Below are 72,089 nucleotides of genomic sequence, written 5' to 3'. Positions count from 1 at the left end.
CTTCCTTCCTCCTTCTATCCCTTCCTCTCTCCTTCCCTCCTTCCTTCCTTTTCTCCCTCCCTCCTTTCTTTTTTCTTTTCTTTTCTTTTTTCCTTTATTTCTTTTCTATTTTTCTTTCTCTGTCTCTCTCTTTTTCTTTGTCTCTCACTTTCCTTCTTCCTTACTTTTCTTTTCTTCCTTTCTCTTCCTTCCTTCCTTTCTCCTTCCTTCCTTCCTTCCCTTTTTGTAGTCCCTTCACTAACAAATGCTGTACTCCCATCCTATTCAAGGCCCCTTCTAAGAGAAGGTCATGGATTGAGGGCCATCTAGGAAGCCAATTCTCTCCAGTGCATTTGGGTCTCTGTTCGCCCAGGCTACCATCCCCCAGTGCTTTTTAATAAAAGGAGAGAAGACATTTGTGATGAATACTAGTTAGTGATTTTTTAAATCAACACCGGCCCCTGAAAAGAGGAATTCGCTTTTGGAGAGATGGATAGAACACTGTCAAACCAATCAGGCCAAGTATCTGGCTGGTACCCTTGCCTTGATGACTATATTATAGCCTGTTTTTGGAGGTATTCTCATTCCTTTCATTCTTCCTGTCATTTTCTTTAGTTTGTCTTATATAGACAAGTTTCAGAATTCATAGGATCTTAGAAATTACCTAAGCAAAGTCCTCCTTTTATAGATGAGGAAACTGCAACAGAGAATTAAAAAGAAATCCCAAGTCATATGGATGAAGGCAACAGAACCGGACTTCTGACTCCAATTCAGGCTACTTGGTTGCTACCTTTCTCCAGGACTTCACTTCCTTAACACAGCAGGGAGGGAGCCAACTTGCACTGGCAGAGCATATATCTTCATTGGGAATTCCTCATACCAACAAAATCACAATTCTGATCCTCCCAACTGTTGTCATTTTTGGACAGGCAGACAAGGAGAACACAAGCCATAGGTCAGCTCTGATCTTGAATGATGGACATTTACTCTATACTTTGCTATGGTTCCCCCGTTTATCCATTGCCTAGTTCCTAAAATTAAATTTGGCCTTTTTACTTCTCACGCATGGCTATTTTCTGACTTAGATGAAAATGTTCCAAGGTGTTTAGTACTTGATGAAAATAGTAAGATCACACTTGCAATCTTCATGCCTTCTCTTTGCTCTCTACTTGAAGCTAATGGTGATGGGAAACAAGAGCCAGAATTCATTCTTTGATTGCTTAGGCTTTAACTATTTTTATCAACCCAGGATTTTTTTCTGAAGAAAATACAGTAAAATATTATTTATTTAGTTTCAGCTCTTTGGGGAATCAATGTGGTGGACTGAGAAGGGCATTGGCCTTGGAGCTAGAACACAATTCCCTGCATCTGTCATTTAATGACTATATGATCTTGGAGGAGTCTGGTCACTATTCCAGGTCTCATATTTAAAGAATGGGATATATTAGATGATTTTAGGATACTTTAAAACTGTGAAATTTTGGGATTTTGTAATAATTCACATACAATACTTGATTCTTTTGATCATCGTTTAATGGTTAGAATTTGGGTCAGAATCAATATGAATGAAAATGGGAGTTTGGGCTCCTTGGTAACTTATTCAGCTCCCAAGAGGCTGGCTGAGTATTATCTGTCTCAATCTGATTTCCCTGAAAAGGCCATATAAGTACTTGTGGGTAAGATGGCAGACATCTCCTGCCCTACAGCCCATGGCAGTGGCCCGAGTCCCATTTTTGCAGAGCTCTTGAAAGTTCTTTTCTAATGGGAGGGTAGCATGACTTTCAAAGCTCTAACTTGAATATATTCCATATTCTGACTTATGGGTATCTGAAATTTGACTGTCTCTGCATGTTTATGTGTGTTTGTATTACTGATGAGAGACAGACAGAGACAGAGACAGAGAAAGAGAGAGAGACCGAGAGAAACAGAGATAGAGACAGAGATGGAGAGTCACGCAGAAAGAATTATTGCCAGGGATTTCTCTCATCATCATACTAATATTTTGTAAGTTTTACAAAGTGCTTTACATATCTCATTTTGGGGAGCAGACACTATCACCTCAGTTTTATAGACTAGGAAATTGAGGCTCTGAAATGCTGAGCAACAGGGCAAAGAAAGAGAAAGGGTTCAAAGCTCATTCTTTCTAAAACTAAATCCAGTTCCCTGTCTAAGTCACACTTATTATCAAGTATATATTAATTGAATTTGGAAAAATGAGTTCAGATTCAACCTGACCCTCTTCCTTCTACAACGCAGAGTTTATTTACATCATTTTAGGGCCTGAACCCATCCCAGGCTCCATCATTCCCTTGGATTTTCTGCTGATGTTAGCCCTCAGGTAAGTGCCCTTAAATGATCCCTACCTTTTGTTTATTTGATTTCTCTAATTTCTCAGCTTCCATGGCCCCTGAACCACTTGGCTTGTGGGCTGAAGGAGAGACAGGAATCCTTAACACTTGAATCATCTCACTTCAGGCTTACAAGGAAAAAAAAAAGAAAGCTCAGTTCTGTCAGTGGGAAAGTATGTAGGCAGTTTTGAGGAATGGAGGCAATTAGAGGGAAATATCACATCCTGGAAACTTCATGGTGACAAGTTCTGTTTGCTGAAGGATCTCTAGAGAATCTTCCTATCGGTTGCTGTGGCAGAGATAAGGTGCCCAACACAAACAAGAAGAAAACAAGTGACACTTAAAGCAGCAGCTGGTTAAGTGCAGGGAATTTTAGGGGAGATTGCCAGCTTCCTGATTATTCTGGGATAAGCCAGGGCTCAGATGGTGTTTTTTCCTTAAAGTGCTATATGATCTCAAAGTCCTATAACCCGCTACACCCAAGGCCATCATTTTAGGCAAGCCAGGATCCCTCCTTTATCGTCCATTGCCATATCTCCTCTGTCCCACTTTTTCCTCATTCTTTTTTCTTTTCTGAATTCTCATTTAAAAGGAAAGAAGCAAGAGAGAGAAAGAAAAATGATCAAATGAAGGAAGGAAAAAAAGGAAGGGTGGAAAGAAGGAAAAGAGGAAAGAGGGGAGGAAGGAAGGAGTGGAGGGAATGAAGGAAGGAAGATAAAAGGGATGGAAAGAAAGAAAGGAGGGAGGAACAAAGAAATAAAGGGAGAGAGGGAGGAAGAAAGAAATGAAGAGAGGGAGGAAGAAAGAAATAAAGGGAGAGAGGGAGCAAGAAAAAATGGAGGAAGAGAGGATGGAATGAAAAAAGGAAAGGAGGGAGGGAAGATGCATAAAAGAAAGAAAGGGAAGAATAGACCAAGGAAAGAGGGGGAAAAGAAGGGAGGAAAAGAATGGAGTTTTCATTCTAATGTGGGAGACAATACAGGCATATGCATAGGTTACAAAGTGGATGCAAGCTAACAGTCCTAGCTTCCCAACTGCATTGTAACTACCAAGAAGACAAAGACCAATATCTTCTACTTTTCCATTTTTGCAGTGCCTGGTGTAGACCTAGACAGATTAGGGACTATGTGATTGCAACATTTCCTTATCCCTGAAAACTCCCAATGTCTGCCATCTCCAAGTTAGTGAGTTTATTCTGGACAGTTATTCAAGGCCAACAGAGGACACATGACAATCAATTTATATTTACTTTACATATACAGACTGTCCATGTTTGTGACATGCTGCATCTCATAACAATTTAATTATGTTCATATTGGGTTATCCAATGGACTGCCAGGTCCTGGAGAAAGAGGACTCTTTGTCTTTGTCTTTGCATATTTAGCACCCATGTAGGCCAGATGCAGGGGGATTGGACCTTTGAACTTCACTGCTCTAGGGGATTCCTCAATGGACTATATCTTTTTTTTTTTTCCAAAAAAAAGAGATCATGATATCTACAACTTCAAATCTTCCAGATTTGACTAAGGACACTAAGTGGTTAATTATTTACTTCTATATATCTGAGAGTTCATAGGTTTCAGAAGGAAGAGCTCTTGCTCCCAGTAGAACATGGATTTAAATATGGCTTTGATTTACTAAGCCATCCTGTCTATCATGACTCTTAGTGGGTACTTACTCAAGCATTTTTGAATAAAGGAGAATTTCCCAGACACACTCAGTTAATATGGGTCAGAGGAGTGATTTGAACTCAGATCTTCCTTATGCTTAATGTAGTATCTCTAAGTTTCACTCTCCCACTCTCCTGCAGTCACACCAGCGGCCTAATAACTCATTGCTGGAGACAGAGAAAAAAAGGCCAAAATGAGAATATTGTCTAAAAATCCCTTTGCATGGTCAATGAAAGGAATATATTCAAGCCATTAAAAGCCATATGGGGAAATATTCAAATCACCAATATTTTAAATGCAAATTAATGCCAATCCAAGACATTACATCACTCTTTAAGTTGACAAAAAAGAGTAAGCAACAAATGTAGGGTGGATTTTGGGTAAATTGATACATTAATGCACTGTTGTTAGAAGTGTGAAATAACCATGCCATTCTGGAGCATAATTTGGATGTACACCCCAAAAGTTCCTGAAGTGGGCATACGTTCAACCTAGTGATACTGCTACTAGGCCCAAAGGAATTGAAAAAAAGGGGAGAAGTCCTACATGCACAAAAATATTTTGATCACCTCTTTTTGGCAATAATCCTAACCCTAAATGTACAACTAAAGGTTGTTTGTTTATTGAGGAATCAATGTGATCAAAGACTATTAAACCATAAAAAACCAGGATGAAATGAGTAGTTTCCTAGAAATCTGAGAAGATTGATATAAACTGATGAAGAATCAAATACACAAAATAAGATGTAGAATTTATACAATAATAAAAATATTATTATATAAATTCTACATCTTATTTTGTTTTTTGTTTTGTATTTTGTTGTAATTTGTTGTTTGTAATTTGTTATATTGTTTTGTAAATTTTGTTTTGCTTGACTATGCAAGCTTTTCTAAGTGTTTTGCTTGTTTTTTGCCAATTAGGAGGGGAATAGTAAGGAAAGAAGGTAGGTTTTTATTCATTGAAAAGAAAGAAAAAGATGCTTTGATGATGCTAGTCTTACAGAGCAACTTTTGCAAACAAAAGATTTCTTTTGTGACTGATGATTAGAACCTGGAAGATCTATCATGTTTGAGGAAGAACAGGCAACTGGATAGCAATGGACAGAATTAGAAAGACCTGAGTTCAAAAGGATCTGAGTTCAAATACGGCCTCAGAAACTTAGTAGCTAAGTGATCTGACAAAGTCACTCAGTTTCTTCGAATGCAAAATAGAATAATAACTTCATAGCATTAGAATCAACTAAGAAAATAACAAAAATATTTAGCACAGCATCAGGGACATAATAGGTTTTACATAAATATTTATTCCTCTTCCCCTAGAGAACATAGAATATTTATGAATTATCTACTATATTTTGTGTGTGTATCTAAATATATATATAATATATATGTATATATATATATATATATATATATGTCACTGTAGTAGTTCCTTGGATTAGGAAGACAAAAATGAAACATCCTTGCCCATTCAAATGTTTATATTTTACCAGATGAAAAAAATTAGGCAGAAATAAGTATATACACAATAAGTGTATGCAGAATAAACATAAGGCAGTAATACCAAATAAATAGAAAGCATTTAAATATAAGTGAGAGTAGATGAAATAAAGGCATTTGAGAATATGAAGAACCAATACATATTTGGCTATTTTTCAATTATTTACATCTTATTGTCTGACAGGATTGTAAACTCCATGAGGAAAGGGATGATATTTGACCACATCTTTGAATCTCCCCAAAACATTTAGTATAGTCCTTCACACTTAGTAATTGCTGATCAGATGTAGCCAATGAATGGATTTATGTGTTCAGATTAAGTTAAAAACTGCTGACAAATGAATTGGGCTTGAAAAGTGAAAAAAAATAGTTTATATTATCAGAAAAGTAGTTTTAAGAAATGTGTTTTCATGCAGAAAATTCTACTAGTAAATGAATGGTTCTCATGGTATTGAATTGGGTACCCAGCTCTAATATCTAATAAGATATGGTGCTAAATATTATACTTATTTGCTTGCCAAGTGGTTGTACCTTATTAGGCAAAAATCAGTTATGGTACAACGGGAATAGGGTTTCGTGATTGCCAAGCTCTTACCTTTCCATTTGAATTAGGTGGAGAATAAAGAAAGGGAAATGTCTCCCCCTATCTTTGTGAGATCAAACTCACTTAAACATGTGGCTTTCTGCTTACCTTGGATAATGTATATCTCAGTCACTAAGAATGTCCCTTCTGGTAGACTTCTGCAGTGAGTATGTTCAGCTTTGGGGGAGTCTGATTACTAAGGTATCAGCACCATGGCCAAGGGTAGTGGGGGGTGGTGGGATCTGGGAAGTGAGTTAGTGCTAGAGAAAGAGATAGTTCTGAATTATATACCTCTCACCCAAAGTGGCCGCCATGATTAGTGTATACACTAGGGTGCCATATAGTGAGAGTTGTGAGGAAAGAGGCGATTTTTCTGCCACAATGATAGTCACTCATTATTTTCAAGTTTTGTAACAGTTTAGGTAGTTTTTAGAGAGAAAGTATTATTCAGGTGAACTTCCTACGTTTAAGAAAGAAATGGTCACAGCCTGATGATGTTCTGATGATGGAACAGAAACTGCATAATCCTTTGGGGGTAAAAGGGGAAAAAAAGTAAAAATGAAATTGCTTTTGCTTCTGGGGGATAATCTATTCCTCTCTGTGGATGTACACACACACACACACACACACACATATATATATATATATATATATATATATATATATATATATATGAGATATGTGTAATTTACATAAATACACACACATGCATGCAAGCATAATTACAATATAATATTGCAAAGGTATATATGAAGAGAAATATGTATCTCATATAAATGATCTTATATATAGGTGTATATACACACATTTAGGTGTTTGTATGTGTATGTGTGTATGGCATGTATATAGCAATCACAGAAATGCTCTTTAATGAAGGTAATTTGACTTTTCTAACAAAATTCATGGATAAAATAGCAATGTCAACATGAATGGATTCATAATCTATAAAAAGTCAATCTTGTGAAATGTGAATATAAAACAGATATATAAAGAAATAAAAAAACTAGGCAATGTTTGTGTAATATACAAATATAAATGCATACATATATGCATATGTGCATATTATACACACTATATATGAGTGTATGTGTTTTATTATATGTATATACCTATATATTTAATATGTTTATATATATTATAAAATATATTGATTCATATAGATGAGATAGTTAAGACAAAGGATTGACAGGAGGCTTTACTATTATATACTTATTATTGGGGTGACCTGGCCAGAGAAACAAGGTACACTTATGTTCTTCACCACTATCCCATAGACATTGAATGGTACTATACACAATGAACTATGAAGTAATAGAACAAGTTTAGAAGAGATCCAATTGGACTTCCTTTATTAGCCAGGATGATGATACAAATTCCCCTTCTTTTCGTGTGTATGTGTCTTCTTGTTATACTTCTTGCTATATATTATTATACATAGATATACCCACACATTTAATATATATTATATATGTGTGTATATAATATATTGATTCATATAGATGAGAGAGTTAAGACAAACAGGTTCCATGTCAAAGGGATTGACAGGAAGCTTCACTATTATGTACTTCTTTCAGATTAATTATTGGGGTGACTTAGCCAGAGAAACAATGTACACTTATGTTCCTCACCACTATCATACACACATTGCATGGTACTGCACATAGTGAGCTATGAAGTAATAGAAGAAGCTTAGAAGGGATCCAATTGGACTTTCCTTATTATCCAGCATGATGATACAATTCCCTCCTCAATATCATGTGTGTGTGCCTTCTTGCCATACTAGCTCTACTGAGGAAGTGTCCATTACAGTATGGGCTGTGTGGACTTCCCTAAGAATTTTGCATGGCTATAGATTATCAGTTTCAAGGTGGAAGGGATCTCATACGCTATCTAGTCTAATATCCATCTTACTGATGAAAGAATGAAGGCAAGTTAAGTGACGGCAAGTGACGAGCATTTATTAAGTGCCTTTTATCCACCAGGCACTTTGCTATGTGCCAGCAGGGGCAGCATATAAAATGACTAGGTTTTATATTCCTTACCATTCCTGTTTTATATTTGTATTTCATTTGAGGAAATTTCTACAGATGAGGAATTTCTTCACGTTAACATTGCTATCTTATCCAGGGATTTTGTTTCAAAAAGTAAATTCGTTTTTGTTGTTTCAACTGCCAGGGCCTGGCTAGGATCTTGGGTGTCTAGACTCCCTAAAGATGTTATTGAGTGGCCCGTTTCTTTAACTATAGACTAAGAGACTTGATGTCTAAACAAAGTTCTCTGGGACATGCCCAGAAGATTCAATCACAAATAGCCACTCGAATGTCAAAGGTTACCCTAGAACAAAGATAGTATCCAAATCAGATGGGAAACATCCAGGCCATCATGCTTAGCTTTCTGGAATGGGCGCTAATTCCTTCTGTAAACATTCTTATCTGAAAAATTGGAATAAAATGTTTGTCCTGCTCCCCTTTCCAGAAAATCCCAGGATTAGGATAGGACTCCATAGGCTTCTCTGCCACTCAGTCCTCACGTTGGCAGGCCAGGTCAGGGTCTTAGAGGTAGCACTCATAGGTTATTACTAACACTGCCTTATTAGCTGTGTGATCCTAGCCAAGTAATTTAAAGTTCACATCTGGACCTCTCTTTCTTCATCTGTAAAATGCAGGAATTGGATTGGATTGCCTTTAAAGTCTCTTCCAACTCTAAATTACATGCTCCTCTAATTCTACTCATATGCACTGATGGGTATATTTTTCATTAAAAATCACTTAAAACGGAATTCACCTTTATCAAAGGTAGTACCAGTGATGGTATTAGTAAGAAAAAGAGTAACAAAACATTCTACCGCAAAAAAATCTAGGGTCCACTTTCTTACAAATATAGTCAATGTGAGGAAGGGAGGAGAAACAAATTACAAAGGTAATTTTGTACACATGGCGAATCCATGTGGCAAAGGGCCTTTCTTGACACCTTTTTATTGGGATTTTTGTCCAACCTGGAAATCTTCCTGAAGTGGATCTCAGATGTGGCTCTTTACTGGTCCCTATTGCTCAGTGCCTTTGTAGAAACCATAGTCATACTTTTCTTCCAAAAAGGGCTATGTTCCCTGGAGCTGCCATCATTTTGGAGACTAGTATTCTTGACTGGATATGTTTTCTCTCACTGGGCCAGTATACCTTATCCCAGATGGATAAATCTTGTCTGTGAATGTGTAGGGGTGGATAGAAGCAAGAGAGATCAAGGAACTCTCTTTCCTTTGCTGCCAAGATGGATCCTTTCTCAGGAACTTGACTGCAATCTCCAAACTGGAACACTCATACCACTAGACTGGTCCATTGCTTGACAAGCTCATTGATAGATTGACCCATATCTTTACGTCAAAGGAGAAAAGCATCCAAATCCTCTTGACCAGTTGCAAAAAGGTCCCCGATATTAGCATTGTTCTTCTTCCATAGAAGAAAGCAATATAATTATTCCAGACTGATTGTTACCCAACTTATATTTTCATTGCTTTATTCAGGAGAAGCATGGTAGGAGGGTAAAATTCTAGGAACCAAAAGGATTGAATTAGCTTTTTTTTTTAACATAGAATAATCACATAATCATGCTAATATTAATTTTACACACACACACACATATAATGAATTGTTTGGACTGGATCAGGAGTTTATATATATATATATATATATATATATATATATATATATATATTTTAATCCTAGACTTCTTTGGCATTCTCATAAAACCTTTGAAGCCATTAAAGAAAAATGTTTTAAAATGTATTAAATAAAATACATAAGATTATTAAAAAAAAACCTAAATAACCAATTACCAAAACATTTTTTAAAAAATAAACAAATTCTTGGATCCCTGGAACCTCTGTTCTAAATGAGCTTCATGGTCTTCCAACTTTAAAAGAATATCCTGATGATTCCATGCCTTTTTTTCTTAAACTCATGGATCTCCTAAGAAAAAGGTGCTCATGAAAGACAAACAATGGTAGCCAATAGCATGTTCAAACAAGAGAATTTAAAAATGTTTTCTTCTTATTTTCTTTTACACTTTCTGCTTCCTATCTTTTTCTTTTAAGGTTATTGTATGTATTTTTGTCTCATGTCTTAATAGCATGAGCTTTTTCTTTTCTCTGAGTTCCCAATGAACATTTTCATAAAATCTCTGTCTTATTATAACATATAGCCATAACTGGGATTTTGGCTAAAATCAGAAACAATCAGGACAGTGAGTCCACTGCAGCTGAAGCCCGGAACTTCATGGTGGGAGGTTATGAATTAACATCCCAGACCAAAGGAATTGCCGCTCGCTCGTTAATTTGATTTTGTTTGGATTGCAGAGCCATGATTCACCCTTAATTGCATTGTTACGAATGACTAAATAGTCTAAGTATTAACTAACTCCCAAGTGGTTGCCCAGCCTGTATTTAACTAGGACATCTTCCTTTGGAGTAACTTAAATTAACATGAAGTTGGGACGCCATTGGGTTCTTGTTGATCCGCTTGCTGACTGATGGTCTTGGTGCCTGGGGGTTGTGTAGTTACGGTAACTAGTGAATTACCTTCTTAGGCTGCTGTTCACTTAGTAGGAACTATGTCTTCCACCACATCTGGCTTTGAATTTTTCCCATAGGTAGATTGCCAGAAGATGGCCTGGGTTTGATTCAAATAGTAAGTTGCTTTGAGGCCTTACAGTGTTTCGCCCTTATGTATATGAAATGGATAAAATCAGAAGAGAATCAGCACAAAGATATTTAATGAAATACAAATACTCCAGGCGTAAAGGGAAATTTCCACCCACATGATAACTTACTTTTTTGTGGTTCGTGAGAGTTCTCAAGGGGCTTAAGTCTCTCAGCACTAGGAAGTATCTAGTAGGGGTTTATTTTCCCATTTTACAGTTGATGGACTTGTTCATGGCCACACAGCCCAGGAATATTAATACTCGAAGTTGGCCACAGAGTTTTCTGCTCCTAGTTCTACTCTTCTGGTTCTTTTGTCAAATAGGTAATTCAAAGACAACTCAGTAAATAGCTGAGCTGAATCAACACTTTAGACATACACTGGAGGAAATCAGACCTGGTATTCAGAAATTTAAAATGGGGAACTTGGAGGAGACCTGTGAATATTAAAAATCAGAAGATTTCAGCCCTAAGCTGAATGATAGTCAGGAAGGAAAAATCTAAGGCTTTCCATTCTATACAACAGAAGAGAGCTGAGTCCTAGAACAAGATGTCTCACTCCCCAGCCATAGATCTCAGGCAAGGCCAATTCACCTCTAAAGTTTCCAATTTTTAAAATGGGGATAATAATATATATTTAATTTTTTTATAATTTCTGTGTAATAGCCAACACTTTAGACTCAAAAGTATAATACATCATCATAGTGAAAATTACCATTATGAAAAGGCATATTTCTGCTCTGATCACAGTTAGCTGTCATACTTGCATCTGGTTGACATCCTCTCTGGGTATTCATAATAGGCAGAATCTCTCTATCATATATTACATTTTTTATGCAATATATAGGAAGGAAAGCAAATCTCCTAAATGGAAGAATTAAAAAAGGGGTGTGGGATAAAATTGCAAACAAATAAATCAGGATTTGTGTCAGAAAGAAAATCCTAAGAATTTGAGTAACCCAAGAGTGGAATCAGATGTCTTGAGGAGAGTGAGCTTCCTGTCTATGGCTGTTTCTGAATAGAGATTGGAGGACCAATCTCTCCTAGGAGATTTTTTTTAAGGAGACTGAAGAAACCATGGAATAAGATGTAATGTAAACAGAGAAATGAATAGGATAGGAAGAGAGTTGATGATCTTCCTGGGTGGGGACCAGAGATGAGTTAGACTTGATGTCCCTGAAGTGCTTTCTAGACTACAACTTCCCTGATTCTGGGACCCTGCTCTTTTGAGTCACTTTCTCTGCTGGTAAAGACATGGGAGACACTTCCCTTGGACTGCCCAGCATGACATACCCACATCAAAGAATATGCTGTGCTCTGTGAACAAAGCAGAATTGCAGTAACTCAAAAGTCAGGTGAGATGTGTGAATGTAGAGCCATCTCCAGATGTTCATGTGGACAATTAGTATCCCAACTGCAGGAGAATCTTTTGAGCTCATATTGGCTTGATCAGTCATAGTCAGACACACTGTACTTTGAACTCCACATAATGATATCATTTTGGTCTTCTTGTGAGCATGAAGTTTAGCAATCTATACACTAAAGTGCCAGGCACCGGGATAAGCATTTTGAAAATATTTTTGATCCTCACAACAACCCTGGAAAGCATTATCATCCTTATCTCATAGTTGAGTAAACCAAGACAAACACCATTTAAGTGATTTTGCCCAGGATCACACAGTTAGTAGATGTCTAAGGTTGGATTTGAACTCATATTTTCCTTACTCAAGTCCTGAACTCTATACACTGTGTTACTTAACCACAGAAGAAGAGGTAACGTAAATCACTCAGAATGCTGGAGCAGAATGGTTCTTCCTTATTCTCAAACCATTCTTCAGAAAACTCACTACAAAGTTGAGTGAGAAATGGAGATAAAAATTACTATGATGATAACCACAATGGATTTATTCACAAGATTGTCAGAAGGGTTCACATATTGAGCTGGTTCTAAAAGATGGATGACATGAACTGTCTGACATTTGGGATAAAATGATTAAATTCCACCATCAAAAGATAGGAAGTTCTTGGATTAATAATATTTTTAAGAATAAAAGATTTTAAGATCTTAGTATATGTTCAACATGGGACAACAGTGTGCCGTGATGGCTCCAACTGATAAAGCAAACTTAAGCTATAGTAAAACACCAAGGAAGTGCTTTTCCTACTGTAATCTGACCTTGGTAGACTTGGAAAGCTGGATGGCTCAGTAGCTAACGAGAGAGGCTTGAGTTTTTAATTAAAATTAATTAAATCCTTCCTTGGGCAAAGCAAATAACTTTTCCAAGTTTTTTTCTTTATCTCTTAAATGTGGAATCATCCTTCTATAAGAATATTACATCCTTATTTAAGGATATAATAAATATCCTTATAAGCTCAGATGAAATAATAGATACAAAGTGCTTCACAAACCTGAAGTACCTGTATAAAGGTGAGCTTTTGATATCATTAGCCCATCTCTGGATTATTGTGTTAATTTAGGGAGTTACATTTTAGGAATAAGCTATAATGTAAACAGAGAAATGATTAGGATAGGAAGAGACTTGATGATCTTCCTGGGTGGGGACCAATGGAAAGCAGTCTAAGAACAACAGAAGGAAATTATTAAAAGAAGTATTTGAGTTTAATGGCAAGGGAAACATTTTTCTTAGCATTTATGTACTTGACCTGTGATTTCATTGGAACAGGGTCCTCCCAGATTAGGAAGCTCATTCTATGAATACAGCTTCTTCCCGACTTATAGTCTGAGAGGAGTTACCTAAAACACTAAGAAATGAGGTGACTTGTTGAAGGTTGCACAGCCATTATATTTCAGAGGTAAAATTTGAACTCAGGACTTTCATGCCCTAAGGGGTAGCTCTTTATTCATGCTATTACTATTTCTCTTTCTAATAATTAGAAGTATTAAAATGTGAAATGGACTGCCTTGAGACATAATGAGTTCTTATATCACTGGTAAATGTCAAGTGAAGTCTGGATAATCACTTTGGGGGGTGTGTACAAATTCTTGTTCAGAAAGAAACTGGAATAGGTGATGTAAAGGGTATCCTTTACATCTTCCAGGCTTGAGATTCTGCCATAGTCCCAGTAGAAAGCCTTTGAATAAGGCCCTATTCTTTTGATCCTCTCCCCATACATCCTTTCCCATCCAAACAGCTGATTTGCTCTCCCAAATTTTACCAAGATTTGGAGTTCTCCAAAATGCGACTCAAGTTTTCTCTGCTCACACTGAGGGAGTGATCTCCCTGTCTCAACTCGCTCTTACGACCACACATAAATTTACCCCAAAGTAAGCACAAGTGCTAACATGTAAGAATCCACTTAGCACGAAGAATGACAGATCTCCGAACAATGTCCTTGTACTACAACTAGAGCCATCTTGTGATGGCTTTTGAAGGCTTAAGAAGGAAAGCCTGAGTGAATATTCAAATCTGCCATAGAGAAAGGGAGAGAATTCAGTACATAGGATGCTTCCTTTGAAAAAAACTACCACTTTCATCTTTAAAGGTGCAACAAATGGCCAATCTTTACCGAGAACAAGATTTGAGTCTTGCCACACACTAGGGTCTGGAACCGGCTCGCTGTGCTATCAACATAGGGATGTCATTTAAAGGGGAACATCTGGACAAAGCGCAAATAGGAATCTGCCACATGGACTGTCTCCTGTTCCAGCTGGCAGAAAGGGAAGATAATCCCTCCTGGAGAATCTGAGTAAACTGAGCATGTTAGAATGCATGCTTAGTGTCAAATTGGAGAAGAGGGAGACATGTAGAATGCATATAATTTAAGTCAACAGCATGAAGGCCTGCCATGGGAGGTTATAACAATAACATTCCGTGCACAGAACCCGGGACAATGTATTAAAGTCATAAATTAGGAAGGTCTTAGCGGATCCGGGCTCAGTCAGTGGAGCCTTTGGCAGGGCATGTTCCTCACCCAACCAAACACTAATATGCATATCAGAGTTGATTCACTCTCTGTATTAGCACAGTATCATATTAGCCTAATAGAGCAGTAAGCTAATTTAATATGGAAGTATCACTTCAAGAGGACTCCTTCCACAGCAGAGTCCTATTTCCCTCACAATTTAGCATTTTATTAGTCTGAAATAACATCATACCAATGTGTTGCCTAAACTATACTCTTAAAAAATGAAAAAAAAAAAAAAAACTAACCTTATATTTTCTCCGACTGATTACCCTGAGAGGGATGTATTTTAAGGCTCAACCTCTTTGCTTTTGATCCCTGTCACTAAAGGATCATTGAACAATGTTGGGTTCCCCATGCTTGGCCACAACTGATAGAATAAAACACCCTGGGATTCTGAAGCTCTTTCTTTCTGCTTTTCGGTCTCTGAGAGTGATGGATATCCTCATCCTCACTTCTCTGACACTGAGAATAAGAGAAAAAACTTCCTTTGCAATATTCTCTAGCTTTTCAATTGAATTAGATGTGTTGGCCTCAAGGAGGAATAGCCTGGGATAATGGAAAAGAAAAATGTCCGTCTCTTGGCAGGTAGCTCTCTTTGCAGCTTTAGAGTTTAAGAGCTCACTAAGTCTCATCTACATCTGAGATTTTTCTTCTGGGGTCCACAGACCACCTGCTGTCTTTGGATATGTTTCAAGTTATCCATCACATTAGATAGGGAAAATTGCAAATTTATTTTCATTAACTTCTAACTACTCTTTAAGATTTCCTTTGGTTTTGAATGTTGGCAAGAAAATATTCTGAAAGTAATTTTTAAGCTTTATCAGACTATGAAAGGGTCCCATGAGGCAAAAAGTTTACGAACCCCCTGTTCTAATTTTTTTTATGCAATCCTCTTTGACATATGGGAAATAGAGGCCATAACAGTCTAATGACTTTTCCAAGAACACTTTTGTAGCAAATAAAAAAGCTGGGATCTGACTCTCAATTTCTTGATCTGTGTGTTCTACCATATTATTTTCCTAAGGTAATTGAAAGAGCCTTTTGGATTTGGTGGTGGGAAAGCATCAAACCACCATCCCAATACATGGCACCAAGAGATCCACATGCAAAGAACCCAAGGTCAGTAAGGTTTTCCTTCAATCTACTTCCATGAAATTGGGCTAAGTTAGCTATAGCCTTTAACTTGAGACTGGCGAGTCAGTACGGATCCTTGTCCTTGCCATTGAAGTTGTTGTGACCTTCTTGCTCTGTCTTACTCATGGCGCTCCACCTACCATCTCCATTCCTTGGCACAAGATGCCTGAAACACATTCAATCCTACCTCTTGAAGTACCTTGTTTCCTACAAAACTATCATAGCCCAAAGTTCTATTGAAGTGTTCCCTTATCCTCCCATCTTCAACAGCTCCTCCCCAAAGACTTAGCTGGAAGTTACCCTTTGTGTGTGTGTGTGTGTGTGTGTGTGTGTGTAGCCTCCTCTGGTAGAATGTAATGTCTCTGAAGGGCTGGGTGTGGTTCCTTTTGATCTGTTTTCCCAGCACTTGGCCCAATGCCTTACAATGAATAAATGTTTATTGGAATCAGTCCTTAGGTTTAAATGAATGTTGTTCTTAGATAGGCAATTATGAGGTCTATCACATAGGGTTTAGTATAGATTATAAGCTCCTTGGGTTTTCTTAGCAGCAGCAAAGCAATTTGTTTTTGCTTTTGAGAACATCTAAATTGATCAAAACTTTTTCCTTTGCTTACTCTAAAACTTATGATTGATTTACTCAATATAGGAAAGTTTGTACCTGGTTACTCTATCAAGGCATAGCATTGTGTTACTTACTTTTACTGAAATAGGGTGATTTAAAATAGTTGAATTAGGGGGCAGCCAAATGGTGCAGTGGATAAGAGTGCTGACCCTGAAGTCAGGAGGACCTGAGTTCAAATCTGGCCTCAGATAACATAATATTTCCTAGCTGTGTGACCCTGGGCAAGTCACTTAACTCTAATTGCCTCAGCAAAAAAAAAAAAAAAATTAAGTTAAGCAAACTACCATCCTTATACTCTTGACATCAAGATCAGGACCCCAAAGGCTAAATCCTGCCCCTTGACTGTTTCCCGATGGCATCTGAAATAAGAAAAAATGATTTAAAATTTTTTTGGAAATTGTTTTGTTTGTTTTTAAAAGTATAAGAAGTATTTTAACTCTTGTGCTATACAAAAATATGGGCTAGATTGGGTTCTCAGGTCTTAGTTTGCCAACCCCTGATCTTTACTCCTCTGAACCTAAAAACACAGAAAAGTAACTACAAAACAAATTCAAAGTAACATGGAGGAGGGAGGATATCAAAACTTGGGAGATAAGAATTTTAACAAGTGAAAATGAGGACAATTTTTATTTCAGATGGAAATAATAAAGGACAATAGAAAGTTAATGATTCTTCCACTTTAACTAGAGTATAGAATTTTTAGCCATAAGATTTTAAAGTAGATATACTGCGTCCATCATTATTCTTTAATTGGCAAACACCCAAGACTCCAGGATTATTTTTTACCCCATAAGTACTTAGCATGTAAAATAGAATTTTAGGGACTCTTTGGGAAGTGAACCTGATATCAATTGATCAACATCACCTATCCAGATGCACTATTAAACATGGAAAACCAATGGAAGCACAGCCAACATCTGAAGCCACCTGATAAATGGACCAGACCTGTGAGTTAGATATGACCTTAGGATAGTCAGCTTATATATTTTTAAATATCTGTTTGAGAGAAATTAGAAGTATTAGATGAATGAATCAGCAAACTTTAATGTTTTATGTTGTACAAGACCCTGGGTTTAGCCCTAAAGATACAAAGTTAAAGCAAAAGAGATTTTTAACTTTTTGGAGCATAGGTACTTCACTCACATTGGTTCCTTTCATTTTTATAACAATATGAGGAGGCATGAGTATTGGCATTGGTACATCATAGATGAGGAAACTCAGCCTCATGGAAAACAAATGTCTTTTTCATGATCATCCAGGTGGAGGATTTAGGAGGTAGGATTGAATTCCCATCACTCCTGTGTCCAGGTTCTGTGCTATTTTCAATATAGCATATTGCCATAAAGTAGTAGTTTCCAAAGCTAAAGAGTTAGAATCCTGTCACCCTCTGGGTCCTGAAAACATTTGGAATTTGATATTACATTTTAAAGAGGCAAGTATGTGACTCAGTGTATAGAGCAGTGGACCTGGAGTCAGGAAAACCTGACTTCAAATCCAACCTCTGATATTCACTAGAAATGTTGACACTGGACATATCATTTAACCACTCTTTGCCTCAATTTACTCGAAGAGGAAGTGGAAAAAAATGTTCCAGCATCTTTGTCAAGAAAATCCTTTGGATAATACTGGTGTCTACAGGGTCATAAAGAATCAGAAAAGACTAAATGGCTGAACAAATTATATTTTGAGTTCTTTACTCTATTGACAACATGGAGAAGGTCCAGAGAACAACAACCAGGATCTGTATTCTATGCAGAAGGACATCTGAGGGAACTAAGGGATATTTATTTACCCTATAGAAGAGAATATTGGGCTTAATGGGGGTTTTCAAGTACGTGTAGGTACCTCTCAAGTTGACTAAGATGACAGGAAAAAACAATAAATGTTGCAGAGATGTGGAAAAACTGGGACACTAATACATTGTTGGTGGAGTTGTGAAGTGATCCAACCATTCTGGAGAGCAATTTGGAACTATGACCAAAGGGCTACCAAACTGTACATGCTCTTTGACCCAGCTGTGTGTGTACTGGGTCTGTATCCTAAAACAATCATAAAAAATGTGCAAAAATATTGGCAACAACTCTTTTTGTAATGACAAGGACCTAGAAATGAGCAGATGCCCTTCAATTGAGGAAGAACTGAATAAGTTATGGCATATGAATATAATTGTTCTCTAAGAAATGATCAGCAGGATAATTTCAGAAAAGCCTAGAGAGATTTACAGGAACTGATACTGAGCAAAATGAGTAGAACCAAGAGAATGCTGTACACAGCAACAAGAAGATTATGTGATGATAAATTCTGACGGATGTTGCACTTTTCAACAGTGAGGTGATTTACATCAGTTCCAATGGACTTGTGATAGAGAGAGAGCCATCTGTATCCAAAGATGGGAACTTTGGAGACTGACTGTGAATCACAAGGGAGTATTTTCATCTTTGTTGTTGTTTTATTTGTTTTTGTTTTCTTTCTCACTTTTTCCCCTTTTTGATCTGATTTTTCTTGTGCAGCATGATAATTGTAGAAATATGTATAGAGGAATTGTACATGTTTAGCACATATTGGATTACTTGCAGTCTAAAGGAGGGGTTAGAGGAAGGGAGAAAAATTTGCAGCACAAGGTTTTGCAGGAGAAAATGTTGAAAACTTCACATATATTTTGAAAATAAAAAGCTATTTAAAAAGTAAATTTTAAAAAGTATGTGTAGGGCTGTTAGATGGAGGAGAGTGTAGAATTTTTCTATTTGGCCCAGAGGGAAAAACTAAGAGTAATGAGTAAAAAGTGTCAAGAGACAGATTTAGCCTCATCTTTCAGAATCAAACCCTATTCTTTCCAGTAGATAAATCATTAGGAATCGCCTCCACAGGGGATACATTCCACTCCCCATTTCTCCCTGTCTTGGAGGAGTTGAAGAAGAGAAGGTCAGTGAGCACTTTGTTGGGACTGTTGGATAGGGATGCTTTTTATGTGACTCATGCTAGATATGGCCTGATGCACTTTCCAGCTGTGAAGTCTATAATTCAAGGAATGAATATAAGAGCTCATCTCAACCCAACTTTTGATTTTATAGGTAAGCACTTTAAAGCCTGGAGAGCTTAAAGCTTCTCTGAAGTTCCATGACTGCTCAAAGAAAGAAGGAATTGATTTTGGGTCAGTAGAGATGTGAAGAGACAGCATAATAGGTATAGAAATGGCAGAAGTACTACTGGAAGAAAAACCCTTTTGAGTCATGTGGAAAAATAGACTCTTTGCTTCAAATCCCAAACACTGGATGAATAGCCATTCTGGCACCCACCTGGTATTCGTCAGTCCCTGCCATGGGCAGTTTTACTTGATGCTTTACTTGACCAGATATATGACCTTGGCTCTCTAATGGTGTTCTTTATACCACTCCTCCCATGAATATTCCCTTATTGGTCATGTTATTTCCAATGACTTTTGTGATTGTCACCAATCATATCCAACATGTCTTGAATGCATCACAAATAATAATAGCTGGCATTGTTATAACTTTAAGTTTTGCAAAGTATATTACATATCTTAACTCATCTGTTCTTCACAATAACTCAGGGTGGTAGATATGATTGTTATTTCCAATGTACAAGTGAGCAAACTGAGGCACAGATAGGTTAAGTGACCTGAACAGAATCATACAGATAATTAGTGTCTAAGACATCATTTGAATTCAGGTCTTCTTCACTCCAAAATTCAAGCTTTCTTGAGTATATCATTTAGCTACGAAATACATTATATTTTCCCATTTTTACATAAATCTGTTAATACTTGGGCTTCCTTAGAGCAGGACTAGTCTTCTCTCTGCATGCTGAGTACTTACTCAAGATAGCCTGATGTACCCTTCAACATTCATATGCTCAACAAACTGCCTACTATGTGTCAGGCACTATGCTAGACACTGGAGAAAGATAAAAAATAAAGCAGTTCCTGCTCTCAAAAAGCTTAGGTTTATATTGGAGGTGTGGGCAACACATACTCACACATGATTACCCATTTAGCTCAGGAAGGGATCTCAGAGCTGAAGTATTTCTATCTCATTATTTTCATTATAGACAGTAGAGCACTAATGCCTTCTCTTCAGGATTACCTTCCTTCTACTTTCTCTATATCGTGTATTGACATAGTTGTTGACTTGTCTCCCTACCAGAATATAAGTGCCTTAGGAAAAGGTAGTGTATTTTTACTCTTATATCTGTGGAATTTAGCACATTGCCAAGAACATAGTAAGTGTTTAATAAATGTTTATTTACTGGCCGATAGTCATACATTAGAGCTTGTTTATTTGGTATGATTATTGATAGTTTAGATTTCTTCCTCTGAAAAGTGCCAATTTATATCCTTTGACCATTGATCTTTCACTGATCATTTTTTTATTCTGATAAATTTGAATCCATTCTTTATCAAGGAAATTAGATCTTTATCATAGAAACTTACTGAAAAGAATCCCTTCCTGCAGTTTCTTTTTTTTTTTTTATCTAATTTTAGCTGAATTTGTTTTGTTGGGCAAAATATCTTTTAATTTCATGTAATCGATAGTATCTATTTTAACTTGTATGATCATTTGTCTCCTATTTCATTATGAAACCTTTTCTTATTAATACTTCTTAAAGGTAATAGGTTCTTTTGTGATAAATATGATAACTTTGTGGTTAAGTCATGTACTTGTTGTGGAGTTTTTTCTTGGTATTTAGTTTGAGATATTGTCTGTCTCTAGTTTTGCTAGTTTAATTTCCCATTTTTCCAACTTTTGTTTTCACAAAATGAGTTCTTGACCCAAAGCTGTGATTAAACAACAACAACCACAAAGTTATTTAAAGTTGCTCATCATATTAAAAAAAAAAGATCCATTTATTCTTATACTTTCCATTTTAAAAAGATAGATGTTAAATCTTATTCAAAGGTTTGCTTGCATCTATTGAAATCACCATAATTATGGTAGTTTTCATTATTAATGTGGTCAATTAAGTTTATAGTTTTTTTCCCCTAATATTGAACTAGTCCTTCACTCTTACTATAAATCAAGCCTAGCTGCAAAGAACAAAAACAAATGAAGAAAACAAATATTTATTAAGTGTCTGCTATGTGGCAGGCACTGTGGTAATCATTTTTCAAATATTTTATTTTATCCTCACAACAACTCTCTGCATTTGCTGATATAATTATTCTCATTTCATTATATACTATAGGAGATGAATTTAATACTTTTACTTTTTTGCATTATTGAAGTTTCTAAGCTCTAACACAGGAACAGTTTTTGTGACAGTGCTGTGTACAGCTGAGAAAGATGTATATTCCTTTCGATTCCCATGCAACAGTCTCCATAGAACTATTATATCTATTTAACTTTTCAAAATTCTATTGAAATTATTTCTTTTTGTTTCTTTGTTAGATTTAACTAGATCGGAGAGGGAATAAATTAAGGATAGCTCATGTCACTTGGTACATATATGTTTGCTAAGAAAATAAGTTCATTTTCTATTATACCTTTCAACAGAATATCTCTTTTACTTAAATCTAATTTTCTATTCATTTATCTGAGATTACTCTTATCCCCCAGCCTTTTGGGGAAAAAAAAGTTGAAAAATAATAAATTTTATTCCCTCCTTTAATTTAACTCTATATGTATCTTTCTGTTTCATGCATATGTCTTATAAAGTATGCTTTGTTGCATTTTATTTTTCTAATCCATTCTGCTTCCCTCTTCTTTTTTGTGGATAAGTTCAACTTTTTCACATTCACAATTTCACAAATCACAGTTATGATTATTAATTGTGCAAGTCCATCCTTTTTAAACTCCTTTACTTTGCCTGTCATTTCTTTCCTATTCCTACTTTAAGTATTCATTTGATTTAAAATGAACTTCCCTCTCTCTTTCTCTCCCTCCCTCCCTCCTTCTTTCCCTCTCTCCTACCCACCTCCTTTTCTCTCTCTTCTCCCCCTCTGTCTCTGTTTCTTTCTGTCTGTGTCTGTGTCTTTCTTTCTGTCTCTATTTCTCTGCCTCTGTCTGTTTCTTTCTCTGTCTCTGACTCTGTTTTTCTATCTCTAAATGTCTCCATCTCTGTCTGTCTCTGTCGCGCTTTCACTCTTCTCTCTCTTTCTCTGTCTTCCACTCTTTCCCTCCCTCCCACCTCTTTCTCTCCCTCCCTTCTTCCCTCCTCTCTTTTGCCCTATACCCCCCCCTCGCTCCCATTCTCTCTGTGTTATTCTCATCTTTGGTTTAGATAATAGTAAATTTCAAGTGTTACTTTTCCCTCCCCTCCCATCATTTGACATTCTTGAATCTAAGATGAAGAATGATTTGTCCAATGGACCTGGGAAGTACATTGAGAGGGCTATAAATTTAGACCTAGAGAGGACCTTCAAGACCATTTATTCAGCTTCCTTCATTTCATAGTTGAAATGTTAATCACTACAACCCATGGGATTAAAGGGAGTCACCCAAAGTCACCAGGTAAAGTGACAGGATGAGAACACAAATCCTGCCTCTGTAAATCAAACACACTTTCTACTACGTTGTGTCACCCCTTATAATTACAAACACAGTATGTACAAAGCAAACCCCAATTCTGATTTGTTGTTGGGAGGGGCAAATTGCATCAGCAAATAAGAAGATCAGGATTCCTGTAGGAGGTAACGCTTAAGTTTTTAAGGAATTTCAATATTTAGTTAGTCAGTCAGGTAATAATAAGACACTTCCTGTGCGCTAGTCATTGGGCTAAATGTTGACAATATAAAGAGAAGCAAAAGATCATTTCTATTCTCAAGTAGTTTACAATCTAATGGGAAAAAAAAACAACATGAAAAGAATATGTACAAACAAGGCAGGATTCATTGGAAATAATCAGTGGACAGAAGGCGACACAGAAAGGGAGTTCAGGAAAGTCTTCTTGCAGAGGGTTTATAAATGACTTAATTTTGACTTCATGGAAGCCATTGAAGCTGGGAGACAGATATTTTAAAAAGTGGGTCTTACTTTTAAAAAAGTCCAACTTAAAAAGTGGGACTTTCCTGAACTCCCTTTCTGCATCACCTTCTGTCCACTGATTATTTCCAATGAATCCTGTCTGTGTGTTGTTTGTACATGTTCTTTTCATGTTGCTTTTTCCATCAGACTGTAAACTACTTGAGAATAGAAGTTATCTTTTGCTTCTCTTTATATTGCCAATATTTAGCACAATGACTAGCACATAGCAAGTGTCTTATTATTACCTGACTGACTTGAATTGCTTGCTGTCTATGGGAGAGAACAGGAGAAAAAATCAGAATATAAGATTTTGCAAAGGTGAATGTTGAAAATTATCTTTGCATTTATTTTTTAAAGTTAAAAAAACATTAAAATGCAAAAAAGAATAGGCTTATTTAACTATACCATTTTTTTAAAGTGGGTTTGAGGAGAAAGTATCTGCCAGGCGTTGGGGAAGAGCCAGGGCAAAAGCACGGAAATGGAGTATTACTTAGAGGATAGAGAAAGAAGGCCAGTTTCACTGGAACAAGACTGCTTGAGAAGCAACAGATGAGTCCGTCCTCAGTCTGCTTAGGCGGTCAGAAGGAAATAATCCAGGAGGAACTGGGGCAGGTTCTCTCCAAAGTCTAAGCTCTTTTCAATTGAACTGTTTAGGGATCTTCAGAGGATCTGAGAAGTTCAGGAGCATCTTTTGGCTCTCTTTGCTCCATCATTTATTCATAAACAGAGCTCCTCTTACCCTCTCTTCCCCTCCCACTCACCGGAATTCCTTTTAATTCATTTATAAAACAAAATTGGAGTGTTGACTGCAACCTGTAAAATGAGTCCACATCTTTCTTTAATTATGGATTCTATATAAACGATTTTAGCATTACTGGAGGTATATAAAACAGGGTAAAAAGAAGATTATTATCCTGTTAAAAAGCCTATTAAAGAAGAAACAAAAAATGCATTTCTCCATCACTGGAAAGAGGCTGCATCCAAACTGGTCACAGTCACGAAACTTCACATGCCCACTGCCAGCCCAATCTAGAGGAAAAGACCCAGACCCTGATGAAAAGGGGGGAAAAAAGGAGAAAAGCAAAGTTGAAAAAAAGAAGAAAAGAAAAAAAAAAAAAGGAAAGCAATGCTACCTTTAAAAAATTGGGTTTTTCTTTCCTTGGGAGATTATAGCATTGTTTTTGTAAATATAAGAAAAATGAATTTAATCTTGTTTTATTTTTAAGGCAAAGTTTCTTTAAGTACATAAAACATATTTGAAGGTACAACTATAAAACTCATGGGTTTTTTCCAGGAGGGAGGAAATCATTATGTGACTATCTTATTAAGTTATTGGAGTAGTTTCCACTTAAATCCTTGGATCCTAAAAAAAGAAAAGAAAACAAACAAATAACAGACTAATAATTGAGTCATAAATCTACATATCTGTCAGGTTTCTTTTCTGAAAGTTGTATCTTTTTATTGGGGGCAAGGAAGAATTCTCTTAACACGAACCTACGTGATTTAAACAAATAATCCCAGCAGTTGATCTCTTGGTCACAACCTTCCATTCCCTAACCAATGAGAATATGGGTAAATTTCCAAGGAAAAACTGCCTCAGAATCTTTTTCTTATGGGTTGATACACTGGGCAGGGTCTCATCTGTTTTGCCCGGTCAAGCGAAGATCTCTATATCTAGATGAAATAATTTCTCCTTGGCAATAGTACAAACACTTTGGGGAGTTCACCTTTTTATTTCTCTCTCAAAATTGCATGGAAGTCAGTTTCTCCAATGGTGTTTTCCTTTAGCTTAATAATCTTTGAAAAGGACGCCATTATGACATCACCAGTCCAGGTATCCTTTCTTTCTGGAAAACAGAAAGCTTAAGTTTACACTTAATGACCAAATTCAAGAGAGCACCTTCTATAAGTTCCTGAATCTCCTAGGGGCTAGGAATGAAATGTAACGCTAATTTAATTTAACAATTTGTTCTAACAGAAACACACAATCCCTGCTTTTGAAAACTTTTTTTTAAAGTCCCCCCCCTTTTCTTTTTCCATCAGGCTTGGACAGAATTGAAAGCTGATTTAGAGAGCAGAGTCCAGGGAACATTACTGGGCCTGTATGCTGCAACCTGGCACTGAGCAGACCGTGCTATGGGATTTATTTCTGAACCCACCCCTGTTCATTATCAACATTTTAGCTGGGGAAGCCGACCCAACAGGTCTATAATCTTCCAGATTGGAAATATAAATATAAAGTGAGAGGCATGCGCCATTTATAAACGTGTGTCATGGAGAAATAGTCTGTCAAAAGAGCGACTTCCTGGGCATTGATTTCAGCCCCTGAAAGGAAACAGAAGTAATTGATTTCCCTTCCACCGGCACCAGCACATCAAAGCAGGTGGGAGGGAGAGAGTTGCCCAGTTATGGCCTCAGTCAAGATGGGGCAGGCTGGGGGCAGGAAGCAGTCTTGCTAAAAATCTTTGGCCATACCTGGTAAAAAGCCCAGACTGGCCCAAGGGGTTGCCCTCCTCCATTGTTGATAAGCCATTGCCGTCTTTCCTCTTTTAGGAGGATACATGATGTCCCTCTAGGTTCCACAGTCTGGGTTTGATTAAATAATTACAAACTCCCAGCAGCAGGGCTGTCATTTACGTCCCAGAAAATGCCAGCGAGGGCCTTTGGTGGCCATGCCAGCCAATGCCAAGCCATTTCTCTAAGGATTGTCACTAAAAATGGAGCCTCCCGATGTGTGTGTGATTTCCTGAATTTAGCCAATGGAACCTGCCAGCCCGACATCATTGGAGAAGATTTTTCATGAAATCCTTTCTCTGTTTTTCCAAGCCAGCCCTCTGTCACTGAAGTGGCCTTTTAAGATAGAAGGCTTTCATTTTCCATTTCTAACTCAACCCAATTATGCTAACAGATAGGAAAAAAACAAAACGAGAAGAGAAGACATTTCCTTAAGTTTTATTAGGACATGGTAACTTCTGGTCTGTTTTGGAAGATCAGTGAGGAGCTAACGGCACAAAAGTAGGAGTTTAACTTACACAGAGGCAGAGAGAAGTTCAGCAATTGCATCTCTCTGGATAATATGTTCAACTTCCTCTCCTAGCAAGACCCAAGACGTGCCTATCCAGACAAAGTCAAAGTATTTTATTGGGGCGATGTGTCATTATAGTTAAAGAAATGCAATCTCCTCTGTCGCTAATGCACATTTAAGAATCCTTTCAGCAGGTTTGGGACCATATGGATTGTCCCACCTGTAGATAAACATTCCCATTAGTTCCCTCCCTAGACTGAAACATAGAATATTATGTGGTCATGGAAGAAATCCTGAAGATTTTCATTCTTCTTTCTGTCTGTTGCTCTGACTCTATTTCTTAGTCTGTCTTTTTTTTTTTTTTTTTTTTACAGAATCTGTTTATTTGGTTTTTACTGTTTGTCTCCCCTTCTTTTCTCTGACTGTCTTTGGTTCTGTTTCTCCACCTCTATGGTTTTTTTTTCTTTCTGTATCCGTTTCTTTCCTTCTTTCTCTGCTTCTGTCACTCTGTCTTTGTCTCTCTGCTGTTTTCTCCCTTCCCCCCCTTCCTCTCTCTTCTCCCACTCTCTCCCCACCTCTCTCTCCTTCCACACTGGAAATCCACCATATAGCCTTTCCAGCTCCTATGGTAAACTTCTGTGTGTGAAGGAAATTCCTGGGAACTCTACTGCACATGAATTTAGCAATTAACGACAAGCTGTGTTTTGGAAAGCTTAAGAGACAGGCGTACTTTTATTTGGTAGAGCTGTTCATGAAATAGCTCAGGGGGAAAAATATGGAGGATCTGTCGGTGGGCTCTTATTTTGAAAAGTGACAAAAGCTATTCATTCATTGAAAGGATCATATTGGTAAGGAAAAGTTTAATGAAAAGCAAACAGCTCAACTGATGGAAAGTTAGAGTGTTCGAATCACAGAATATACTTCACAGCTCGCTTATTTCCAGATATTAGCATTGATTTAAAGATACATTTACCCCAAATGCCAAAGAGTTCCAGGAATGGGTGGGGAAAGCATGGACATGTAGTTCTAGGGAACTCCAAGTCCAGCTCGTAAGGGATAGTAGATCTTGAACTGGGCATTTGATGTTCACACCTTCCCCTGGAAGAAATAGGAAAACATGCTCTTTTCATGCAGAAAATTCAGTGATTCCTTATCACGGGAATGGCTTTTCATGTTACATCTTATTTTCAGGACATGGGGTTATTTAGGAATCTGGAATTAGTTAAAGAAATTTAAGATCAACAGAAAGTCAGATTATAATGTTCCTGAAATGGCTAAACAGTCTGAATTGCATCAAGGAAATTATCTGTAGAGTTTCCAAAATATCTTATTTTTAATTTATGGAATAAAACAAGCATTTCCTTAACATGCAACAATAAAAAAAGATGACTGCACATGAAACTGAAAATTTATTTTATACAACCTACTATGCCTTTCAAATATACAATAAAATTATAATGTAAATTTTTTCCTATTTTTCTCCTCCCAGAGATGATTACCATTAAGCATAAGTAGTTGCACATGTACATATATGTATGCGTATACATATATATCCATATAGGTAAAATTATTCTATATTTTATATATGTATACATGCACATATGTATGAATACACATATATAGTAAATTTTTTTTATCATTTCTTTCTTGGATGCAGAGAGCATCTTTATTCCTATGTCCTTTATATTTTTGTGTGTGGGGGGGTTATGCAAAAAATAAGCTTTCATTTTTATTGCCTGCATATCAGTCAATTAGTCTTTAGTCTAATTTATTTTTTACAGAGCAGCATTATATTCATCCTATAAATTTTAACCCTTGATTTAATATTTTAATAATATAGTTAATGAGTCATTTAAATTTAAAATGTATAATATTGAAATATTAACTTAAGAATATAGCAATCTGTTTACATTGGCCTCTTCTACGTTATGCATTCACATATGTGTGTTTCTATGTATGTATTCATATATACAGTTTTTTCCAGTGAGAATGAGAGAAAGGATGGAGAGAAATAATGATATAAAGTAGCTGCTGTGAGGAGAATAATTACAAAGAATTGAGACTGTGATTCTATTCTTTAACTTATTTTTGTCTGTCTTAATTTATTTTATTTTACTTTTTACTAATAGCTTTTTATTTTCAAAATATATGCAAAGAAAGTTTTCAACATTCACCCTGGCAAAACCTTGTGTTCCAAATTTTTTCCCTCCTTTTTCCTCATTCCTTCTCTAGACCACAAGTAATCCAATATATGTTAAACATGTGCAATTCTTCTATACATATTTCCACATTTATCATGTTGCACAAGAAAAATCAGATCAAAAAGAAAAAAAAGGAGAAAGAAAAAAAAAAAACAATCAAAAACAAACAAAAAAAAAGTGAAAATACTCTATTGTTCCTTGACATTCAATCCTCCCAGCCCCCTCTCTGGGTGCAGATGACTTTCTCCATTATTGGAATTGGTCTGAATCATTTTGCTGGTGAAAAGAGCTACATCCATCAGAATTGATCATCATATAATCTTGTTTTTTCTCTGTATAGTGTTCTCTTGTTTCTACTCATTTCACTTAGCATCAGTTCATACATTAAAAATAATTTTTTAAAAGAAACCCTGAATTCCCTTTTAGAAATATGTTTTGTAGGAAAAGAGAAAAAAATGAGGATTTCTCAAATGACAAACGTTTAACATTTAAGAGTATTAACATTATTTAAGAGGACTTTTTGTTATACAAACAGACTGGACATAGAATGGAAGGCAAAATTTTGGCTTAGTCACCTAGAGACAGGAAGGCAGTGTCAACTGGTTGTTCCTAGCTACAGATTTGTATCCATAGGGCAGTGGAGAATTCACTAGTAAACTCCCCACCAGGGGGCATTTATTTTGACTCAATTGTAAGATAGATATAAAGGAAATATTAATTAGTAATAAAATAAAGCCAAAGCTGTTGTCAAGGCGTGTTCATGAGATATTGCTACAAGTGAAAAAAACTTGATTATCTCTTTTTTTTTTCCCAATCTGGGATTAAATCTTCTTCTTTTTTTTTTAATTAAATAACTTTTTTATTGACAGAACCCATGCCAGGGTAATTTTTTACAACATTATCCCTTACACTCACTTCTGTTCCGATTTTTCCCCTCCCTCCCTCTACCCTCTCCCCAAAGATGGCAAGCGGTCCTATACATGTTAAATAGATTACAGTAGATCTTGGATACAATATATGTGTGCAGAACTGAACAGTTTTCTTGTTGCTCAGGAAGAATTGGATTTAGAAGGTATAAATAATCTGGGGAGAAGAACAAAAATGCAAGCAGTGTACATTCATTTCCTAGTGTTCTTTCTTTGGGTGTAGCTGCTTCTGTCCATCCTTGATCAATTGAAACTAAGTTAGATCTTGTCTTTGTTGAAGAAATCCACTTCCATCAGAATACATCCTCATACAGTATCGCTGTTGAGGTATAGAATGATTTCCTGGTTCTGCTCATTTCACTCAGCATCAGTTCATGTAAGTCTCGCCATTAATTATCTCTTGATCTTATCTGCCAAGAAAAGATTATAGATACCCCTAAATCTTCCCCCTCACCAGCCCCACCAATCTACCCACAAATCCTCTGAATACCTGGGTTTCAGGGTAAGAGGTAGACCAACCCTTCATTTTACATAAGGAGAAATTGGGGAACATAAAGGGAAAGCGAATTGAGGCAGTTTAAATGGACACCTAGATCTTCTGAGAGCAAAGCTAGACCACTCCTGACAATGCTACATTGCATCCCCAGAAAACCAAAATCCTTTCTATTTTTTATTTTGTCATTTACTTGTGAGATCCATGATTTAATTATCAAGATCTGATTTGCCTCAGAGACTTCAAATGATATTGTCAAGCAATTTGCACAAAGCCACATGGAAGTTAGGAAGGTTTGATTTTAAATAACATGTTTACAAGTTTACTTTCTAGAGTCCTTTTACTTCCTGGGGATATGTCTTCCAAGAATTTTTCTATCATGATTCTAATTTATAAAGTAAATGTCAAAATAATCCAATTAATCATTTTTTAAACCTGTGTGCACAAATTTATATTTGTAAGCCTGCATCACTCTGAATACCTTAAGACTTAATTTTAAAACCTATTTTTGAGTTCCTCAGCTTCTGAAAGCACCTAATCATGTAAAATTTGTGAACTGATTGCTAAATTTGCAACTCACTGAACAAAAATTTAAAGCAGCAAAAGAGAAAAATTCTATTTCAGAACTATATTGCCAGAGAAAGGGCCCCCAAATTGTGTAATAAAAACTAGAGATCCCATATGCATTCTCCTTCATGGACAATATTTCCATTTCTCCTCATGACAATCCTGTGAGGTAGGTGCTATTATGAACCTCTTTTGCAGATGAAGTCATAAACTCCAAATGGTCAAATATGTTGCCCCAAGTCACATATATAATAAGTGTCTGAAGTTGGATTTGAATTCACCTTCCTGATTGTAGATCCAAGATATAATCCAATATACATCCTGCTGATGGATAGAAAGAGATATACTAGGGACAGCTAGTCCCTAATCAGGAGGAACTGAGTTCAAATTTCCCCTCGGGGGGAAATATATATATATATATATATATATATATATACACTGAGCTTTGATGAAGGCTCACATGCTGTATTCTTGAAAACACATTCAAAATATGACGGGTGGTTCTGAGAGAATGGCCTACAATAACAAAGCACACATTTTGACACAAAAAAAGAATCTGAGTTCAAAAGCAAGTCATCTGAGCCCAGATCTCAAGAGCCATCTAGTCCACCCTCCAAAGTAGTTTAATTAGGCTCCAGTTTGAACCCAGTTCTTTGTATTACAAGCCCAGTTGGGTTTTCCACTCTACCACAGAAAATAATTGACAAATTGGGACTTTAAAACCAGGGATTTGACTACAAATTCTGTGTTTTTCTATTGTTCTCCTTTGATTCCCGTGATTGACCCAGACCATAGGATCTAGTCATTTTCACTGAGTTAATGATTCAATCAGTATTTAAGCATTCATTAACTTTTTATGTGCCAAACATTTTTTTTAATTTGACATACAAAAAAGTTCCTACCCACGAGGAGCTCGCAGTTTTAAAGTAGAAACAACTTGAAAAAATATATATATATAATAATACTGCATATATATATATAATACTGCATATATAAATTATATATATGCATATATAATTTATATATGCATATATATTTTATATATATATATAATTTATACTGTATAAATTAGAGGTCATTTGAACACTGACATTAAGGGGTACTGGGGAATGATATAACATGATGAAAAAGCACATATAATGCAGTTTTTCTTTTGTTTTTGTTTTGTTTTTCTTCCTTCCTTCTTTTTTGTTTCTTTTGTTTTGGACAGCAATTGAGGTTAAGTGAATTGCCCAGGGTCACACAGTTAGGAAGTATTGTGTCTAAGGTTAGATTTGAATTCAGGTGCTCCTGACTTTAGGGCTGGTGTTCTATCCACTGTGCCACCTAGTTTCCTTCCTTTTCTTTCTTTCTTTTTTGTTTTTTTTTAAACAGAATGATGTACATTATGCATGATATTTATCTGGTCTTCAATATCCAGAAAAATATAAGGATGTTATTCAAAAGATAGGTTGAGACTCTTAGCAATTAGGAATTGTTGTCCTTAAGAAATAATGTGCTTTTATATGTATTTCATGCTAAAGAAACCTCCTTTTTTCCCAACAGGATTTCTGACACCTCGCATCTCTCTAGTTTTTTTTTCCCCCAATTTACAAAGATCTTTCTTCACAACGACTCTGTGAATTTGTAGTGGGTCTTTGATTGCTTCTATTTCCAATAGGAAGAAATTGAAGCCATGAGAAGGTCAGGAATTGGCCAATGATCATGTTGTAGATGACATATTTCAGAGCTGAATTTATATCCAAGGACTTTGCCTTCAAGACAGGTTCCTTTCACTTCCCCACATCAAGACAGCCACTCATCCATCATCAAGCCTTTAGAAAATATTGCCATGGGCTAGAGCCAGGAACCTTCCTAGGCACCAAGGATAGAAAAAAATAATGAAATTGTTGTTGCCCTTAAGGGAAGGGTGGGCAAGGGAATAAGCACTTCTATATTGCGTGTCCTGCCAGGCACTGGGTAAAGCCCTTTTCACTTATTATCCCCTTTGATTTTCAACCAACCCTGGGAGGTCGGGGCTTTTAATATCCCATTTAACAGTCAAAGAAACTGGGGCAAATCAAAGTTAAGTGACTTGCCCAAGACCACACAGTTTATGTTTGAGACAAGATTCTGAACCCGGGGCTTCCTAACTAGAGGTCAATTGTTCTAAACTATGGGCTCTCCTGACACCTCTGGTGAGTGCTCCCCAATACCCTTTAGCAGTGTTCCCCAACCTCTTTGTGGTACTCCCAACACCTTCTGGAAGTGCTCCCCTAGTTGCCTGTGGCAGTATACTCCATCATACTGGGGACTACTCAAAGTAATTAGCCCAAAGATAAGTGATTAATGGCTTCATGTCAGCTTAGAGGAAGGTCTTCAATGGAGCTCTACAAAATCCATCCCTAGCCCTGACTGCTTAACTTTTCCATCTATTACTATAAGCAAGTCAGAGAAGGCAGTTATGGATGTCATAAACCTGGGAGAGAAAGAGAATTTTATAAAGGAATCAGCACCCACAAAGGTGGTATTTGGCTTCCAAGTGTCAGTTTGGAAGAAGCAAAAGATCAGGGAAGGCACGGATGTAAGATTCACCTGAAACGTAAGGAAATGGAACCTCCTTCATATATGCATGTATGTATATGCCATGTTTGCACACACATGCACAATATACATGTCCATATGTATTATAATGGAAGTTCACAGCATGTAGACATGTACACATAATGCATATCTATATGTCTGCATATGTATATATGCTTGTTGTATATACAATTTAATACTATAGCAAAATACAGGTATGCAATATCTACATATATGCATCCATTTAAATTTGTATATATATTCTTGCCATTTGTATGTATATTTTGTATATCTGTTTATAAATATATATCTATATATATAAATATATGTACATATAATTATAAACAGGTATATAAAATATATCTTTGCTAAAAAAAACTCTAAATGGGATCATGAAGAGTTAGATGTGATTGAATATGATGAAACAACAACCAAATAACTGTACAAATTCATAATTTCACCCAAAGTATTTTAATATGCCTATTTTCCCACAATTTGCCATTTTCCTTTTTTTGTTACATTTGTCTACATTTGTAGTGTAGTTATTTATGGACATGTTGTCTACCCTGAAAAGAATGTAAGCTCCCATTTGTCTCTCCCCCCCCCCACCCAGTTCTCCAGTGTTTAGTCTTTAATAAAGGCTTATTGACTGATTGATAGCATATAATGGTTTGTGTGGGAGAAGGCCCAGCGGCAGGTGGTTTGGGCAGAAGCTTTCTGTTAGTGCTTGTGAGTAATAAGCTCAGTGCTGCCTCATCACTTCAAAATAGCAACAAGTCCTAGGAAAATAAAGGACCCACAATAGTAAGGGAAGGTAAGGAATCCCTGTCATGGATTGCCTCCTAGTTACATGAACAGAAAGAGCAAGAAATGATCTTTAAAAGGCATTGGATTCAATGACGATTCGATAAAAGAAGGCAAGAAGACAGCTATAGGAGGAAAATCTCAGACTTTGACCATATTCAGAGGGATCAGAAACTCAGGAAGAGAAAGGAAAAACAATGTGATGCAAAGATGGAAATCAGATCCTTGGAAGCAGGCTACAAGAGGACAAAGGTGTCTTCAGAATAAATGTTGGGATTATGGCATGCTTATTTCTGTTTATTTTCTGCTCTAACAAGTTTTTCCAAGTTTCTCTTAAGATAACCTTTTTCACTCTTTGTCATGGCATAATAATGTTCCATCCCATTTTTGTTGTTGTTCAGTCATTTTTGGTCACATCCAACTCTTCATGATCCCATCTGGAATTTTCTTGGCAGATAATATCATGTTTTGCCATTTTCTTCATCTTTCTCTGTTTCTATCTGTCACACACCCACGTACACATACACATGTTCTATTCTTTTTGTATTAGCAAAAAACTGGCAATTAATGAAGTTTAATTCAGGTAGGAAATTAAGGAAAATTAATTTGATATACAGGACATCTAGGGGACACCATAGTGGATAGAGGAATCAAGAAGACTCATTGTCATGAGTTCAAATTTGGCCTCTGACACTTCCTAGCTGTGTGACCCTGGACAGGTAACATACCTATGTCTCAGTTTCCTCATCTCTAAGATGAGTTGGAAACAGAAATGGCAAACCACTTCAATATCTTTGCCAAAAAAAGGGGGGGGTCATGAAGAGTTAAAGTTGATTGAATATGATTGAACAAGAAACAAATAATTGAACAAATTCATAACTTCACCAACAATATTTTAATATGTCTATTTTCCCACAGTTTATAATTTTCCATTTTTGTTACATCTGTCTACTCTATCATAAAATCCAGATTTCCTATAATTTGGCATTATTTGGCAAAGATATAAAGCATTTTATATGATTATTGATCAATTAAATTTCTTCTTTTACAAACTCTTCTTCATTATCCTTTTCCTAGTATTTATATTCTTATAAACTTTAATCATTTCTTTATATTGCAGAAAGGAGACCTTTTTGAGATTCTTTGGCTGCAAACATTTTCCTTTGGAATTTTAGCTTTGTTGGTTTTACTTGTGCAAAAATTTCAATTATAGAACCAAAATTATCCATTTTATTTTCTGTTGTCTTCTCTAATTCCTTGTTGGTCAAAGATTCTCCCTAATACTTAAATCTGAATGGAAATTGCTCTCTTTCACCTCTTATTGATGATGTTACTTTTTATTTTTCATATTTCCATTTAGAGATAACTTTGATATATCTTATAAAGTGTTAGTCCAAACCTATGGTCTGTCAGTCTACTTTGCAGGTTTCTAGCAGTTTTTGTCAGATAGTGAGTCCTTAACCCATTAGTTGGTGACTTTGGATGTATTGAATACTAGGATGTTAGACCTTTTTGTTTCTGTATGTGTTACAATTAATTTGTTTCAATGATATGAATACCAATCATTTTGATGATTTCCATTTAATAGGATAGTTGAAAATGTTGTCCTGCTAGTATCCATTTTGCTCCCTCTTTTTTTAAATATCCATTCCTTTGGAAATTTTGACCTTAGTTTTTCCAATGAAAGATTGTAGTAATTTTTTCTAGTTCCATAATTTAAGTCCAATAATTTAAGATTGAATTGTAAGTCATTGAATAAGAAAATTAATTTTGGTAGCATTTTATTTATTATTGTTTTGGTTTGATTTGCCCCTACACAATTAATATCCCTGTAATTATTGAAGCTTATCTTTATTCCCTGAAAAATGTTTTGTAACTATATGTAATTCCTTTGTGTGTCTTGACAGGTAAATTACCAAGTGTTTTATATAATAGGCACTTAATTTAAAATTAACTTTTTCTTTTGTCAATGGTAATTCTCTGTCTTCTTGCTGTATTTAATTGATGACATATAGAACTGCTAATAAATTGTATTAATATATTATATAGTCTCAACTTTGCTGAAATTATGAATTAATTTCTAGTCAACTAGGTATCTCTGCAAAAAGCAATAATTACATTTCCTCTTTCCCTATATGTATTCACCATTTTCTTTTTCTTATCTAATTATTATAACTCCTCTTTCTATAACTATATAAATATAATAATAATAGCAATGATAATACATATTTCTTTATGATTTTACTCAAAAGACTTCTAATCTGTCCACATTACAAGCAATGTTAGTTCTTGGCTTTACACACATAGTAATTAGCATATTAAATAAAGTCAAAAATTTTTTTTTTGCTGTATTTTTAAAAGCAGAAATACATGCTGTATTTTTCTGACTCTACTAGTATAATCATTATTTCACTGTTGTTATTAATGTAGTCTGTTATGATTATATTAGCCATAATGTTGAAACAACTGTGTGTATTGGTATAAATCCAACCTTTACATAATATATTTTTAATATGTTCTTCTAGCCTATTTCTTAATATTTCATTTTAGTGTTTTGTTTCTTTCAAATATATATTGGAGATATTTGTCTAATGTTTTTATTCTTTATTTGACTTTGTCTAATTTATATGCTAAGATTATATTTTCTTCATAAAAAGGGTATAGAATGTCTTCTTTTTCTAATTTTTCGAAGAGTTTATGTAATATTAAAATACTTGTTCTTTGAATATTTGATAGAATTTTCTTATCCATCTAGTCCTGAGATTTTATTCTTTGTGAGCTTATCTTAGGGATTCGGTTATTTTCTATTTCTGTTTCATTTGGTAACATGGAAAGTTTAAATTTTGTAAATATGAATATATTTAACATTAAGTTCTCACTTTAATTGGTATATAATTGATCAAAGTATTTTCTAAGTGCTATCTCATTTCTTCTTTGTTACAAATTCTCTTTTTCCTTTTTCTATTATATAGAAATATATAATATTTCCATGTGGCCATATAGCTTTTCTTCTTCTCAAATAAAATAGGCTAAACATTAAAAATGAACTTGTTTTGTTTGTTTTCAATGTATGTAATCTCTTGATTTTCAGAATTTCTATTTTGAAGAGAATTTGTTGTTTTCTCTAAACTCTTAAAACATCATATGTCCTATTCACTGATGTGTCTTTTCTCTCTTTTGCAATTTTGTTTGCAATGCAAAATTCACTCTATTTTCAAATAACTAAATGGATGCTCAGCATTCCTGTGAGAGACCTGTGAACATTAAAGGTTGAAACCTAAAGCAGGGTCTAGTCTGCCTTGGAGCCCTACCAGCTTTGACCTTCTCAGCAAATCACTTCACTTCTAAATCCATTTCCTCATTCTAAAATGAAACCATCATTTTTAAAGTTTTCGCTTTACTCAACAACTCAATGATCCAAGACAAACACAAAGGACTCATGAAGGAAAATGCTATCCATAACCAGATAAAGAACTGAAGGACTCTGAATGTAGATTGAAGTATACTTCCCCACCTATTTTATTATTTTTCATAAGTTTTTTCTCTTTTAATCAATTTCCTTTTTTCCCAACTGTGATTAATATGGTAATATATTTTAAATGATGACATTATTTATTAACTATATCAAAACTGTCTTTGGGAGAAGGAAAGGGAGGAAGGAAAGGAGAAAAATTTGAAACTCAAAATCTTGTAAAAATGAATGCTAATTCCAAAAAGCCTTGCGATGGACAGAACAATCAGTATCCAGAGAGAGAACTAAGGAGACTGAATTTGGATCAACGCATAATGTTTTCATCTTTTTTGTATTGTTGTTGTTTGTTTGTTTGTGTTTTTTCCTCTTTTTCTTATTTATTTTCCCTTTTGATCTGATTTTTCCTGTGCATCATGATGAATGTGGAAATATGTTTAGCAGAATTGCACATTTAACCTATGGTGGATTAATGGCTGTCTATGGTAAGGAGGAGGAAGGAAGGGATGGAAGTTGGGAGAAAAAATTGGAACACAAAGTTTAGTAAAGGTGAGTGTTTAAAACTATTTTTGCATGTGTTTGGAAAAATAAAAAAGCCATTATAAAAAATAAAGAAATTGTCCCTTGGTGTGGCTCACCAGTGCATATGGATTCAGAGTTAAAAAAAAAAAAGAATGCTAAAAATGTTCTTGATAACTGGGGGGGAAATAAAATACTAGAAAAAAATTAAAGTCTCAGCTTTAAATCTATGATCCTCTAACCTTTTAAAATCCACATTATGAAATTTTTCTTTTTAAAAATAATCTTATAGACATCTTTCATTTTCTATATCACTAAATTTTCTTGCAATTTTCCTCTCCTACACTCTTAAGAGAACCATCATTGTCAGTTTTGATTCATAACTTTTTAGACCTACAAATGTTAGAATAAAGTAGAAATTCAGGAAAAAAAATTAAGATGACCATCTATGAAGTCTCTAATTCTCTTTTTATCTGACTTCTCTTGGTTACTAATTCAGCTCACTTTAAGAAGCTAAAGGGACATGAGTTTCTTTATTTTAATATAATATCCAATTTAAAGAGAATTTTTTGACCAACAGGATGATTTCAGAAAGGCCTGGAGAGACTTACACGAACTGATGCTGAATGAAATGAACAGGACCAGGAGATCATTATATACTTCAACAACAATTCTATATGATGACCAGTTCTGATGGACCTGGCCATCCTCAGTAATGAAATCAACCAAATCATTTCCAATGGAGCAGTAATGAACTGAACCAGCTACGCCCAGAGAAAGAACTCTGGGAGATGACTAAAAACCATTACATTGAATTCCCAATCCCTATATTTATGCCCACCTGCATTTTTGATTTCCTCCATAAGCTAATTGTACAATATTTCAGAGTCTGATTCTTTTTGTACAGCAAAATATGGTCACGTATACTTACTATGTATCTAATTTATATTTTAATATATTTAACATCTACTGGTCATCCTGCCATCTAGGGGAGGGGATGGGGGGTAAGAGGTGAAAAATTGGAACAAGAGGTTTGGCAATTGTTAGTGCTGTAAAGTTACCCATGCATATAACCTGTAAATAAAAGGCTATTAAATAAATAAATAAAATAAAAAAAATAAAGAGAATTTCTGAGTTACTTGAAACATTTCACTGAAAGCCATGATCAATTTAGAGGCTCACTAAACATGTGGTCCTACTTTAAGGTGCCAGGTATATTTACCATGTACCTGAAGAAAGTCTAAGACAGTTTCCTTTGTGAATTGTAAAGTTTGATATAACTATGAATTATAACTATATAATCTATTTGAATAATAACATGCCAACAAAATAAAATAAAAAAGTAAAATAAAGATAAAAATAAAAGTAAGAATAATAAGATTGAAGCAACAAATAATTAGTAATACTAGCAAATAAGTAGTGGTTTATAATAATAATTAGGGAATTACTAATATAGTATTACTGTATTAGTAATTAGAAAAATGCTGATGGAGCCAATCAGCAACAACAGTGTATTAAGAAAGTAAAAAGTAAAATCTAAAAAGAACAATTTTAGAAATAAAATAAAAATTCAATTAAATCCAATGATTGGTTAATTATAGGATTATAAATTTAGAAGTTGAATGGGATCTTGAAGGTTGAAGAGGCCAACTCTTTCATTTTACAAATAAGGAAACTAAGCTTAGGAAAAATCAAGGCATTTGTTAAAAGTCACATCAATACTTCAAGTGGCAAATCAGTATTCTTTCCATTTGAACACATTCTAATAAGCAAGCATTCATTAAGCAACTACTATAAATGAGGCATGGAAATAATAGAAAACAGCTTTCTTCTCGTTCTTTTTATTAAGTCACCTTTAATTGGACTGAAGTTAATTGATTTTTAGTTGGCAAATCTGAAGGTTTTTTTCTAAATGTTTATTTTCTTAAGCTTTCTGTAGAATATAACACTTTTTGAATTCTCATTCGTTCTTAAGAAACTCTATATTTTAGATACCCCATTCCTTGCTCCTTTGCAAAGGTAGAAAATCCAACGATGTGGAATATTGCATATAAGGTCGTTTTTAATGTATTGACTGAAGTATATTCATGTATTGAAGTTCAAACCCAAGAAGTAGGTCAGAATTTTCAGAATTATGGTAGGATTGAGCAAACAAGCCACTATTGAAAGTCATGAAGCCAAAATACAGAAAGGTTATCTGGAGGAGAGAATAAGAGCCCATGCTGATTAATAAGAGTCAGAGTCCAATCAAAGATCAGTGAAAATTCAAACACTCAGAGAATAAATACAACATCCTTTCAGGCTTTCTTCCTCTAAGATCAGAGGGTGAGCAAGAGGTTTATGTGAGGAGTGCCAGGAAGAAAGAGAGGACTGATGCAGCTGTTTTTAGTGTCTAGTTTAGCTTACTGAGGGATGCAAGACTTGTGAGAAGAGAAAGAACTTGGTGTAGAAGGTCATTATGTGTTAAGAGATAGCTCTGCATTTCAGTGCTTAGAGTGACTTATACAATTTTGACTTCTTAAATCTAAGAGAAGAACCAAATAGAAGGATTGTGAAATTATGTGAACAATGAGACCATAGTTCAATCAGCAAAATGATGATTCAGTACCTTAGCTAGTGAAGTTTTTAAGCTATAAGTCAAGTTTAAAAGGGATTATTAAAAGAAAAGAAGGAAAAAGAAAGACTAAACTGGGAAACTTTTGAAAATGTATATTGAATACATCTATCTGAAAGTGTGCGGGGTGGGGGGCATCTAGCTTGCTGTTTTTAATGCAAAGAATATGAACTCCTACCACCGGAATCAAATGTTTGCACACAATTCAATAAATAGGGGCATTGGACTTCAATTTATGAAATATCTAATGGAATTTCTCCCTCAGACATTGGCTAATTAGAATACCAAGCCATGGAAACGAGCTAACTAGCACGTCGAGCAATGGAAAACGGCTGATCTAGAACATGAAGACATGGAAAACTGGAGATCTAGAGCACCACAGGGGTGGATAATCTAGCAGGACAAGCCACGGAAACCAGGCTATCTGCAGGCTAACTAGAACACCAAGCCATGGAACCTGGGCTATCTATGGACTATCTAGCATGCTAAGCTACAGAAATTGGGCTGACCAGAACACCAAGCCATGGAAACTGGGATAACTAGAAAGTCATGTCATGGTAAACAAGAGATCTAGAGTGTCACTGGAGCAAGTGATCTAGAACAGGAAGGCAAAGAAAACAAGTGGTCTAGAATACCAAGCCATGGAAACCAGGCTAAACCTCCACGCCATGGAAATGGGCCATCTAGAATGCCAACTCACAGAAACCAGGCTGTCTATGGGATAATTACAATGCCAAGCCACAGAAAGTGGGCTATCTATGGGCTAAGCAGAAGCCCAAGCCAGGGAACCCGGGCTAACTAGAATGCCAAGCCACAGAAACCGTTTCTATCTAGAATGTGCCCATGGCTTGGCATTTTAGATCACCTGTATTCTATGTCTTCCCATTCTATGTCACCTATACCAGTGGCACTCTAGATCTCTTGTTTTCTAGTTAGCCCAGTTTCCATGGGTTGACATTTAAGTGAGCCTGGGTTCTGTGGCATGGCTTTCTAGATGTGCCAGTTAGCCTGGGTTCCATGTTGTGGCTTTCTAGTTAGCCTGGGGTTCCATGGCCTGAGGTGCCATTTAGCCTGGGTTCCATGGCCTGGTGTGCCATTTAGCCTGGGTTCCATGGTGTGGTTTTCAAGATAGCCCAGCTCCCGTGATTTGGCATTCTAGATCACCTGCTTTCCATGTCTTCCCGTTCTTTATCACCTGTTTTCCATATCTTCCCATTCTAGATCACCTACACCAGTAACATTCTAGATCTTTTGTTTTCTGTAGCTTGGTATGCTAGTTAGCAGCTAACAACACTGGGACACAGGAAGGTTAGGGCATGTCCTCCAGGTTCAGTGTCTCATGGCATTATAGTCCCAGAGCTGAAAAAGACCTCAGAAAGCATTTAGTAAATCTCTTCATTTTAATGACTTGCTCCAGGTGGCACAGATGGGATTCCAGCCCTGTCTCTTTCCATTAGACTACCAAAGAAGATCCCAGTGCAGGATTCTCTACCTGAGGCCATCCTATCTATCACCATTTTCTCCAAGCAACATTAACACAGTGTAGTAAACTAATACTGAGAGGACTGAAAGGGATTATGAGATAGTGAAGAAAAGCCTTGACCATATAATAAGACGACTCAGGCTCAAAACCACATTAGTAAGTTGTGAAGGTTAATTGTTACCCACTAAAGAAGCACAATGTTTATTGAGTTGCTTTTGTTCAGTTGTATCTGATTCTCTATGGCCCTATTTGGGATTTTCTTGGTAGATTTTGGAGTGATATGTCATTTCCTTCTTCAGCTCATGTTTATGGATGAGGAAAACAGAGGCTAATAGGGTCAAATTATTTGTCCAGAGTCACACAGCTTGTAAATGTCTGAGGAAACAATTGAACTCACCTCTTCCTGACTCTCAACCAGTCTCTATCCACTGCACCATTTAGATGCCCAGTCTCCCCAGATCCTGGACCAAATTCCATATTATCCCACTCTGGTTACAGCTATGGAGAAGGCCTTCCTCTAAATCCAAACGCATCGGTCTTCACGTCCTGACGAATGGCCTCGCTCATTTGGATAGACTCAGGAGTTGGAGAACGTGGTTTTGAATCCCTCCTCTGCCACTTACCCAGCATGTGGCTTTGAGCAGAGCTCTTAGCCTCCCCGGGTCTTAGTTTCCTCATGTAGATAGGAAAGAGTTGGACTTGCTGGCCTCCGCGGGGCCTTCCACTTCTAAACCTATGGTCATGTGAAGCTACAACAAAGCTCGGAAAAATCCCACATGAAGAGCGTCCATTCCAATGAGCGACCACTTCTATCAACACTAAGCAAACATCATTTTCAAAGTTTATGTGTGAGTTGGAATTTAAGAATGCAGACACTGAATTGATGGACTCATTAAAGAAAGTTCTTTGAAATGCGGGGGGAGCCGGGAGGCAAGGCTCAACCGAGAAGATGGGATGAGAATTACAATAGACCCAAGCAAAGACCAGAACTGGACATCAGACAGGAGTTTTTTCGATTAGGTCACCCTGTAGGCAAGAAGTAATTAAAAATGAGGAAGATAGATGAAAAATGTCAAAGGCTTCAGACGCCCTCATACAGAGCCTGAGAGCCGCTGTTTATGCAAGCCCCGAGTGCAGACTTCACTGCAGATGTGGAGGCCTTCCTTCTAGATGAGGCAAACTTTCCAATTACATGAAGGTTACAGGGGGAGACTTTAGTTAGGGCAAGAACCTATCTGGTCAGTCTGCTTCTTAGGGATAGGCCCAGGCCCAGGCCAGGTGGTACTTAATTAGGTTGTCCTCAGTGATAAGGTTACTATACACAAAGCCTACAAAATCCTTAAGTTTATGGGATAGGAGGGGGAGATGAGGTGTCCAAGCATATGTTAATGATCTCAGACATGGGAGGGCATTGTTTATAAAGGGCACAAGGAGGTGATGCACTGGCTAAAACTCTAGATTGGTCAGGAAGATTTGAAATCACGTCCTGCTTCACACACTTCCTAGTTTTATAAGCCCCACTCCAGCCCCCAGGAAAGTGACTTAACTGCTCTTAATCTCACTTTTTTCCTCTATAATATGGGGAATCTAATAGCTTCTACCTCACAAAGTTCCCGGGAGGATCGAATGAGATAACACATATGCTATTTTACAACACTTCAAAGGCCATTGAAATGTTAAGAGTGGTTTTTCTTGGGGTGATTTATAATGATTCTGCAGAGAATGCCATTCTGTGGGTTCTTCCTTCTATTCTCTTGCTCATGGTGCCCCTTCAAGAAGCCATGTCTTTGAAGTTCACAAGTAGAGATTTGCCTTGAATGCAATGGAACTACACTGTAAAGGAGAGATGACAGGAGTCTGAAAGGCCTTGTTTCAAAATTCATATTACGAATGATCACGGGCAAGTCATTTTCTTTGCTCTGCAATTTCTTCCCTATAACTTGTCTATTAAGTCACATATGGGTGATAATCTGAGTAGCTGGAGAAACTTCCCATACTGGGAATTCCCCTGTGCTAAGAACATGATATGTTTCTAAATATACATGATACTATGAGAGCCAGGTGCACTCTATTTTACATTTTTTTTTTTTTTGCTCAAGGTCCCACAATACTTAGCAAAGATTGGTTTTGAACCTGAGTCTTCTCAAGGCTTTTCTTCATTGTCCCATAATCCTTTTCAGTACTCTCAGTGTTAATTTACTATCCCCTGCTATAGTCTCTTTCTCCTTGTTCCTGATAATTACACCTTGAGTCATTTGTGGGTACTTTTAGGATTAAGAGAAAGACTCATTCCATCACCTCTTCATCCCCTCTTCCATCCCCATGCACTTATCAACTCAAAACATTGTGACACATACATATACACACATAGATATAGATAAATCTGTAACTCTATATGTAGATACATATATATATTTATATATATTTATATAATATAGCTTTATATATAATATGTATTTTTATATAATACATACAATCTATATTATATAATATATATTGTCTTTATATTATATATATATATATATATGTGTGTGTGTGTGTGTGTGTGTGTGTGTAAAAAAATAAAGAGAGAGAGAGAGAGAGAGAGAGAGAGAGAAAGAGAAGTGAGTTAGGGACTTAGGGTTATCCTGTATTCCTCTGTGAGATACTGGGCTCCACTCTGAACTCACACTTGCCTGTAATTGCACCTATTCCAACTTTAGCTCCCCCTTGGTAGTGCCTTCACAAGTGCATACCAATAACTTGTGTGTTTCCATACTTAAAGCAGCATTGAAGGTGCTATTCATTGTTGACCCTCCGCTTAGCAGCTCTCTACAAGAAGAGAGATAGTATTGATCTTTCATTTGTTCAATGATTTCCAGGAAACTGAGAGCTCTGATCCTCGGAGCTGGTGAAAGGGCTGTTGAGTGGACCCTCAGAGGCTGTGCTCGTGGGTCACCAACCAAGACACCCAAAGTCCGCCCAGACACACTTAGAGAAAGGTCAGTGAAGGTCAGGAAACTATTTGATAAGTTCTCAGATCTGTACATTTTGCTGAAATAATTTAAGAGCCCCAGACTGGCCTCCTGGTTAGAGTCTGGTGATACCATCTTCTGTGGTATTTGCCTGTGGTGATAAATACAGATGTTCCAGGGATGCAGCTCGATGTGCCGTCTTCTCTAGGGCTGTTAGAACAGCTGGCGGCCAGATCCACAGGTCGGTAAGACTTGTTTTCTGAGACGCAGCGAGGATTTTTTAAAACGATCTCTTGACTTCACCAGGAAGGTCAGTGTTTCTCCTGGCAGCCCACTGGTTATTGGGTGGGAGTTTTGATGGGTTTTTTTTTTCCTCCTGTGGTGTAATGCAACTTTTCTCATTATCACCACAGATGTCAGAGCACAGCCAGCAAGTTGATTGCAGTAGCCAGAGCATATGGTTGAGTCATATGAATAATAATCATAAATCCTGCCTGACACTGGCCCATTATTATATCCTCATCGAGTCCCCTTGGAATCTCTTACTGTGTCTAATGGTTAAGTCATTAGGAGGTATCTCTGGAGGTCTGGATTTATGGCAGAGGTCTGGATGGAAGCAACCCAGTGTTGGGAGTATGTTTATACAAAACTGAGACATGTATATATCTATCGACTTATGTGGATGCCGAGCCACATGTGCACTAAATGAACGACAATATGCTTGGAGGCATCTGAGGAATCCATGGAGGACCTCAATAAGGAGGCGTGTGGAACTTGGCGGGATTAGGAGGTCAACCCAATTAGACCTAGGATCACACACTGAATAGGAAATTCTCCATTAGGATATGTGGTCCTCTCCTCCTCACTACCGTCAGGCCCTGAGAAGCAGAAACAGCTGAAAGCAGGAAAAGCGAGCCAGAAAAGTTACATGTGTGTATATGTGTTGTTGAGCTAGAACTTCATCTAGGTGAACAAATGATCCCTCATGGGCTGGATTTTTCCAGCCAACATTGACCTGTCAAAAAAAAAAAAAAGATCATATAGTTCTAAATGTGTTTAGACTATTGAGTGTACCTTAATTCTAGAGCTATATTCAAAAGTGAGCCCATAGGGCTCACATCAACCTCTTACAGGTATCGCTCTGATGGGGAAGGAGTTTGAGATCTTAGCATGGAACTATCTATTAAATGAAATGGAAGTGTGTCATTTGAAGAAAACTCGGAGGGATATGTTAATTGTTTTCAAGGACTTGAACTATCAAGGGCCATTAAATGGAAGAAATAAAACTAACTGTGCTTGGTTCCAGAGAGCTGAACCAGGAGTATCGGGTGAGGAGTGTGAAGGGGAAGATTTTTGCTCGATCTTAGGGAAAACTTCCTCATAATAAGAGCTATACCAAAACTGAATGGGCTACCTCAACATATAGTGAGTTTGTCCTTGCTGGACTTCTTTAAGCAAAAGGTAGAAGACCATCCATCAAGGGTGGATCAATCTCATGACCACATTATAGGGGAAGTAGTTCAAACATTAAGAATCACATTTTACAGAAGAGGAGATGAAGGCTTATGAAACCCTATCATTCCTTTCAGCCTGGAAATTTGGTGATCCTCAGTTTCTCATTATTCCATTCCCTTAATGTACTTGAAAACATCTCCTAATGAGTTTTGGCCAATGAAATTTTAATGATCGCAGGCTCTCAAGCAAGATCCAATTGGGGAAATGAACTGGGAATAAGTCCCTAGCTTATCTTTCCAGGGAGAGTGATGGGAATAGGAATTTGGTCTTTAATTTCATAGCTGTAGGAGAAGCTTTGGTGAAAAAAGGCCCTCTACCAATGTAAACCAGCACCTTCTCTACATCTTAGTCTTACACTATTGTCTACACTTGGAGGCAAGTAACTTGCCTGTATCACCTAAGCAATGTACATCCTTTACTATTCTAGTTACCCTCTTACAGTTACTCTGCAGGATTTTAAGGTTCTTCCTAAAATGTAGCTTCCAAAATTCAACACATTGCACCATCTTTAGTTTAATTAGGAAGAAATATACATCTCAGAGAGATTATAATATAATGGAAAGACCATGGAATATACTAATGGAATATATGGAATATATACCATATGGAATATACCAATCTAGAATATCTGCTTGTGATCTCTTTGGTGTGAATTCTCTCTCCAGATCACACATCCCCATCACCCGTCTTAGATATAATTAAAATTAAAAGGAAAAACAAGCAAATTAAAAACCATTATCTCTTGGTCCATTTTCCAGGAACAAACTTTTGGCATGTAAAAAAAAAAGAAAGAACAAATGATGATACAAATTGGTATGTGTTTTTTTTTTTTTACAATGGAATGGGCTGCCTGAAAGGTAATGGTTCTCCTTTCTTAGGGGTCTTCCAGAAGAGGCTGCATGGTCACTTGTTAGTATGTGGATTTCTCTGGAGTGTGTTTTGGTCTACAAGAATACTGAAGATCTTTCCAACTTTCAGAATTGCTTTTTGTGCTTAATTACATATGAAACATCACAGTAACCAGTGCTATGAATTCAAAGGTGAGAGAAGACCAGATATAATTTCAAGGACAGGTCAGGGTAAGGAGGCCTTGTTTTGAATCAGTTCTTCTTCATCTACTTCCCAATTGTGTGACTTATGGTTAGTATTTTCCCTTTGGGGAGGGGTTTTTAATTGCCTTAAATGGATGCCAAAATTCTAGAGCTGGACTCAGGAGTCCCAACTCTGTAGAATGGTTCAGTCGTAAGTAGAAGAATCATGTTTTTATTAATTGTCTAACTTTTTGTGCTCCCACTTCGGAGGCCAGAAGAAAGTCACAAAAAGAAGGCTTAGTTTTGGCTCATGTCTAAGATCTGTGCAAAAAAAATAGCAAATTTATTCAAAGCCCATTTTAGATCACACCATGGGTAGCTACTTTTCTCCTACACACTCATACACAGATGCTTAATACACACCATACATCTCTCACAATAACAAAACTTTATTATATAAAACAATAACCCAGAACTCCTGTTATTCTCTAAGTGTTTCAGTAGTATTTGTGCTACTGTTGTCTGACAATTCTTCACATTTTCTCTTTAGCTTCAAGTACCATCCCTGATTCCATCAAGGTAGGCCAGTTATTGGGGCTTATTTTTCTGGTGGTTGCCATCTTTACTTCTCAGAAGTGTGTAGTTATACCCACTAACAGTCAGTTCTGGATAAGGAACTCAGGAACTCCAAAACTCCTAAAGTAACTGCCGCTAAAACATCTGTCTCTTATACTTGGCATTCAGTCATGTAAGCTTAGGGAAAGAAGTTCAAGGAAAAAAGATGCAGTTGGGAACTTGAGGTCCTTCTCAGGCTCATAGAAGTCAGTACATAAACCAAGCTCCATAGCTTTTGGGAGAGGGGGTTTCTTCTTTCCCCTCCCACAATCATCCTTAGGAAAGTCCAAGAAGATCTCAAAGACTCCCTACATTTTGGATATATGAAAAGACTGAGCAACAGAGAACCTAGATATTCCTTTTAACACCTATTGATTTAATATCTTCAATCCCCACGCGTCCACATCTTCATGGCTCAGTAGCCAATAATCCTTGACACTGGGCCTTTTGGCACTCTCCCATTCCCAGTGGGCCAAAACATATGCTCCATGGATAAACAGTCAAATCCCTTCTGGAACAAATATTCTGTGAGATAATGATAGGTTATTAGATCATGGTAGATAATCATAGAGCCCTGATTCATAGTCACAATATGAATCTTCTATCACTAGCATTGTTGTTCCCATTTTTCAGATGAAAAAGTGGGAAGTGATTCTCTGCAGGACATCCAAACTGATCTGGCTGTGCTTTACAGAAGTACGGGACGTTTCATTGTGCAGGAGTAAGTTAAAGGCAGAATTTTGTTAGGGAGACTAGCCAAAGGCAAAATAGAAAAGCCTAGAGATCAGAATGCTTCCAATTGATTTCGTTGACAGTCAACACACTATGATAGGCTTTGAAGAGGAACCTCACGGTAAAGTAGGCAGATAATAAGTTGAAAAAGATAAAAACAATTGGGATTGGCTTGTGAAGAACCTTGAATGCCAGTCTAAAACCACCATTCATATAAGCAAGTGAAGGTTGTGAGATAGAAAAAATTAAAGAAGCATTTAAAGATGATAAAGTGGGTTAGATGGTCTGCAAGCTTGGAGAGAGACGATTCAAGGAGACAATGCCACACAGGACTGAGTTTGTTAGTCTGTTGTGAAAGGACAAGGGCCGGCATAGGATGATTTCTATATATCACACTTGAGCTGGTCCTTATCATTGCTTAACAATCACCTAATTAGAGGTGGAAGGGAGACACAGCAGGTTTGTCTTTCTAGCATTCCCTTTTAGCCAATAATATAGAATAAAAATCTTTCCTTTCATCTTGTCAGCTTTGTGTCCTCTCCATCCTGATGCATTCCTTCTTCCCCGACTCAAAGAAACATGTGTTTATATTGGGTTTTAACCCAAGAAACCTTGATCTCTTTATAATAACTTGATACTCTTGCTAAGCCACCTCCACTATTGGGTCCAGAACAGCTGGAGCCCAGGGGTGGTCTTTATTTTTGTGGTCAACTATAGTCAAGTCAGAAATAGGGAGAAGTAGAAAGCCCAGATTGCCTCTTTGGCTCGCCAAGGAAATGTGAAAGTCTTCTTTGAGTCGATGAATACAATCTGCTAGCCTAATTTCAGATCTTTGTCTCACAATATAGCCTTCTTCCCTAATGTTTTCTGTTCTTTTGGTTATATAGGAAAATTCAGCATCATATACACAGAGCTAGAATGAACCTGACGACCACCCAGTTTTAACATCTTAATTTTAAAGAGGAGGAAACTGAGACCCAAGAAAATTGTACTTTTCCAGGATCATAGAGATAGTAAGAATCAGAGGTAGAATTTGAAGTCAGGTTTTATATATTTAGAGACAGTATTATTTATATTTTTAACATTTCTTACCTAGTTCTGCATATTTGCTCTTTATGTGGCTTAGGGTTTTAACTTCATATAGAAGTTATAATATAATATAATATAATATAATATAATATAATGGGTTGTCCCAGAGTGGGGACATAAGGCTAATCTATGCCTACCATGTTTAGTGAACAGGCTAGCTCAAGAATTATCAAGAAAAGAATGGAAAAACAAGCAGGCTCAGACAAAGTCTTCAAGCTGAGCTGATTGAATTGATTTACAGATGGGGAAACTGAGATCTGGAGGTAAAATGAGTCCCCAAATACATGCCATAAAGATTTCTCAAAAAACCAACAAAATTCAGGTTTCCTGTCCAAGCTCTGACCACAAGCCTCCACTCACCTATCCAGTTACAACAACCATAAAGGAGATAAACAGAGAGAACACTTAGTTTAAACACCAAATTTCAAAAAACAAAATGTTTGTCTCTAAGATCTGGTCAGCAGTTCAAATCTTACTGGAAGATAAACCAACTTACAACAGCTGTGGACAATTTACTATAAGCCTGAGACCCAATAGGCTTTGCCATTAAAAATATATTCAGTTTTAAAAGAAAATAGTCCTGTTTGGTCCAAAGGGATTGTTTTTTAAACAATTCTCATTGCACTGGGTTCCAGAGTTGTAAAGAAACCAAGTTTATTCCAGGAGGGAAACTGGCAAGGTAAATGACTTACTCATTTGAGGAGCTTTCTCTATAAGAGTTTGCTTTTTATAAAGCACATTACTCCCACCTAGCCTTTGGTTGATACTAACATTATCCAAGAAGAGACTCCGTGCAGATGCTACTGACATCTCCCTTGACCACCATAAAAATGATGAATGGCATGCCATGGAATTATTCAATAATTCCCAGAGAATCATCTTTAATACACAATAAGAAACAGATCTTGGAATCCTCCACTTGGATCTCTGGCTCTTTACTGAGCCGCTGTTTTTTCCACTTGCAGTGTGGCCCATGAACAAGACCTTACTGTCAGGTAAGGACAATTAGAGGAGAAGTGGAGAGCAAAGAACAGAACGAATGTTCTGCATCCTTTCAGCAGAATATAAATCCAACTTCATTGCCCTGTGTGCCAACAAGATCTTTGGAAAGCATTGAGTTTTCTCAAGGCCAATGGGCACAGTTCCATCTGAAAACATCAGTCTTGTCTTTTGATAATGAAAATACTTTTAAAAAGAATCTGTTATTTCCATACTCTGTAATGCCTGGAAACCTTCCCAAACACCATATCCCATGTTAAAAAAAAAAACTCCAAAAACAAAACAACAATCACACACACACACACACACACACACACACACACACACACAACTGATGCATTTCTTCATGCTCAGATTGATCCAACAAATGACTTCTTGGACTTGCATGAGTTAGCAATAGTAACTAACTGGAAAAGGGACTGGTTTCCAGTACTTGTGATAAAGTAATAAAGAAGTTAATGAGATACTTTGAAAAAAGTTCTCCAGCCAACAAGAGATATTCATTCAAGAGAAAATTCAAAATGGACATTTGTTTTGTCAAGAGGGGATTATAACATCTTCAGAGGACAGTCCCATGGACCTCATGATGTAGGAAATGTTCAAGGATTGCTGAAATAGACCACCAAGTCTACTTTCTCCCAGAATCAAAATAGGCTCTCAACTTTCAAAAAAAAAAAAAGACCACTGGCTTTAAATATGAAGGAGGGACTGTCGAGAGAAGAACAGTAATTGACATAAACGGCATATCCAAAATGGATTATCTTTCTAAAATGAAGAAAAAGCAATCTTATAGGCAATGTAATTAAAGTGAATAGAATCAAAAATCTAGTACTAAGAGGAGTATCAGAGGATCTCTAGTCCAACCTTCAAATCGTATAGATGAGGAAACTCATCTATAAAATCATATTAAGTGGTAGAATTGTTTAGCTATCTGTTCTGATATATATATATATATATATATTTATATTCCACAAAATGTGACTGAATGCCATCTATGTATCATTCCAAGTCATTGACTCAAAGGGATAATTTAGCATGACCACAGAACTGTTGGTCCTTTGGTATTCCACTATAGATCTCCCTCAATGCGATCCTAATCCATCTCATAGTGATGACTGGAGAGAGGATTGATTTTCCCTCTGGAGATCTTAAAACAGAGACTTGAAGACCTTCTTCTGGTATATTATTGCTGGAAGGGGATTCCTTTCTTGTAGAGTCAAATGGGCTTTGAGGTTACTGCCAACTCTTAAGTATTAGGATTTTGGGATTTATTTCTGCCATTGTTCATACCACTTTTCATCCTGTGAGAAACCATTAGAGATCTTGATCAGATAAGTGCTAAAAACCAATAGCACTCTCTAAGATGAGCCAATGGAAGGTAGATCTGTCACCTTATCCAAGGGACTTTTAGCTCTTCCATGCATATGGTTGCCTCTCAGCATATGTTGCTGCTCTGAATTCTATAGGTTAAAGTTCTGAACTGCCTCTAAGCATCTATATTTCTCCATTTGTGTGCCTCTTATGTGTTTCTGAAAGTATGTACTAACTTTCCTTCCCAGAAACTGCTTTTTAATGGGAAAGTAAGGTCCAAGTTTATAGGTAGACTGTGTCACATGATCACTTTTTTATTCATCTAATATTATCTGTGATATAATAATCCTTTTAACTTATTTGATAATTGTTTTATGTTTGAGGTGATGACTTATTTTCTATCAATTAGAATTACACTGAGGGAGGCTCAAAAGCTACAATGGTGAGTAGAAGGAACATATGACCTTCACAACAGGGTTATTCTAAGTATCCTTAGAGAATTTGATTCGTATCATTGCTATGATGGTGGTCCTAGTCTGGGAACCCCAAATCTGACAGAATAAAGGCAGTTTGAGGTGAGCTAGTCAGCCTAGAGAGTGAAAGTTGGGACCGTCTCCATATTCAAGAGATATGTACATTTTCCATCTTCCATTTGAAGTCACAAATATATCCATTCCTAGGGTTCTCTTCTTCTTCTTCTTCCTTCTTCTTCTTCCTTCTTCTTCTTCCTTCTTCTTCTTCTTCTTCTTCTTCTTCTTCTTTTCTTCTTCTTCTTCTTCACCTCTGTTGTAATCCCTAGCTTGCCAGAAGGCTCAGTTTAAATGCCCCAAACTCAGTCTTTTTCTCCTGTTCCTCACAGTTGTTAATATTTTCCACTCTCCTCCCTCCAAAAAAACATTTTCATATATTTCATTTTTAATTATCTGTGTACACATTGAATAGAATATTAGGCTTTTGATGGTGAAAGCTTTTTCCTGTTTTTATTCATGACTTTATATTCTCAGAAGCTAGCACAGTGCCACAAATGTAGTAAGTGCTTAATAAATACTTATTGAATAAATCTGTGTACCTATAGTGAACTTTTATCGGATATTGAAACCTTTTCCTTATAATTCTGGGGAATTGAAAGAAAATAGGTTTAGCTCAATATACTCATTTGGTCAGAAATCAGCAAGCAAGAACCTGATCATACCTTTGAAGAAAGCTCTGAGCTCAGCATGGACTTTCATGGAGAAAAACTAAGCCATTTGCCTACTTATCGTGATTCCAGCTTCTCAAGTTTTGAAATATTCTCCTAGAAGAAAATTCTGTCTACAGACTTCAATAGATGAGTTTCCAGCTGCTCCAAATTCCAGTGTTTAGACTCACATAAACTTAAATTTATTAGGGATGCATGAGAATGGCTTTGGGGAAAACAGAGGCAGAGTAGAACCTTGAGATAACCACATATTCATTGAACCCAATGGAAATTTAAGGTCAAGTTCTGAATGTAATTCTGCATTTGGAGTCAAGTGTACATCCATATTCTGGGTTTCAGAAATCTCTACAATGTACAATTTGTTGCAAATGTGTGAGTTTCAGATGAAGATCTGAGGGTCAGGAAGATTCCCAAATAGAATGTTAAGTTTATAGTCAGAAAACCTGGGTTCAAATGTTTGGTCTATTACATATCATGTGTGTGATGTGGGCAAGACACTTTAATTCTCATGAGCCTATTTCCTCATGCAGGCGTTAGCCTTGGCAAGCCTTCAAAGTTTCTTCTAACTCAAAATCTGTTAACTTTGACCATGAAAAGCACTCTGATTTAAAATTCCCATTGAACTAGTGTCAATATGCCTTGGCACCGGGAGTGACAATCCAGAACTATCTTGGCAGGGATGTTCCTTTTGCAATGTCCAGCTAGGAAAAATTTGGCAGATAGTTTCTGACACAAGATGTGCTCCATAAATATTTTTAAACTTATTTTTTATTAAGGTTTTCTTATTTATAAAACATATGCATGGGTCATTTTTCAACATTGACTCCTGCAAAACCTTGTGTTCCAAATTTTCCCTTCCTTCCCCCCACCTCCTCCCCTAGATGGCAGGTAATTCAATACATGTTAAATATGTTAAAATATATATCAACTCCAATATATGTATACATATTTATACAGTTATCTTGCTGCTCAAAAAAAAATCAGATCAAGAAAGAAAAACAAACTGAGAAAGAAAACAAAATGCAAGCAAACAACAACAGAAAGAGTAAAAATGCTCACTCACACTCAGTTCCCACAGTCCTCTCTCTGGATGTAGATGGCTCTCTTCATCACAAGATTATTGGAACTGATATGAATCATCTCATTCTCTCCATAAATATTTATTGGGTAAGTAGGTTTCCATGGATGACAGATTGTTATATCTGAAAGCAACCTGAGAGATTATCTGGTCCAAAGTTCTTATACAAGGGATTAGGTGGTTTAGTAATGAGAGTACTGGTCTTAGAGTTAGGGAAATCAGTGTGAAACTTGCTTCAATCACTAGCAGTTTAAACCTGAGCAAGTTTATTACCTTCTTCCAGCTTCAATTGCCTTATCTATAAAATAATGCTATCACCTACCTCATAATGTTCTTGAGAGGCTCAACTGAGATAAATAAACATAAAAGATCTTCCAAAATCTAAAATTGCTCTATGCATCTTTTATTATTGTTATTACTCATTAGATTGAAGAAATTGAGGTTCAGAGAGATCAATTAATTGCCTGTGTCCAGGAGACACAGGCAATAACGAGGAGGACTGACATAAGTTCAGACCCAAGTCATGTCTCTGACACTTATTGGCTCTATTTTCTCAGGGAAATCACTTCAACTTGTTCTGACTTAGTTTCCTTATGTGTAAAACAATAGAGATAAGATTGGATGGTGTCTGAGATTCTATGGTTCCCAAGCTAGCATTTTCCTCTGTACCAACTTGGATTTTTTCTATCATTAACTGTTGCCTCAAAAACCTAGAGTTTGGAATGATGCTAACTTGGTTATAGCTCTTAGAACACAGGTGTCATAAAGGGTAACAATCTCTCTGGTCAGCCTTTAAGACAAACCAGTTCAGAGCCAGTCTGCCTGGAGGACTTGCTTCAAAGGATTTTCTGCAGCCTAAGTAGCTTCCTCATTTCCATTTTGCCTGGTTTTGCCAACTCTGGTTATCCAAGTATAAATCAAACTCAATCAAACTCAACTCAAAATCAAATTCTCATGAATTGGGGATTCCTTGAGATTGGGAATTCACGAGAAATTGAGGCTAATATATTGGAAGATTATATGTATGTTTCTATGTATGTATGTATATTTGATGGTATAGAAAGCATTGACAAAGGACACGAACTTACCCATCCCAGACTACCTCAGATAAATGTCATTGCCTTGGACATTTAAGTAGATCTTTGATCTCACTAGTATGGGGGCTCTTTATGGGACCTACAGGAAAACTATCATCAACACAGTCTCCTCAGGATGGTTCTTAGTTGTTTTCTATATCTTGAGGTGATAAATGCCCAAACCAGGCTACCTATCGGAAACTGCCTCTTTTTCTTGATAAAATGTCTTTCTCTTCCTTCAAGACTTAATCTAGGAGCCGCTTTCTTTAAGTAATCTTTCCTTCATGACAAAACAGTGCATCTTCATGTATAGAGTATTGAACTAGAAAATACTCAGATTCCAATTTTGCCTCTGATATTTATAAGCTGTGTTTTCCTAGATGTCACTTAATGTCTTTAAGTCTGATTTTCCTCATAAGTTTTTTTTTTAAAGATAATAACAATTAATAGCCCTTGTGCTGTTAGATAGGTCTTTGTGAGGTTCAAGTAGGGACATGTCCATAAGTGCTTTGTAATCTTAAAGTGCTACATAACATCAGCTCTTTTTTTTCATTTAACACATACGTCTGCCAGCAGTCTCCATAGTCTACCTTGACCTATGGGAACAGCATAGTAAGTGGTACATTCTTATAGGCAGCAGGTCATCACCATCTTATTTTTCATTCTTGACTATTTAGTATCTTCCCTTTCCCTGTCCCCTTTCCTTTTTCCTTTAGTGAATCCTGACCTATTTCTTTGGTTTTGGAAACTCCCAAAGGGAAAATCCACTTTACTGAAGTTGAGGAGTCACTCAGCTATACCTTAGCTTCTCAGAGAATCTTCTAGGACACTGAAATGCTAAGTAGCTTGTCAGGGTCACATTGCCAGTGTGCATCAGAGGCAGGACTGGAACTCAAGGCTTCTTGACTCTGAGGCATTGCTTTATCTACTCTGTTATGATATCTCACACTCAATACTGAATGGATACTATAAATATTTGTCATAAATGTTGGGGATTGTGGGTGTGAAACTCAGTATACATTCTAAGATGGACTGAATGCACTGGTTTTGCTGAATCTGCTCTTGGATTTCCATTTCACAGAAGGGTCTGAGTTGCTCTGGTAGAGAAAGATTTTTTGGTTATTCTCTAATAATGAGTTTTCACTCTATTCATTCTTCTGAGAGCACTTCATTAGAATTTTCACACTTATATCAATCCTTTCTTTTCTTAAAATTTCTCTTCCTCTGAATGAATTCAAATATTTTTACTCCAATGGAGCCCTCATTACCATACATCCTCCAGAAAACATTTAGTTTTATTGATTTTTTTCTTTGTTTATACATCATCCTCACTTTCAAGCATCACCTTCCACAGAGAGCCATCCCTTCTAATGTAGGTTCTAAAAAGAAATAAAAAATCAGGTTTTCAAAACTAACACATCTACTGAGTTGGACAGCATGGACGGTGTTCCATACCCGGAGTTCCAAATCTCTGCAAAGAAGGAAAATGGGACAAATATTTATTAAAGTGTTGTGCATAGAAATTGATGTTTAATGTTGGCAGTAATGCAAAGCCTATATAAAAAGTCTTGGCCCACAGGAACTCATGTTGGCTCAGAAGAAAGATAAGAGTTGAGCAAAAATAGTTATAAACAACATTGATTTATATGCTTGGAGGATGATGCCAGTTTCCAATATGGATTGTGAATTCTGTATTCTCTGTATCTGAAATCTGTGTTTTTAAAACAGTCTGGAGGGAGAAGGGGTATCAATCTGGCATGAATTGATGAATAGAGCATGTTATCAATTTTATACATTTAGAGTTCTCAGTGTTCAAAGATCAGCTTTATGATAATAATGTGAAAATAACATGATTTATCAGATACCTAATGTTTTAACATAATCCTCTTTGGGCCTGGTCCAGCATGCCTTTTCTTTCAGTCTTTATGGTATTATACTCATTTTACCGGATTTAGTTGGGTGAGCCTTGAATACTGCTCCACTGGTTAGACATTGATTGTTGGAAAGAATTAACTTTCTAATATTACCAGTATGTGATGAATATCATCTCTCTCTCTCTCTCTCTCTCTCTCTCTCTCTCTCTCTCTTTCTCTTACATACACACACACACACACACACACACACCCCTATGGTTACCCAAAATCCACAATGTGACTCCCTTCTATATAGCTTTCCCTATATTTATAATACCACGTCTTTTAATTAACCTATTTTTGCACATTCTGATAAATAATACTTGCTCTATTATTTTCTCACAAGTATATCCCTTGTCCCCTATTAGTTTGTAAGTTCTATGAATGCAGGAGATCCCAACCTGTCATCGGCAACACAGAGTAGGAAAGGCCTAGTAGGATTAGGGAACACTGATGAGCTAATGCTTTTGATGGAAAGGATTTTTACCTTCTTATTTTTCATTATAACTCCATAAAGGGACCTTTCATCACTGAATTCTCATCATCTCAAGAGAAAAATAAAACAAAACAAACAAATACAACAAAATTAAAAAAAAATTGATGGAAATTTCTTATTTCCCAAGTGGCACCTGAATCCATCTTCCAAACCATGAATTACCTATCCAACAATCAGAGGATTTCCAAGTTGGAAAGGCCTAAAGAATTAAACTAATCCTTCCCCCAGAATTCCCAATACAAAATCTATAGTGATCTTCCAGCAGCTACTCGAAGTCCTTCAAGAAGAGAGTGGTCACAGCCGCTGAGGAAGTTCATGTCCCTTTGGGGAAAGTATGGCTGCTGCTTCCCATGGTAGCCAATTCCCCTTTTGAGAGGGAGTTATTATCGCCCCCAAGGCAGCCTGTTCCCCTTTTGGAAGGGGTAAACATAGCCTCCCAAGGCAGTCTAGTCCTCTTTCACTCAGCACTCATGATGAGGAAATTTTCCCCCTGCATCAAGTTGAAATTTGCCTTTCTGCATCTTTCATCCTCTGCGGCTTAACAGAAGAAGGTTTATTCCTCTTTTAAATGACATTCTTCAAATACTTAAAGGTAGCTGTCATATCCCTCTAAGTCTTATTATTTCCCAAGTGATAGATTCCCCCCCCCCAATTCTTTTACTGGTTTTCATCCAGTGAGATTGGTAGGCCTCTCATTTTGGCTATCATCATCTAGAAATATTCCTTGTTGCCTCTAGGATAAAATCTTAATTCATCAATTTGGTATTTAAATCCCTCTATAATCTGGCTCCAACCTCCTCTTCCTGGCTTATTTTAGATCATCCCCTTCATGAAATCTGAGTTTCAGCCAAATTGGCTGACATGCTGTTCCCTGAACTTGCTATTCCAGGGGCCACCTTGATGCCTTTGATCAGGCTGCCCCAGCTAAAACCCCCTCCTTCATTACCTTCAGATACTTCTTTTGTTTCCTCCGAGACTCAGTTTCTATGTCCATTCCTGTTTGAAACCTTTCCCAATCCCCTTCATTGATTTCAAATAGAAAAGCAAGATAGGCTCTGCCTTGAAGGGACTTAGATTCTGATTGGGGAAAGCTAAAGAGGGACTAGGGAATGGTTAAAGTTTGAGAAGTTGGCAAACTGAGTTTGCAGACTTGTTGCAGCCCAATGGTCAGGGAGATTTTATTATAATTTTTAGACTAAGAAATGGAATGTGATGTAGCTGGAGGTACCAATTTGAAAGTCAAGACAGAAAATGGCGCAATAAAGAAGACTCAAGTCCCAGGAAGCACTGAGCTCCTTTCTTGACCCCCCAGGCAGACCTGGCTTAGAGGAAGGGGGAAAAATATTAATAATATCAGCCAGGGAGAAAGGCAGGCAAGAAGGTGTTGTGGTCAAGGCTTGCCTTTAGGGTGATTCAGACATGGTTCCAATTCCTATCTCTAGCCAATGCTGGCTGTGTGACGCAGAGGAAGTCACGTAAGTACTCAAAGTTCTCGATTTCTCTCTTGGGTCTCCAGTTGTAAAGAAGATGATGGCCTGCCTTGGTGGATCTAATTTTCCCAATTCCTATTTCAAGGAAATTACAGTCCAGAAAATAAATATGTTCAAAAAATAAAGGAAAACCATGGAGAAAAACCTTCATGTCAAGAAAGACTGTGTTCCATTTAGTCCTAAGGCTGTTCATTGGACCAATCCAAATCAAAACTGCTCCAGATAGGGCACACCTGGATAGAACAAGCATTTATTTAGGACCAATTATATGCCAAGAACTAGCTAAGTTTTATAAAAAAAAAAAGAAAAGAAAGAAAGAAAGAAAGAAAGAAAGAAAGAAAGAAAGAAAAAGAGAAAATCAATAGACTCTGTCCTTGAAGAAGTCACAGCCTAAATGAGGAGACAGCATTCAAACAGTTAAGTACAAAAAAAGGTATTTTTGTTCTTCAGTCACCTCTGGACCCTATTTGGCGTTTTGTTAAAGATAAGGGAATGATTTGTCATTCCCTTCTCTGACTCATTTTACAGATGAGGAAACTGAGACTAACAGAGTTAGTGATATGCCCAGGGTCACACTTATGCCATGTCTGAGGCTGGGCTTGAACTCACTTCCTCCTGACTTTATTCACTGAACTAGCTAGCTGCCTTAATCAAAGCAAAAATGTATTAAGAACTTACCATGTGTAAAGCCCTGTGCTAGACAGAAATTCAAAGACTAACAATGAATGACTTTCAATGAAATCTATGTTTTTATATTCATTTGGCAAACATTCATTGTTTCCATTATCACTGGGGTTTTTTGTAGCAATTAAAATTGTGTCAAGTATTTTATATACATTATTTCATTTCCTACTCCTGATAACAAGGTAGCTAAGTGGTTCAGGAGATAAAGGGCCAAGCCTGGAGTCAGAAAGACCTGAGTTCAAAACTGACTGCAGCCATTTAACAAGCTGTATGATTCTGGGCCAGTCACTTACCTCTGTCTGCCTCATTTTTCTCAATTGTAAAATAGGGATATCTCCCAAGTTTGTTGTAAGGAAGAAGAGAGATAATAACAGTAAAGTACTAAGCACAATGCTTTGATCATTGTAAGCACCACTAAATGTTACATTGTTGTTATTATTATTTATTATTATTATCCCTGTGAGGTAGGTGCTTTTTACTTTTTTTTTAGAGACGAGGAAACTATGGAAAAGAGAATTTCTGGGCATTGCTCATGGTTACCCAATTAGTGAAAGAATATTGAAATCTAGGTCATCCTGCCTTTAATTACATCAATTTTCTCCTGGGCCCTTATACCAGTTATGTTCTCCACGTGATTGGGAGAGGAAATATAAGTAAATGTGATCATATTTCATTGTTTTACATAATTGTTGGCTGCATCTCTGCACACAGTAGGGTCTCAATGAACTTTTATCTAATGATTATCTTGATGGGGAAGGATGCCGTTGAGCATTTCTGAAGAGGCGGAATCGTGACTTCAGCAGAAGGGAGCGGTGGGCCATGAGGGAGCTATTTCCATCGAAGTGGCCGGCGCCTGAGTGGGTAAGTGCCTGAAGAGGCTGTCTCCCCTCGGAGATACCATGTTCCTGGCAACCAAGGACGAAGCCCTCAGCGTTTAAGTGGGGGCCCCAGCTCCACTCTGGAGCAGATGCCACTTCAAAAGTTGTTTGCTGCCTTAGTGAGAAAACACAGGCACTGGGGCTCGCAGGAGCTCCCCCTCTCTCAACACTGTCGGGAAAACCCTGCTCGCATCCAGTGGGGAAGAAATTCTGCAAAATGGCTGCAGAAGCAGGGAATATGAGGTTGGGAAACTCAGGAAATGGCTGTCTCCCTGAACCCCAATGGCTCTGCCAACGTGGGTTTTATGTCCTTAACGGCCAACATCAACATTCAAAAAGTGAACCTGAAGGCAGCCATCAGAGCAGCAGCTGGACCCAGCCTTCAGCCACGCAGCCTTCTGGGAGATGCACAGAAGTGAAATTCTGTCTTGTGGTTTCCTGCTGCCCTCTTGGATATGCAACTTTGGCTTCCAGCGATTCACAGTCATCTGGATGCCAAGATCGAACGGATCATCGCCAGCACACACAACCTGCACAAAGCCACAGTCCTCCCCGTTGGTCCTCTGGATGGTTTCTTCTTCCTGCAAAAACTTTATGGGGAAATTTAATGATGATAAAGTATGAGGAGACATCTTCACAGAATAAAAATAATAATAATAATAATTCACCCGTAAAAGCTTCCCGGCAAGAGAGTCTCATGACAGCCAGTGAGGGTTCTTTGATTCCACAAATGTTCCTAAAACACTTGGTCTGGGTCACCCTTTCTCCATCACATCCTATTGTGGATTATACTTAACTTTGAATCCTGGGAAAATTCTAGAACAGGTCGTTTAAGAGATGATGGGTGAATATCTACAAAACAAAGCAATGATTATAAAGAGCTGGTCTGGCTTCATCAAGAATAGTACATGACAGACTTTCCTTCTTTCTTTCTTTCTCTCTCTCTTTCTTTCTTTCTTTCTATCTGTCTATCTTTCCTTTTTTAACAGGGCTAGTAAGTCAGAGGAGTGCTGATAGTATAATTTGCTTCCATTTTAGTAAAACATTTGAGAAAGTATCTTAAACTCTCCTGTTGGGAAAGTGGGAAAGATATGGGTTATATTAGGGAGCACATTTAGAAAGACAAAGGGAGACCTTGTAGATGTACAGAGAGAGAGAGATAGAAGGATGAATAGAGTGATTAGGTATTATTATTATAGATTAGCTGTTTATTGCTTCTTAGGTGCAAGATATATATATGGATTGGAACCTGGTTTAACAGACAGACTGAAACAGAAGTTGTCAATGGTTTAAAAAAGGATTTTGTAATTGATTCTGTAGTCAGGCAGGAGCCACTGAAGTTTTTGAAAAGAAAAGTGTCATGATTAGAGAATCATAGATCTCTATGATCTAAAGAGCTGTAAGAGCTTTTAAAGACTCTTTAACCCCATGCCTTCATTTTACATAGGAAATTGAGGCCTCAAGAGGTGAATTTATTTGCTCCTGTTCAAAAGGATAGAAAAGGATCGACCTGAGATTTGTAACCAATCCTTCTTGCCCCAGATCAAGCACTCCTTCCACCGTACCATGCCGGCCCCAGTGTGAAACACAGAAAGACACGGGAGAGGCTTTGCAGTTGAGACCATTCTTAAAATAGTCTAAATTAGTGGTCTGAGAGTCTGAGTTCTGGGGCATCAACTTTAAAATTTGAGTGCATATTGACTCCTATACAGTAAGTTTCTAGTTAGAGACATGGGTTAAATACAGTTAGAGTCTTTTTAGTGAAGTATGACTCCCTAATTTGTTCCAGGATAATTGAGGATTTTTTCACTCATCTCATCTAAAATCATATATTATCTTAAGAGAAGTCACAATTACATTGCAGTAATTTTCTGATGAAAACATCAGTCTCCTGGCCCATATTACTGAGGATTTGCTCTCCTCCCTCCTCATCTCACCTCTATCACACAAGGTTTTTAACTTATGTGTAAGAGGCCTATTTTACCTGAGGTAGCTTGAAAACTGAAAGTTGATGATAGAAGTAGGAAAGAAGCTTTTCTTCTCATCCTCTTGATAAAGAAAGGCATATTACAAAGGGATGCATCCAAATCATATCCTTTCCATGCTCCTAATAATGTCTTTTCCATCCATGAAAAAAATACCTCATTTGATCTATCTGTCCCTGATTGCTATGTGCTCTTTACCCCTTCATGACTAACCTCCTGGAGAAATTATCTCCATTGGATGCTTCCACTCCCCCTTCTCTAACTCTCTTTTAAACTCCTTCAATATGGCTGCCACCATCATTGCCTACCCGAGACTGCCTTCCCCAAAAAAAACAATGATCTGTTCAGTGGCCATTCTAGTGTCATTCTTATTTGCATTCTTATTGATTGTTCTCTGAAACATTTGACAATACTGATCATCTCCTCTATTTGACACTTCCTCCTCGCTAGGTTTTTATGACATTTCTCTCTCAGGGTTCTTTTCTTATCCATCTTCCCACTCCTCTGTTGCCTTTGCTTGCCCATCCTCCATTTAAGACTAACTAACCAGGAGTCTCCATCAAGACATTTTTGGCCCTTATTTCTTATTGTTTTATACCACCTTATTTGGTGATATCATTAGCAACCTATATATCACTAAAATATAGTGATATATATCACTATATATTATATTATATATAATAATATATGACATATAATATTATATTATATAACAAATATAATATATAATATATGCATAATAATATTATGTTATATATTATATATACTAAATATATAATAATATAATGTAATATAATAATATATAATATAGTAAAATATATAATATAACCTATTATATATAAAATATAATATAATGTATAATATATTAACATTATATATATATAATCAATAAAATATAAAATAGAAATAACACTATTTCTAATAGCTCTAAAATTTTTCCTGATTTCTAGTTGCTCATCCCCCCACTGCTTTTTGAATATCTTGAATATGATGTTCAAAAGCATTTCAAAGCAAGATGTCCAACAGAACTTACCATTTTCCCTCCTAAATCTCCTTCTCTTTCTAACATCCCTATTACTATCCAGAGCATCATATTTCTCCAAGTCACCCAGAATCTCAATCCAAGTATCATCTTTTCTCCTCACTTGCATTCACATCATATGACCAAATATAGCACAAAATCTTGATGATTGACACCAAAGTTTTTAGCCTGAATGAGTAGGATGATGGTGGTCATGGAAAAACAAAGTTTGGAAAAGAGGGTAAGCTAAAGAAGGGAAAACATGATTTCCTTTTTGAATAAGTAGAGTTTAAGCTGTCTGTAGTTTATCTAGCCTGAAATATTCAACACTATTGATAGTGACAGAGTAGGGATCAGAAGAGAGCCTGAGACTGCAGCAGGATGTGTATATCTGGGAGTCCTCTTCATAAGAGATAATAGTTCAACTCACAGGAGCTATTGATGAGAGTAGAAAGAGAAGATAGAGAAGTAAAGAGGGCCTTAGACACAATCTTGGGAGACTCACATGCATAACACATAGTAAGAACTTAATACTTCTTATTGAATGACTTGCATTTGGCATATGGTAGGTGGGAATGATAGGGAAAGGAAATAGAAAAGTAACAAAGACAACAGGAATGGGAAGAGGAAGACTATAAAGGAACCAATGGGTCTATCTTCCTTCTCTTTTCACTTGAGAATATGGCATTCAAAGATTGGAGGATTCAGCCTGAAAAAAAATGATATCTAAGAGATAAGTTCACGAGGAAAAAAGATTTATTAACCAAGAAGAATGCCCCTAATAAATATTTATTGACTCAATGATTGCGTTGACATACTGCATTTATCCTATGAAGAAACAGTACAAAAATCTAACTGAAATCATGATCTATTTGTAAGAAAGGCCTTTCTAAATCAAGAAATACAATCAAACACTATTTCATAAAGCAAACAAACAAATTCATGAACAGCCTAAATAGAAAAGACAAACAGAAAGGGTTTTGTATGGCCCTGCCCATCTCTTGAGTATAGGAGCATCTCCTTTCCCCTCGTCTGCCACCCTTCATTTTTTCCCACTGTTTTCTTTAGCCTGTGGAAGTGACTCAAGTTCTCGAATTGTACTACTTCCCTTGTTAGATGCATCTTTCACTTTCTCAGTTTATTATTAGACCATATTCCCTGAAATTCATCTCCAAATGTTTCTTTGCTCTGATTTCATAAAGAACTCCATTTCCATCTCCTTTCAAATGAGAAATTGGCTATGTGCCTGCAATAGCTAAATGGACTGAGTTATAAGAATAGCCAGTGAATACACATTCTACCTCTAAACTTATGTTTTCCCTTGACACAAGATTTAAGAATAAAGAGCAGATTTCATTGAATCCAACTGATGGAGTCCGGTGCCAAAGCCCATGGCAGCATGACCTCAAAGAGCCTCCTGGATCAGCAAGTTTTAAGCATTTCTCTTTGCCAAGAGCCCATGGGGTTCTGGAAATTCATCAGTCTTCCCTTCTCCCTGCTACTCCTTTCCATCAAACCATCTGCTTCTATGGACTTTCATTTTTTTCTTCTGTTAATGACAGTGCCACGTTTCCAGAAACTCAACCTCAAATCCTCAAAGGCTTTTCTTCTACCCCCCACATCCAACTGCTGTCACTAACCATCCATTTCAGACAATCATCGCATCCCAGAGCTTGTAGAGACTTCATGGTCCCACCCGTGCTTGGACAAAAATTTTATTTACAACATGCCTACAGATTCTCATTGAGACTTTACTTGAATACCTCCAGTGAAGGGAGCCCACAAGCTGAGGCAGCTCATGCTACTTCGGGATAGTTCTAATAAGAAGCTGTTGTGGTTATATTCCTTTCATCAATCCTGCATGGGGGTTTATTCTGTGGGAATCTATTCTGTGGGAATTCCACTCATAGTTCCTTGTTCTGTTCTAGTTCAGAAGAACAAGTCCATTCCATCTCCTTGTGACAGAAAATATGTGGGGGGGAAAGCTTTCCTGGTGACCCAATTACTCCAGGTCTTTTCTTCCCAAATTATATATGTCTAATTCTTTCAATGATCAGCTAACTTTTCAACTATATGATCCTCATATACCATGAATTTAAGGTCCTTTTCTATTCAGGTTGCCATCCTCTGAACACTTTTGAGGTTATTGGTTAGAATTGCAGATGTTACTGTAGTTGTAATCTGATCAGAGACAAGGACAGAGAGGACATCTCTAATCCTATGTGCAATGATTCAAGTGTAGCCTTGTCACCTTAGCTCCTTTTGTTGTTAATGACCCTACTGGATCATCCTGAACTGGTAGCCTATTGATACTCTTCTTCTTCAGATGAAATTGCTCAACTTAGACTTTTGATATTGATCTTTTGGAACACAAGTTTATGATTTCACAGATTTTATCTTATTCCATTTGGTCCAATGCTCTTAAACTTTCAATTTCTTTTTATCCTAATAATCTTTCTCCCATTATTTCCAAATTTAACGAACATATCAATTACATCACTTTCAAATCATTGATGGAAATTCTAAGGAGAACAGGCTAATTCAAAATCCCTAGGGTTATTCCTTTGGCTTCCTCTAACCAACTTGGGATTTGGGGGATCTGGCTTTCTAACTAGTTGTAATGTTATTGATTATGAGGATTGTTTATCATTTAGCCTACCTTTCTCAATCATTTACCCAAGAAGAATAGGAGAGAACTAGTCAAGCAATTTGCTAAATATTTGCATAGCTAATTTGTACAGAATCCCCTTCATGTATTTGCCTAGTAACCACGGGCAAAAGGGAAATGAAATTACAGTTGGCCCTTGACATTCAAAGGGATTAGAGACATTGAACTCCCACAAATGTGAAAAACTGAAAACAATTCTAGGCTTTTCCCCAAAACCTTTATTTTTAATAATTCTCATTATGTTTATTTAGCCCACAAAACAGTAAAACAATAAACTGCATCCATAAAAAGGTGCAATTTCTACACAAGAAATATTAGCATGTTTTATAAAATTCTGAGTCTTCAAAGCTGCCTGGATAGCTGTAGACACTGTTTTATAGGTTTTCTTCTCCTACAAAAAGTCTAGAAAAATGATCATGATAGAAGAAAATCATTTGACTGAGTCTGGATGGTAGAGAGACAAAAAGTGAGCATCCCCAAAGCATAGCCCAAGTTTTTAGGGTCCTGAAAATTTTAACAAAATTTATGTGTTTATCATAAAATTATGTATATATGAATATTTGTAATAGTAAGTGAAAAAATAGACTAACAATATGTAGAATTTGTCCATTTTGATTTGCTGTTTTTTAATTTTTTTTTTACTTACATGTTTTGTCTGTGCAAATCTCCAACATTTTCCATTTAGTTATAAATGACCAAACTGTAAATAACCAAAATAGCAAAAGTAAAAACTGAGAATGTTGAGGGATGATCTTTTTTCACAGTTTTCTTTTCTATAAAATGCCAAACTATCCCTTTAATAAGATATCTTAGAATTTTGGCCTAGAATACAAGCCAAGTTCAAAGGTTGTAGTCTCCATTTTCTTCCTCTAGTGTGTGTGTGTGTGTGTGTGTGTGTGTGTGTGTGTGTGTGCGTGCGTGTGTGTGAAAGGATCTGGTTTTATAATCTTTAGCTATAAACTTTTGGTACCTTTCTGATGTTTCCCAGTCTTATAGGGATTACTGCAGGACTCAAGAATAGTACCTTTCCCATTATTCTAATACCTTAATGTATAGTTCCCATGGATTTTGAGACTTGACTTCATGAAGAAAGGATGAATCAGTTGACAGCTATTGTTATTTTGCTATTTCTAGTCCAAAGATCACTGTCCCTAGCAGAAGAAAGAGAAGCAATAGGAAACTTTCATGTAATCCTTTCTCTCAATTGTCCATTATCTCTGTTTCTTTTACCCATTTGAAGTAGGATGACAAAGAGATTTGACTCCAGAGAAGGGGTCTTGGCTCAAATGGTATTTCAGATGTTTATTACCTGTATCAGAGTGAGCAAATCACCCATTTTCCTCAAAACTCTTTTATCTTTGTTTGTAAAAGAGGAATTGGACTTGATTTTTTGGCTCTAAATTTACCATGCTCCCCTTCTTCAAATATAAGGTCAGTGATATATTTCTATATTTTGGCAGGTCCTGTAATCTCTCTGGCCTTCCTTTTCTTCATCTGTCAAATTTCCTTTAAAACATCCTTACTACAATAAACTGGGAAAATATTTTTACAGTCAAAGGTTCTGATAAAGGCCTCATTTCCAAAATATATAGAGAATTAACTCTAATTTATAAAAAATCAAGCCATTCTCCAATTGAAAAATGGTCAAAGGATATGAACAGACAATTCTCAGATGAAAAAATTGAAACTATTTCTAGTCATATGAAAAGATGCTCCAAGTCATTATTAATCAGAGAAATGCAAATTAAGACAACTCTAAGATACCACTACACACCTGTCAGATTGGCTAAGATGACAGGAAAAAATAATGATGATTGTTGGAGGGGATGCGGGAAAACTGGGACATTGATGCATTGTTGGTGGAGTTGTGAACAAATCCAATCATTCTGGAGAGTAGTTTGGAACTATACTCAAAAAGTTATCAAACTGTGCATACCCTTTGATCCAGCAGTGTTACTACTGGGCTTATATCCCAAAGAGATTATAAAGAAGGGAAAGGGACCTGTATGTGCACGAATGTTTGTGGCAGCCCTTTTTGTAGTGGCTAGAAACTGGAAACTGAATGGATGTCCATCAGTTGGAGAATGGCTGAATAAATTGTGGTATATGAATATTATGGAATATTACTGTTCTGTAAGAAATGACCAACAGGATGATTTCAGAAAGGCCTGGAGAGACTTACACGAACTGATGCTGAGTGAAATGAGCAGGATCAGGAGATCATTATATACTTCAACAACAATACTATATGATGACCAGTTCTGATGGACCTGGCCATCCTCAGCAATGAGATCAACCAAATCATTTCCAATGGAGCAGTAATGAAGTGAACCAGCTACACCCAGAGAAAGAACTCTGGGAGATGACTAAAAACCATTACATTGAATTCCCAATCCCTATATTTATGCCCACCTGCATTTTTGATTTCCTTTATAAGTTAATTGTACAATATTTCAGAGTCTGATTCTTTTTGTACAGCAAAATAACGGTTTGGTCATGTAAAAAAAACATCCTTACTAGCTAGAAAACATGAGCCTACAAATCTTTGTGATGATGAGTTTTTTAGTTTTCTTTTTGAAATTTCTTTTCTCTATAATTTTTGGAATAAAACAAGCACCTGCATAAAATGGCTATATATAAAAGTACAAATCTTTTAGTACCTTACTATGGCTTTAAAATGTATAATAAAATTGTCATGTAAATTTATTTTCCTTTCCCCTTTCTTCCCTTCTTCTCACCTTAGAGAAAGCTTGCAGTAGACACAAATGGGTGTATGTGTTTGTGTATGTGTGTATAAAATTTTGCACATACTTCTATTTATCAGTTCTTTCTCTGGATGCAGATAACATCTTCTGTCATATATTCTTTGTAGTTAATTTGGATATTTATAATAGGAAAAAAAGATTTATTCAACAAAAATGGCCTTAAAACAATATTGCCATCATTACATACAATGTTTTATTGTTTCTGCTCATTTCACTTTTCATTATTTCGTGCAAGGCTATTCATATTTTTCAAAGAACTTATCTTATTTCTTATAGCACAATTGTATTCCATTGCAATCATATACCACAACTTCTTTAGACACTCCCTAATTGATCATCATCCCCATAATGTCCAATTCTTTGCCACTATGAGGAAAGCTACTATAAGTATTTTAGAATATATGATCTTTTTCCCTCCTTATCATTTTTGGATGTCGACCTAGTAATAGTATTGTTGGGTCAAATGATGTTTTAAGTATAATAATTCTTTGGACATAATCACAGATTTCTCTTCAAATTCATTGGATCAATTAGCAATTCTACCAACAATGAATTGGCTTCCCAATTTTTCCATATCCCCTCCAAAATTTGTTGCTTTCCCCTTCAATCATTTAAACTACTCCATAGTTTTCTTCAAAACTCAGCTAAATATCACCTCCTTCTTGAAGCCTTTCCTAACTGCTACAACTCTCTCCAAAATGACCTTTCATTTATTCCATAAATGTCCAGACTATTCTTAGATGAGTTCACATTGCCACTGCTCAGATATTAGGAGGCCTTGACAATACAGATTGTTTCATTTGTATTTGCTTCATAATCATCATTTACTAAATGCTTATTGATTGATTCAAAATTCTCATCAGTGACATAACCAAAGTCTCAGATAGTTACCTCATTCAAGGCTTCCCCCAAGAAAAGCCCTCTCTAGAACAACAAAAAAACCAACCCAAACCAACCAACCAAACAACAAAAACAACTGCTATTGATAGATAATTCATTACATTATAAGGGAATTCATTTGATCTTGAGGCAGTTTTACTGGTTAGGAAGATTCTGTTCATTTTGTGACTTGAAACCTGCCTCTCTATAATTCTCCTCCTCCCTTTGCTTTAGGTTCTCTCCTCTCTGAGGTCAAAAAGACCTAGTCTAATTCCCTTCTCACATAAAGGCTCTTCAAACATTCTCTCGGACATCTTGATATCTTTCTCAAGCTCTTATTCTAAGAACTGACTCCCATGCTCCAGATGTATCCCTGCTAAAGCAAGTGAGACTGTTCCCTTCCCCTCCCACATTTTGAACACCATCCTTTTTAATGCAATCATGATTATATCATTCTTATTGGTCACCATTGCAACACCAAAACGTTCCCTGTGAAAGGGACAGATAGTGTAAACTTTGCCTGTACAAATGCAGTTGGTTCTTTCAACTTGAGCATGATTTTAATTGTCATCAATTTTCAATTTATTAGATGTTGCTTATCATTCTAAGCAGTTGAAATATTTTTGGATTCTGTTTCTATCTTCTAATGTGTTAACGATCCCCTCCAGGTTTATGTCATCGTGACATTGGCTGAGTATGCCATTTCTACCTTCATCCAAGAGACTGATAAAAATGCTGGCTGGCCTAGGGCCATTTACAGAGTAACAGAGAGTAGAGCTGAGATCTTTGAAAAGCTTTGCTCGAAACCCAGAGTCTATAATCTTTTCTTGTGTCAAAGTCCCCATTGGAAATCCAGAGAAACTTGCAGACCAATTCATATTTAAAGCTTGAATTCATACTTGAAGCAAATGTTAAGGTGAAATAATGGTTAAGAACAGAGACTTTTTTTATGGGCCTTCTGAAATCTACCCTAAAGCTTTTAGAGATCCATGGATCCCAGGTTTTTAAAAAAAATCCAATCCTGTCTTAGACCAAACTTTTGTTGTACCAGTCTCATTATCCTCCAGAGTCCCAGTTCCATCATCTCAGCTTTCAAATCTATCTTCAGATTGTCTACCCAGACGCTGGCAATCTACTGGACGTGGGAAACAAAACAGTTCATCATTGCTGACTACAAGAAATATCAGGGCATCACGGTGCAGTGGAAAACATTCTGGATATTGGATTTGGGGCCAAATGACTTGGATATGAATTCTGACTGAGCTATTCACTAGTTTTGTGACTTTAGCAAGTCACCTCTCTCAGTTTCAGATTCACAATCTGTAAAATAGGTATAGAAGCAAGATTATTGTGAGATTCAAAATTAGTTATATACAATGTGCTCTGTGAACCTTAAAAGGCTGTGTGAATATTAACTAGCAGCAGCATTATTCTTTTTTCTGTTGCTGCTGCTACTGTTATTTATGTGATCATAGATAAATCATGTAGATTTTCTAGGTTTGAATTTGTTCATTTATCAAAGGAGAGAATTGCACTTAATAGTATTTAGAGATCCTTCCAGCTCCAAATCTATGAAATGGGAGAAGGGAAAGTAAAGAAAGGAATTATTAAATA

Source organism: Sarcophilus harrisii, chromosome 1 (assembly GCF_902635505.1).
Source record: "Sarcophilus harrisii chromosome 1, mSarHar1.11, whole genome shotgun sequence".
Classification (NCBI taxonomy): domain Eukaryota; kingdom Metazoa; phylum Chordata; class Mammalia; order Dasyuromorphia; family Dasyuridae; genus Sarcophilus; species Sarcophilus harrisii.
The sequence above is the reverse complement of the archived record's forward strand: the minus strand, read 5'-3'. Positions refer to the sequence as shown.